This window comes from Plecotus auritus (assembly GCF_963455305.1).
Source record: "Plecotus auritus genome assembly, chromosome: 1".
NCBI lineage: Eukaryota > Metazoa > Chordata > Mammalia > Chiroptera > Vespertilionidae > Plecotus > Plecotus auritus.
In genome coordinates, this window is record NC_137770.1 from 226,941,726 (window position 1) to 227,013,814 (window position 72,089).

General features: G+C 38.3%; 1 pseudogene across 1 annotated transcript; it reads left to right on the top strand.

Annotated features, from left to right (window-relative positions):
* Positions 1-21,455: 21,455 nt before the first annotated feature.
* Positions 21,456-50,641, top strand: LOC308242126 (jun dimerization protein 2-like; annotated as a pseudogene). The gene is made up of 3 exons: positions 21,456-21,950; positions 45,740-45,857; positions 50,307-50,641. The product of its transcript is annotated as a jun dimerization protein 2-like (transcript).
* Positions 50,642-72,089: the final 21,448 nt, after the last annotated feature.

The window sequence follows — 72,089 nt, forward strand, 5'->3', positions numbered from 1 at the left end:
AGATGACATTTCAGCTGTCACTTCAAGGAAGGGAGAGAGGCAGTCATAAGAATGGGTCTCTGGAAGAACTGTATTCCAGAGATAAGGAGGCATCAAATGTAAAGGCTCTGAGCCAGGGGGCTATGTTATATTTGAAGAAATGAAGGAACTCAATGAAACTGGCAATGACTGAGCCTAGGGAAGGGTTGTAGGAGGTGAGGTGAGATGGGTAGTGGGGAATCAGATTCTGTAGATCACTTTAAGAACTTGTACTCTGAGTAGAAAAGAACAATGGAACACTATAATCTGACATTTTTTAAAAGTGTACTAATTAAATTTCCTATTAACATTGTGCTGTAAGTCCCATATATTTGAACCATTTCTAGTGTTGGTTTGTTGATTGTATCATTTGAGGAACAATCAGAGAAGAAAAGCCAGAAGAATGTGTGTGTGTGTGTGTGTGTGTGTGTGTAATAGATAAATATATTAAAAGGAAGAAAGGTCAGTGGCATGACGGAACCCTTCAGCACACCCTGGGATCCTAAGAGGATGGGTTCAAATTCATATCTGTTCTTGCTGCCCCTAACCTTGGTGAAGGTTTATCTGCAGAAGCAGGAAAACAATTAAGAAAGTAAGCATATTTGTCAAAGAAAAATGTTTTAAATATTATCACTTTAGATAAATGTCTTAAAACTGAGAATAGGTAAAATCTCTTACCCAATTCTTCTGACATAAGAACAAGGAAAAATAAACTTAAAATCAAGGAAGCATAATTTTGGCATATTTTAACTAGCAATATTCCATAGTGCTTTTTTGTTGTTTACTGATAAAATGTATTATACTAGTTCATTTTTTTCTTCAATAATGTTTCAAAGTTAACACATACACAAAAAATGAATTTTAAAAAATCAAGCAATTCCTAGGAGGAGAAACTTAGTGCATAATTAATTGTCCTTCATATATTGAATTCAGACCTAGAAAAAGTCACATTGCTCTTGTCATTTGTAAATGTTTAATTAAAATGAATTCAATAGGTGATTTCATTTTGAAACTACCTAACAAGAAACAAGAACTCTAAAGATGAAAAGATTCCCTCAAGCTCTAATTTTAAGGTTTTCAATTCAATACAAATGAATTTTAATTAAGTTAAAAATAAAATTCACAATGGGTTTTGATTTATTAATAGCAAAATGCTAAAAATGCATTAACAATTACATAGGATTTATATTACATCATTGTGTTGCTTCAATATTAATCTTACTTATAAAATTAAGAATATGTGGTAAACTACAGCTCCAACATCTCATTGATGGGTCTTTAAATGACTAAAGCTCACTGATTATATACCAGTTCCTTAAGCATTTCCAAAAGAGTTAGCTAACTCAAGTGTGTGTAAATTACACATCATATTAAAACATAAACCAACCACAAAGCTAACAAACATGCATGCTCGATGGGGGAAGATCAATTTAACCAAGCATATTTATTTCTTTTTATTACTGCTGTTTTAAGTCTGTCCTTTGTGAAAGTTTAGAACTTGATTTGGGTTAAATCAAGAATTTTATATGTACACTAGAGGCCCGGTGCACAAAATTCGTGCATGGGGGCGGGTATCCCTCAGCCCAGGCTGCACCCTCTCTAATCTGGGACATCCCTCTCACCATCCAGGACTGCTGGCTCCCAACCACTCACCTGCCTGCCTTCCTGATTGCCCCTAACCACTTCTGCCTGCAAGCCTGATCACCTCCTAACCACTCCCCTGCCAGCCTGATCGACACCTAACTGCTTCCCTGCTGGCCCAATTGCCCCTAACTGCCCTCCCCTGCTGGCCTGGTTGTTCCCAACTGCCCTCCCCTGCAGGCCTGGTCCCCCCTAACTGCCCTCCCCTGCTGGCCCTATCGCCTCCAACTGCCCTCCCCTGCAGGCCTGGTTGCCCCCAACTGCCTCCCCCTGCAGGCCTGGGTCCCCCCCTAACTGCCCTCCCCTGCAGGCCTGGATCCCTCCCAACTGCCCTGCAGGTCTGATTACCTACAACTGTCCACCCCTGCTGGCCATCTTGTGGTGGCCATCTTGTGTCCACATGGGAGCAGCCATCTTTGACCACATGGGGGCAGCCATCTTGTGTGTTGGAGTGATGGTCAATTTGCATATTACCTCTTTATTACATAGGATACTTTAATCTTCATTAAACTCTGATGTTAATAAGATTTGTACCCCTATGCTCATATATAATACACAGGAATTTACAACCTAAAGCAATTATATTTACAAATAATGAAGAGAAGAAGAAAAGAAATAGCAAACTTTTACTAAAGATGATACTAATGATAATTAAAATGCCAAAATTAGATTCCTGTAGCTTATATCCTCCCTTGACATGGTAGCCATGCTACTAGTATTAGAAGCAATATATATATATATATATATATGTGTGTGTGTGTGTGTGTGTGTGTGTGTGTGTGTATAGTGATAAAAGAGAAACATGCAAATTAACCATGACTCCGCTATGCCAAGCCACGCCCACCAGCCAATCAGAGTGACTATGCAAATTAACCCATCAAAGATGGTGGGTAAATTTGCATATGAAGGTGGGGCAGGAAGCGCCATGGCCTGCCCCTGGGGGGTCTGGGTCCATTGGGGGCTGGGGAAGGCCTGATGGGCAGCGCCAGACACCACTGGCAAGGTACCAGTCCATCTGGGCTCTGGAAGGTGGGGTGGGCAGTGCCAGATGCCACCCACAGGGTCCAGGTCCATTGCAGGCCCTGGGAGGGGCAGAAGCCTGCCTAGCCATGCCTGAGGGACCCGGGGAACATTGCCACCCAGGGGAGGAGCAGCCGGCCTGTCTAGCCACTCCCATGGGGCCCTTGGAACATCGCAGCCCCAGGGAGGCGGGACTGGGCCTGCTTAGCCACTCCCATGGGGCCCTTGAACATCGCAGGCATGGGATTGCTGAGACCCAGACTGGACCTCTGGCCACAGATTCACAGCTTCGCAGAGACCGACTCTACCAGGCTGCCCGGTGGCCATGTGGCTGGGCTGCAGGGTGCCCTTCAAGATGTGACACAGAGAGGAGGTGCAGAAGGAAATCCAGAGAGTGAGATGTGGGGGTTCAAGACTCACTTCCTTTGGGCTTTGTCCTTCTTGATCTTGGTTCTTTTCTTTCCAGCCTGGAGCCCAAGCACTGCAGGAGAGAGGGATGTATGAAGGCCGAATGTGGAAGAAGAGGCCCAAGGCCCGACTGCTGGGCTGCCTGAGGGGCAACTCCAGGGCCAGTGCCTCAGCTTTGGCAAAGCGGCTGGCCAAGAGGCAGGTGTTCCAAGGGGCACCGAGCAGCGCCTCACCATCCCTCTATGAGGACACCCCACACAGGCGCTGCCTTTGCCAGCAGGCTCTGGGCGACATCTGCAAATGCTACTGCAACCTCTAACATTCTGGGCAAAGAACTGACCCTGTGCCCCTCTGGGTACCAAGCTTGCTAGGAGTGTGCTGCCACCAAAGCCATAGATCAAAGGCAAAAACCTGGTGAGGTGGGGTGCAGCAGAGGGGGCTCAGCCTGGGGCAGGGGACTGGTGGGCAGGGATCTGCCTCACCTGCAGAGAGAGGTTCTGCAGTGGCCCCAAGACGCGGGTGGGCCTGGCCAGGGATCAAGGGGCATGGAAGGACACCCGGGCATTGGGGCAAGGACCTGCAGCCCTGAGGCGGGGGTTGAGGGGCGGTGCCACCTCAGTGGAGGAGTGCCGCACTGTAGGGTACCTGACTGACCCATGCGATTCAGAGAAGCTCCCAGTGCTAACCGGCCTCGCCCAGGTGGCCTTCGCACTTCAGAGGTGGCAACTCCTGCTCCCACCTTGACCCAAAAGCAAGCCTCCACCGCCCTGCCCCTCTGCAGAGCATGCCTAGGCGATGAGTGCAAAGCCTTCCACCTGCTCCGGAGAAGGGGGGGTGGGGACAGTAAAGAATGGGGGCAGAGGACTGGGGAGAGGAAAGAATGTGGAGCGTCCACAGTGAAGAGGTGCTTGAGAAAGAGGCTCGAAAGCCTGACTGGAAGGTTGGTTCTGTTTGCCCGGTGGCTGCCCCTTAGGAAGGGCAGAAAGCATGGCTGTGAGGCCTCCCTGCATGCTGAGACAAGTTCCACAGCCAACTGGAATTGGCCTGAGTGTCCTGGTCTGTAAAATGGATTAAGCGTGTCCCAGTGCCTTCACTGAGCTTTGATGGCCAATTGAGATACTAAATAAGGAAAATGAGAGAATAAGTGAGAAAGAAAAGGAAAGGCGAACAACACAAAAGAAAGACTGGAAGGAACCTGTAGACCCATTGTCACTTAAATAGGGAATATAGTCAATAGTGTTGTAATGATGGTATGATGCCAGGTGGGTACTGGAAATATCGGGGAACACTTTGTAAAGTATATGATTGTCTAACCACTATCCTGTAACTAATATAAAACCTGAAAACAATCCTATCTAATAAAAGAGTGATATGCAAATTGACCATCACTCCAACACACAAGATTGCTGCCCCCATGTGGTCAAAGATGGCTACCCCCATGTGGACACAAGATGGCCACCACAAGATGGACAGCAGGTGAGGGCAGTTGGGAGGGACCTGGCCTGCAAGGGAGGGCAGTTGGGAGCGATCAAGCCAGCAAGGGAGGGCAGTTAGGGCTGACCAGGCCAGCAGAGGAGGGAAGTTGAAGGGGGACCCAGGCCTCCAGGGGAGGGCAGTTGGGGGGGACCAGGCCTGCAGGGGAGCAGTTAGGCATCAATCAGGCTGGCAGGGGAATGGTTAAGGGGTGATCAGGCTGGCAGGCAGGCGAGCAGTTGGGAGCCAGCAGTCCTGGATTGTGAGAGGGATGTCCTACTGCCCATTTAGGCCCCATCCTACAGGGATTGAGCCTGAACAGGCATTTGGACATCCCTCGAGGGGTCCCAGATTAGAGAGGGTGCAGGCTGGGCTGAGGGACACACCCCCCTCCCACATGAATTTCATGCACTGGGCCTCTAGTACAAAATAATATTGAATGTAAAGAAATGAAAATTGGAGTGAAATTTCAAAGTTTAAATAAAGGCTGTAAAGGAAGGAAGGGGGATAATAAAAATAGTGTTTTTCATTTTACCACTTTATTGTCTTTTCAGTACATGAAAAAGTCAGTTGTCTTTATATGGTGCTTTTATACTTTTCTAAGTCATTATCTCATTTTAATTTCAGGGCAACTTAAAGACAGAGAAAATTATTCCCTCCACTATTCAAAGAAAGGAAATCTTCGTGTCTGGTCCCAATGATTCAATTGTCAAGCCCTTATTGTAAAGCAGGGTTAGTAAAATTTTCTGTGAAGGATCATATCTATACTAATAAAAGCCTTGGGGGTGATCAGGCCAGCAGGAGAGGGTAGTGGGGGGCAATCAGGCTGGCAGAGGAGCAATTAGGTGTCAATCAGGCAGGCAGGCGAGTGGTTAGGAGCCAATGGTCCCGGATTGTAAGAGGGATGTCCGACTGCAGGTTTAGGCCCGACATCCCCCAGTGGTTCCCAGATTGGAGAGGGATGTCCGACTGCAGGTTTAGGCCCGACATCCCCCAGTGGTTCCCAGATTGGAGAGGGATGTCCGACTGCAGGTTTAGGCCCGACATCCCCCAATGGTTCCCAGATTGGAGAGGGATGTCCGACTGCAGGTTTAGGCCCGACATCCCCCAGTGGTTCCCAGATTGGAGAGGGATGTCCGACTGCAGGTTTAGGCCCGACATCCCCCAGTGGTTCCCAGATTGGAGAGGGATGTCCGACTGCAGGTTTAGGCCCGACATCCCCCAATGGTTCCCAGATTGGAGAGGGTGCAGGCTGGATTGAGGGACACCCTCTCCAGTGCACGAATTTTGTGCACTGGGCCTCTAGTGTGTGTATATATATACATATTTACTGAATTAGAGCAGAAAAAATAACTAAGTTAAACCTTACCTGAGAAGAAAATTTCCATTTCGTTGAATCTATGCTAATTTTATGTGCAAGTGAACATGTGGCAGAGCCTGGTGCCTAATTATATAGGCAAAAGCAAATCGGACAAAATGGATGTGGATATTGATTTGGCCTCCATTTATAAGCTCATATTATTTAACTAGCCATTCTCTCTTTCTCTCTTATCTCTTAGATATTTCACTGGAAACACTAATTTTGCCAGTGTTAATATAAACCAAACATGTTTTCAAGCTATAACTCTGACCTAAATAATAAAAATCAAAGATTTCAATAAGCTGAAATATATTTTATGCGGAAACAAAAGTGCATACACATTTTAGATTAAAAAGTCTTTGGGGAAAGTGGTTAATTAGATCTCTGCTGAGCATTTTGTTTGGGATACATGAACACATGGGTATCCGTATATGTTTGTGTGTATAGCATAAAGTTAACCTAGCTTAGGCAAATAAATAAAATAGGAGAGGATAATGAGAGAGATCCCGAGGGAGTCAATGACAAATGTCTACAAAGATTTTACAGATAGATGCTAAAAATACTGAGTCTATATTAATTTTAATGTGTAGAGTTGGTAAGCAAAGAAGCTACCCAAAAGGAGGTCGGTAGAGTGAAAAATATCAGAATCAATTTCTGGCTTATATTTCAATCTTTTTCTTTGCTGTGAGATCCTGAACAAATTACAGATCTTCATCATATCTTGTATTATTCACCTGTACAGACTTCTGAAAATGTATGACTGACAGTGCAAATGTGAGAAGAAGAAATAGAATAAATTTCACAATGGTACAGTAAACCTGAGGGGAAAATGAATGACAAATAAAATATTTTAGGATGGATAGGTAAATAAAATATTTGGTTTCCTAAAGAAAGTTTCAGATAACAAGAAATGAAATAAATGTTTGCTGAAGTTGAAATTAAAATTTTAATAAGGAATTCTTTTCTGTAAAAAAAAAATATAAATAAAAAATCTCTGCTTTCAGAGGTACTAGTATGTATGCCCAAATCAAATGGTCAAAACTTATGGCCTCTATATACCTGGTATAGCCCTCTCCCCAACTCTCCTAAATAAAAATAGCCTGTGAAATGCAAAAACCTGTGGATTCTGTAAAATAAAGAACAGTATTTTGGACATGGAGGCAAGAAGAAGTCTCATGAAATATATGAATATAAGAAACTGTTTACGTAATTCAAAATTTTAAATGTTAATCAATGTTATTTGCTTTCATTTTATGCTGTTGAAACACAGTTAAATAACTTGATAGAATTGGGAGCTATTTATCATAGATTTAAATGCATTTATTAATATTTTTTGAATGTAGCAGTATATTATACGAATAATTCAATATTTTCAATTATTGAAGATCTAATATATTAACACCAAGTGGCTGTAGTGATAGGCATGAAGTGCTGTAGTGATAGGCATGAAGAAGCTGTCACTAATTCGTTTAATGGATAAGTGATATTAAACTTAAATCAGTTAAATTGTGGCATAGATCTTATAGATCACTGACTTTCTATTACCAAGCATAGGATCTTCAATGTTGTCACAGTGCAAGGGTTGGGATCCTCTGATCTATCTAATCTATCCGTTCAACCCTCTTTAGTCAATGATAACACTTTCATGTATGTAATTTTTGCTCAAGGAAGAATAGTAACGTTCACAAAATACAGGCAAGACATTCTTTACTGAAATTTATTTTTACATAACTGCTTCCATATATAAATCAAAGTAAATGTTCATCTTTGTTTCAATCCTAGGTATGTGCATAATTGGTGAAAAAAAGGGAGTTGTTTGCTCACCTTCCTTTCCTTGGCTCAACTGATATTTTTAAAACACAATAATTTGCTACCACATATGTGTGCCTTCTCCTGTGAGGATTAGTGTTCCCAGATAAATCTGCTTACTAGGCAGGCTAGCAAGGCACATTCATGAGCGTTCCAAAGATTGGACCACTGCCACGGCGTTTATCCTTATACCTGGAAAGTATTTATCCTTAAAGCTGTTTACATTATAAATGTAAAATATTATCATATTCCTTTGCCAATTAGATTAAAGGTGAAATGATTTTTTGAAGTGTACCTATGGAAATTCTAAGTCAGCAAGAACATCAATGCTCTGTTTAGAAAGCATCTAAAACGAGTGTGCTTGCCAACATCCTTTCAGAAACATGTAGAAATACTAGAATGAATTTCAATGACTTGGTACTTAAAATTTCAATAATATGTTCAAAATCTGGGAAAGTAAATAAAAAGGAGATTAATTGTCATAGAGGAATCTCACTTGTCAAATATTGACATTCCCACAACAGTAAGGGGTTGGACATTTGCGTGCACAGGTCACGCATGAGAATAGGGATTATAAATATCGTTTGCGCAGTAATTTGTGTGCAATACACAATTTTGGGCATATGTGACCCGAGACATAAATTTTATTCATCATTCAAAAAAGAGAGCCTTGAGCTCATTATTCTTTAACAACTCTTCATTAGTAATGGCATCTCTAGACCTTAGAGAAATGTCAGATACACTGATGTTATGAAAATAAATGTGCCTTTTATTTTCATTCATATTTTGCATGAGGAGGTGACTTTGACAATATCTCTAATGGCTTAGCTTTTGTAATTTATGGGATGCCATAAAAGATCCCTCCACATTGCATTTTAGAAATTTTAATGCTTCCTTTGTCTGTGAATTATGTGGGCTGAAAAGAGCATTGTAATTGTAATTAAGATCAGAGTAATTATTGTCACTGTACTTGACTGGAAAGGGGCAAGGAGACACCCCATTCTAGTTTTCTTTATTTCATGTATTATTAAATTGCAGTCTGCTACCCTTCCCTAAGGTGAAGGTGGTGGAGACCAATAAAATTGTTTCATAGTCATTACTATCATTCAAGTGTATTATAAATATATTTGACCAACCTATAATGAAAAAGCATTTCATGCATCAGAAATGTGAGTGGAAAGAATGAATGTCTTTTTTATAAATAAAGTTCTATGAAAACTGCATGTTTGATGAATTGCTTTTTGTTTGGGCTATGTATACAGAATTGAAGTTTTTATATAGTAAATATTTAATAAACACATACTAGATTTATATCTATTTTTATTCATAAGAAAAAATATTGTCTTTTTTGTTCTGCTCTGGTGAGAAAGCATTGTGCTCAGTTTGGGGGCACCCCGTTTTATAAAGGAACAATTAACCCCCAATTTACCATGAGCTTGTAATGACTTCTATTATGTGTGCAGGATATATCTTGAGTAGATTCTGAAAGAATCTGAGAAAGAGCATATTATAAAGTTTGCCTAAATACTAGATGTAAAGAACCCTAGAAATCTAACACTCAGAAATAAACAAACAAATAAAAAAAATGGCCAAACTTATGAAAGATGAAATAAATTACAAATGCATTTATTTACTTTAAAATATTTGCTACTCTACTTTTAAGGAAGGTTTAATCCAGCTTCCCTAATATATAAGAAATCATTTTTAAGGCAGCTTCTAAAATTTGTGTTCTCAACAGTTCTATATGAAAGAACATATTATTATTGCTCAGTGATGCCTGGATGTCCAGTTGATTGGTCTTACTGAAGTGGTAAGCACTCTTTCCTTCTAAATGCACCATCACACTGTTTATTCTCAACTAACCAACCAGTTTACATAGTACCTCTCTGCTCAAAATTCCTCAACCCTCCTATTTCACTTAACATACGACAAAGTTAATGCTCTAGCCTCTGGGGCCACCATGATTTTCATCCTTTCCTCACCTCTCTGGTCTCATCTTCTCCACCTGTCCCTCCCTCTCTCAATTCTACCCTTTGCTTCTCATGGGATCCCCCTTTCATCTTGGAGTTTATTTCTACCTTTTAGCCTGACTAACTCATCTACCTCTGAGACATTGCTTAATCATTTCCTTTTTAATACATCCTGCCATGACCATCATGTTAACATTACTAACTCTGCTGGTAAAACCCTTTTCCTAGAAAATAACTCCTGTTTTATTTTGTCCTTGTCATGCTCTTTGTTTTCTATAAAATTCATCATCTTTAATATTCTATATAACAACTAGAGGCCCGGTGCACTAATTCATGCACATGTGGGGTCCAGCCGGCCCATCCTGATGGGGCTGATCAGGCCAGGCCAGCCAGGGGGAGGGGCCGCCCCCGATCAAGCCGGGACTCAGAGTGCAAAGGAGTTGGACCCGCAGGTAGCCAGGCAGCGCCCCCTACCCTGATTCTCAGTCTTGCTCATGTGGATCGAGCCAAACCCTGCTGCCCGAGACTGGTGCCACATGGGGTGGGTTGCAGTGGGGAGAGGCGTACCCTGACCTGCCAGCCTTGGTGATGATCATCTCAGTGCCCAACTGATTGAATTCGTCCCACAGAGCCTTCATCTCAAGCTGCACACTCATGCTGGTCACCTTCATGTTCTGCTTTATCAGTGCCTTGGTGGCAGCCATGAAACTGGCCCCGGGGCCCTCAGGATCGGCAGCAGTGCTGGTGGCAGCCCCTGCAGCCGGTGCATCATAGCAACCAGTTGTTCTGGTCGTTCCGCCATAACCGTCACTGGGCTTTTATTATATAGATATTTATGACTATTGTTCATTGGCTATGTGGCTTTCTCCACCCCACAGATTGTAAGTTCTATAGTACTTCTTCTTCTTCCTTTTTTTTTTTTTTTACAAATACATGTCAAGAACCTAGAACAGTGCCTGGCATATAGTTGGTACTTCATTATTCCATCCACTCAGCAAATGGTATTGAGCTATAGCCAAGTGCTACACACTTATATATGTATATTAGAAGTCTGATGCATGAAATTCGTACAAGGGCTCGAATATACTAATTAGACCGGCTTTGTCTGGTCTAATTAGCATATTATGCTTTTATTATTAAAGATGAATCACATCAGTGAGCAAAAATGACAAAACTCTGCCCTAATAAACTTTTTATTCCATCCAGGGAAAGACAACAATAAAAAAGATAAGCAGTGGAGCAGAGTATGTATATGTTTACTGATAGAGAGGTAGATATGATGGCAATTTGTACACTTAATAAATAGTTTTTGAATAGTGAATAAATAAGTAATGATAAAATAGTCAGAACTAATTCCTTAATATAAACCTTTGGTAATGCACTGACACATATAAATTTCTAAGTAAGTTTAATAAAAACAAGAAAACAAATATAAACTATAAGAGTGTATGTTGAAAAAAAAACAAAAGTTATCCATTTTTTGAAATAATTTGATGTTATACTTTAAATCAGGTCCTGTTTTCTGATAAAAATTAAATAAAAGTAGACATTCACATTCTTTGGACATAGCAGAAATGTAAAATAAAAGATAATTTAATTATTTTTATGATATTAGAAAAGGCATGCTAAATGATTGATATTCCTCTTACAAGGAAACAGAAAAACATACCAAAATAAATGTATTAAACTTAGAAAGACCAAATTAAAATTGAAACTAATTGAGATGTGGATTTTGACAAGAGGACCCTCCTTCTTACAGGTATATGTATATGACAATCAAAGAAAAGAAACAACAACAACAAAAAAACAGGAAGAGCTTTCCTGACTAAATCCACAGACAGATTCAACATAGCTGGTTTGATAATTCTGGAAACATCACTGATATATGGTTCTACATCAACCTTGGTTGCCTAGGATTAGCAGGGTCCCTTTGCTGATATTGATCATATATAGTGAGAGGAAAGTGTGGTTTTAGTCTTAATAACTTGGGATCTGATGTCAATGGTACATAACCTACATTAACATGACTGACACGGAATTTTTTGCCTAGAATTGGTGTGCTGACATTACCTACGTAAATGTGTGACCTAAAAAAATGTAAGACATTGGCAAAATGGCCAGTTGATAACCAAAGAGAAAATTAGCATAGACTGAAAAGGGGGTTACCATTTTAGTAAGTGACAAACTATTTGGTGAAATGGAGCTTGCAGGCATTTGAACCAATAGATTTCCAGCACCAGAGGCAGAGGTCAGAAAACAATGCTGATTTTGTGTGCTGAATGCAGATGGATGTCTTTGTAATAACAGGAAAAGTATAAGCTCAGAAAATAACTGACCAATTTGAAACAAGAAGCAAAAGGAATAAAACACGTGCACAACTTTAGGGACCTGTAAGGTTGAATGAGAGTTACAAGGTCTTTGTAATGTGTGTTACTACATGTCCTATAAAACTTAAAGAAATTAGGGGGAGATAAATTAATAAAATTACTACTTTGTCAACAAATATAGTTCATGTTTAGTAAATTGGTAATATTTTACTGTTAACATAAAAATCTCTGCAGTATCCTATTTAAATGCTGAAAGAGATATTAATAAAGATATTCCCTTCATTAAGAATTTAAAATCTTATGATTATGCCATAGCCAGTTTGACTCAGTGGATACAGCGTCCGCCCAAGGACTAAAGGGTCACAGGTTTGATTCTGGTCAAGGGCACATTTCATACAAAGACACATTCTTTGGTTGCAGGCTCAATCCCCTGCTCCAGGTTGGGGTTGCATAGGAAAGGCAACCAATCAATGTGTCTCTCACATCGATGTTTCTCTCTCTCTGACTCTCCTCCTCCCTTCCATTCCCTCTAAAAATCAATGGAAAAATATCCTTGGCTGAGGATTAAAAAATATAAAATAAAATCTTAGGGTTAAAATTAAAATGTACTTTCCTCATGTACTTATGTTTTATATAGAGGGATTCAGTCAACATCAGCTAAAGCGAGTATCTAGATCAATCATAGGTCTGTCAGTTAACAGGTTCTAAGAATTCTTAGTAAAATGTATATTGTTACTTTTTAAACTTTGAAGTTATTATAATTTATTTTATCAATATTTTATTGACCTTTTTCACTTATTTAATTACTTAACGATTGTTTTTTATGAAATTTTAGAATGCCAAATATCAATACTGTAGATATATTCTGAAATGCAAAGTCAAAGCTAATTTGACCTTTTAAATAGTCATAGAAAATCAGAAGTCTTTAAACTAGATTGAATACTGAAATTGTGATTTTGAGTTTGCATTGAACATTTATACATTTATGAAGTAGGGTTGCTGTTGCATGCAAGACTATGAATAAAATCAATGGTAAGAAGCAAATGCTATTAGATTATAAGCTTACAAATGAAAATATCCTGTATAATTATAAATGGTTCTTGTAAGTGAAATACAAGAACAACAAAGGGCTTGAAAAGTCATAAAAATCATCAGAATTTCAAAGTTGAATTTTCCTTTATAAGAAAAAATATATTTGTTTTCAATGCTTGTGATAGAAAAAACACACACAGTGCTTTTACATACAGAGTTTAAATAAAATGTAAATTATATATTCACAGGGATATTTAATAACAAGTTAGAAGAGAAAAATCTTTTTTATTTTACTATCACTCTTGTTTTTGTTTTTTTGTTTTTCATACTCTTTACAAGACATTAGAGGATTTTTTTTTTTTTTACCTTAGTGATTTTGTTCAGATGCAGATATGGTAACTTCTACTAGAAATGTGCATGAAATTATTTAGTAACAACTATTTGAATCAACATGGGTATCCTCAAGTGAGCTGATTTATCTGTGTGTTTAAGAAAAATTATTTTTCTAACTACTACAGATTTTCTAGGTTTTAAGGAATTTAATAATCCTCAAAGAGATCATAATGTCCAGAAGTAGAAAATAATTTCTAGCCAATACAGATAGAAAGCCTTGGCTGAGAAGACAGCATTTTCCATATATATGCATAATGTTGAGAATAGATAGGGACTGGGTATATCTAAATTCTGTGACCAAGTATATAAAATCAGAAAAATATAAGCAGAACCAAATCTACACTTGCAATATCCTGATATGTAGACCAACATTGGTGCAGATAGTATAAATTAAGACTATAGATTCTCAATGAAGCTTATGATTCTGTACATCAGCCTAAAAAATATTTAATAAATAAGATTTCCTTGGAATAATTTTCTACCATAAAGAAGCTTGATATACAAATAATTTTATAAACATAATTACTTCAAATATATTAAAAAAATACTAAGTATTTATAGAGCATATACTACATGATACTTAAAATTATTTTTTTAAAAAGAATTCTACATTTGAATCATGTCCTTAGAAATCCTATTTACAATCTAATATCTTTAAATCACAAATCATTAACGTGAAAAACAGAAGCCCCCCAAGATCAAATTTGACTCTGGCACAATTAACAAAGATATTAGCTCTAGCACTGAGGACAAGCCAGCTGGTAATTACCAGTCAAATTGAAGTTTTGTGAAATATACCAATTTAAATGAAAGCCTTCATACTTAGAACCAGAAATCTGAAAAAAATAAACATTCAAATAAATGAAATTAATATATCCATATATTTAAAATGAGAGAAGACAGGCAGACTGATTAGAATCCCTATATTGCAATCCTCAGTTCTGTGAGCTCAGAAATGATTTACTTTTTTTACCCAGATATGTCTCTGGTAGCAATTCAGAAAAACAAATTCACAAATGTTTAAAATATATGCAAGAACGTTGATTTAATCATTTGCAAAAAGATCTTTTTTTGATCAGACTTAATCCAAGATACTTTTGTCCCAGACATTAAGATTTCTGAAAAATCAAAATAGTAGAAAAATAAATAAATAAATAAATGCAAATGATTTTAAAGGATGAAAGAATCAGGGCATAGGAAGGAATTGTTTTTGTAAAGACTATGGAAATGAGCCTTTAAGTAGCCAAAGTCTGAGTGTGTTTTTCTAGGAACTGAAACAAGAGTATCTTCCAAATGCAATGTGACTTGGAACTGTAGAAAATAGGATAAATAATTGCAAATGTTAATTTTTTTTTAAATCCGAGGTAAAATATAATTTTAGTATCAGAAAAAGAGCACTTTAAGGGATATTCAAATACAAAAATGTAGTTTAGAATTGATTTGCCATATCACCTTCCAGTGAAATCTCGCTAAGAATATATTTTACCATTTTTTAAAATTTTAAAAATACTTGGAAAGTATGTTTGCTTTATAAACACTTGTTTCTTTACAAGTAGCACTACAGATATACTATCTCATCTGTTTTTCAAATTTTCTGAGGTTACTATTTCTGAAAATATTTCTACTCATGTAGCTTGGCTTACATTGCCCAGTTATGTACTAACTGTATTATTTATAGATACAGCAATATTAACAAATGAGACCAGTTATTAGAAGAAATTTATTATATTGTGTGCCAGAAATCACTTTCTGATACTAATAGAAATGAAGTGTATACCTACCAGCAAATCAATTGCTTAGCCATCTTCTCCAAATTTCTCAGTTTCATATACAGAAATTGAGCCTTAAAATTGCCTAAGGAAACATAGCACAGATTTGGCATTCTTGGGTTGCCCATTCATCCCGGTCCTCAGACATTAAGCTCCACCATTATTTGAAGTATAATCAGGAAGAGGTCTTTCTACTTGGTGCTGCTATACCAGGGGCTTCATCTAAAGAGTCAATCAAGCCTTGGACTCTTTTAAAATATACTTAACTGCCTAACAGTTCTTCCTGTTCTCTCAGGAGCACAGACTGAGCTATCTAGACAATTCTTATACCACCCGCTGTTCAATTGTTGAATTTCTATTATGCTCTTTTCCTTAATTTTCTTGCCTTTGCTGAGGTGTTTAGGCTCTCATTTTCTTTCCTGTTAATATGTTCCCTCTGCCTCTCACTAGGCCAGTCTCTCATACAAGACCATTTTTCCTCTTTCCACTATCCACATATATTTTTAGAAGTTCATTTGCAGGAATTTTATTCCAAGGGCTTTATATAAGTTTGAATTTGTAGGTCACTAACATAACTTTGAAGTCTTACTATATCTTTCACTGACATGCTTTTGCAAGATAACTTACTATTTCATAATCATTTAAGACATGATTTGAAATTTACCACATCCTATATAATAAAAGGCTAATATGCAAATCGACCATACAGCAGAATGACCAGTCACTATGACACGCACTGACCACCAGGGGGCAGCTCCTGCATTGAGCGTCTGCCCCTGGTGGTCAGTGCTCTCCCACAGGGGGAGCACCGCTCAGCCAGAAGCCAGGCTCACAGGTGATGAGTGCAGCAGCAGTGGCAGGAGCCTCTCCTGCCTCTGCGGCAGTTAGACATCCCCCGAGGGCTCCCAGACTGCGAGAGGGTGCAGGCCAAGCTGAGGGACACCCTCACTCCTGAGTGCATGAATTTCATGCACTGGGCCTCTAGTTAAAAATAACCTTTTAATCTTATAGTATGGCTGATACTGTGCTTCCCTGACAAAACACTATAGAGTCACTGAAAGCCTTCCTAAGGAGTTATGTATCAACTAGAGGCCCCGGTGCACGGATTTGTGCACATTGAAAGGAAATTAATTAGAAGGTGGCCAGCAGGGTGGGACTGGGCGAGATGGGCTGTACACGCCCTGGAACCAACCTCCCACAGTCCCTCCCAGGCCAGCTGCACCTGGGGTGACAACGGGGCTCGAAGGGTGTCTGCAGAGTGAGCACGGTCCCTCCAACAGGCAGGGTCACTCGGCCTGGTCTGCGGGGATCAGGCCGAAACTGGCAGACCGACATCCCCCAAGGGGTGTCCAAGTGCGAGAGGTCACTCTGCAAAGTTGCTATCTCTTGGCAGCTCCTGCATTGAGCGTCTGCCCCCTGGTTGTCAGTGCACATCAGACCTACCAGCCCATTGGCTGGTCGGCCAGTCGGCTGGTCGCTTAGCCTTTTATATATATAGATTGCATTCAGTATCTGAAAAGGTTGGGAAATAGGCAAACATAAGTAGTTAGATTCTCTAGGCATTTTTGCCCCCACTATTGCCTCAGGTTTTCATTATCACAGGTAAAAGAATAAAGTAGAATTCTCAATTTAAGGGATTTCAATATTGTCATATTTTAGTATGTTCAATGCTTTATCTGAGAAGCCCAATTAAGGTTTTTCATTGTGCAAAACATTTTTATTTATCCACATACTAGTATTTATTTCTGCAAATGTTATTGGTGGGGAGAGCTCCTCATCCCCACCTGTTGCTGCTCAGAATGGGATTCTTGTGATATCCTGAAAAAAAGGATTTTCTGAGACTCCCATGGGAGGATGAGATACTATAGGAAGCTTTATTTCTGTGGAATTACACCCCTAAGTTTGCAAGGTTCCATTTTCCCTTGTCCTGCCAAGGAAGAAGTCCCATTTTGCCTTCAGCGGGGCTAAAATCAAAGCCAGTGTTCAGTCCAACATCAGGCTAGATTAGTTTGTGTTCCCCACTGCAATCCATCAGTCCATTGCATGTGGGTCCACACGATCACATGGCCATGGAGGGAACACGGGTGAATGCAAGGAAGCGGAGCAAAACCGAAAGAACCAGAGAGCCAAGAGCACCAAGAGAGATCAAACTCCTTTATTTAGGAGATTACATATTCCCAAATTTTCATGGGCTTGCAAAGGCCCTGCCAACCCTAGCCAATCCATCCTTCCCCAGGTTCGACTGACAGGCAGTTTCCCTGCTTCACCCTACCCATTGCCCATACATTCATCTCCCCTTTGTTGGATCCCTTTCCCCAGTGATCTGCAAGGAATGGGCCAGCCGTTCCCTGGGGAGTGTGATATTGCAGCTTCCTGGTGAAGCTGCCCAAATGGCTATGCTTATAATGTCTGGCCTCCCTTTTGCTCCCTTCCTGTTATTAATAACCACCCGATTACAATGGTATCACAAGAATCATGTTAAAACTTACCAGTTCTCCAGGAAACTTACCTTGTGAATTACTACTTCCTTTATCATTCTGTTAAAACACCTTTGTGGGTTGATCCCTTAATTTCCACTCTTTGATTCATTAACCCCAAAATGATTCTCTGCTACCTCAGTGATTTAGATTGTGCATAACTGTTTCAATAGTTCAAAAGAACTCTCATTTCAATGGGGCTCTTATATCTCTCCTTTGTTGTTGTTTGTTTAGCCAGGCAATGATTTCCTAGAAAAAAAAAAAAAAGTTTTTTCTTGTGAAGTTTGCATATTTTAACAGCAGTTGAACAGCTGTCTTAGGAAGTAATATTTCTATGTTTCACAGCTTGTAGCCACACCATTAATACCATTTTACTTGTCTAATGGAGTTAATTCTTAAACACCACAAATCCTAATTATTTGAACAGCAGTGGGCCTTAATTCATAACTGCTTCTTCTGAAAACAAAAGAACTCTGTAGCTTGGAATGGAATGCTTGTGAGAGGCCCTCCCCTTTTATCTCATGATGAACGTCGTTTACAGAAATACTGCTCCCTCCGAGGTGATCATTATCCCCGAAAGCAGCCCGGGAGCCACCCTGCTGCTTCGTGGCAGTGCAGTTAACAAACTCAAACTGTCTGGAGTTGCTCCCCTACCTCCATGTCCAAAGATTCTCAAAAGACCTAATCATCGCTTTATTTGGGGAGGGGGGATTAAGTGTGTTTGGGTAGTGCTTATCCTTTTCAACTTTCTGTTTTAAGTGGAAATATCCCATATTACACTTAGAAAACAGAAGTGATCCTATTGATCTAATCATTGAAATGGTTATACTATCCATCAGTTCTAAAAATCTTTAAATAGGAAAAAATACTATTAAAATGTGATGTTTAATATCTCTATTTAATAGTATATATTTCTCTATGTATCTCATTTCAAATAGTTTAGTATCTTAATATTTAGTGAATATCTTTACTTAGCCTTCACAACACCGTGTGTGTGTGTGTGTCTGTGTGTGTGGTAAATTGCCTCAATAAATGTTGAAGGCCTTAAAAGAAGAGATTTTATTATCAACTAGATGCCCAGTACATGAAAATTCATGCACTTGCGGGGGTCCCTCAGCCCAGCCTTGGCCCTCTCGCAGTCTGGGACCCCTCAGGGATGTCTGCCTGCTGGCTTCCCGTGGGGAGTGGGCCTAAGCCGGCAGGCAGACATCCCTCTAGCAGTCTGGGAGCCCTCGCTCCTTATCACCTGCCTGCTCACTGCTCCTTAGTGCTGCCTTGGAGTTGGGAAAGGCTCCTGCCACCATGGTTGCACTCTCCTGGCTTCTGGCTGAGCAATGCTCCCCCTGTGGGAGCATACTGACCATCAGGGGTCAGCTCCTGCATTGAGTGTCTGACCCCTGGTGGTCAGTGTGCATCATAGCTACCAGTTGTTCTGCCGTTCGGTCAATTTGCATATTACCCTTTTATTATATAGGATTGCTGGTGGCATACATAATAACAAAACATAAAATATAAAAATATATGATAGGCAATATTACCAAGCATGATAATGCTAATATTATCTGTCATTTATTTTTCTATCTATATCTATTTATGTTTAATGTATGTGTACATATATATGTACAGCTAGTTCCTAATTTATAATGGTGCCAAAGGGATATGTGCTAAGTAGGAACAATGCTTCAAATTTTGAATTTTGATCTTTTTGTGTGTGCTAGCAAATAGTACTCTCGTAATGCTGGGCAGGGGCAGCAAGCCATGGGTCCCACTCAGGAACTTGACCATGTGGGTAAACAACTCCACAAAGTAATATGTTGGCAGCATTTTTTGGATATTGTGTTTTGTGTTCTTGCATCCCATCTTACAAAATGTCCCTCTACGTCTCCCGCTTCTGATGAAACTCAAGAAAATTGCCCAACTGTAGGCTAATGTAAATGTTTTGAGAATGTTTTAGGTTGGCTAGGCTAAGCTATGATGTTCAGTAGGGTAGAAATATTAAATTCATTTTGGACTTATAATGTCTGCAACTTTTTGTAAACTATTTATCAGGATGTAACTCTACCATAAGTCAAAAACCGTCTATATATGTAACAAAACATGTGTTCCCTGAACATATATTTGCTGTAATTTCTGCAGTAAATTGAAAAGGACAAATGAGAACTAAAAGACACAGTGATATTTAAATATTGTATACTGAATAAACAAATATTGAATTAATGGATATTGGGTTGGAAGAGCCATAGGTTAAGTGCTAGCACAAAAAACAAATCACAAAGACCCGTGATCTTGGACTCAGAAAGTGCTCTTTTTATTTTGGAGTCCGCCATGATTAACTGTGTGATAATGTGAAATTCACTTAGCTTCTCTTGTCTTTATCTTCCCTATCTTTATAGTAAAGGAAATTTTCTAAATTACCAAGTGTGCTCTAAGAATTTTATAAATTCACACAATGCAAGCTGCAAGGTGAGTTTTATTAGATGCAGTCATGAGCTGATTGCTCCTCTCTTGTTCAGTGCCAAAACTGATAAAAAGTTATATTTCTGGATCCTTGAGAAGTCCTTGCTCTCTTTGTTCCCCTAATATGAGTAGCATCACAGTTGCACCACAGCTGCTAATAATTAGCTTCTTGATTTATTTGAGGCACGGTTTAATAAAAGGATTTATAGATGGGGAAAAGAAGATGTTCCACAATTAATGATTTGTTGAAGCTCACATTGTGCCCATTATAGCTAATAACATGTCCCTTTAAGAGAGGTGTGAATGCAACAGTACAGTCAGTGATCATTTGCTAAAAAAGTGAAATTGCAATGATTTTTCAAGTTCTTTATATAATTTACATTCTCTCAGCACATTTTAATATTTATATTCCTTGAGATCTAGCATGCATTTGACTGCCTTTAAACACTTTCTCTAACTGCAAGACCTCAAAGAATATCCAGTGCAGATTTCTGAGATATACAAAGTCTGAATTTATTATCAGTCTTCCTAAAAATGCTTCATTCACTGTTAGTGCAACTGATCATTTGAACATTTCAACATATGTTCCTTGAATATGTTCTTTTATAATGTTTTTAAAAATTAGCCCCCAAAATATGATTTTAGAATAATCTCTTTCATTATTAAGTGCATATTATTTAATGTTTTTGCTATTATAGTGTATGGTGATAACTATTAAGTAAAGGATGTGACTTTTCCTTTACTTAATAATTAATAGAAATTATTTAATGAAAGATAAATAAAGATATATCTATAAATATATGTATATATCTTATAAATCTGATAATTAAAAGATAAAAAATCTATAATAATGAAAGCATAATATGCAAATCGACAAAACACCAAACAGCAGAGTGACCGTCCAGATGATCTTCCAGACAACCTTCCGGATGACCACACTATGACACACACTGGCACAGGCCAGCCAAGGCGGGTGAGATGCGATTGGTAGGGGCCACCAATGCCCCATGATTGCCAGGCAGAGGGAGGCCCAGGCCGCCCTGGGATCAATCGCCTCAAAGATGGAGGCCCAGGTCGCCGCCACAGACTGCAGGAGGGATGCTCCGCGGGGCGCGACAGGAGGTACTCCCAACGGCAGACGCTGCAGCGGTGGCGGGGCTGGCACTGCAGTGGTTCCAGGGCCCGGATGGGCCTGGGCAACAGGCGGAGCTCAGCAGCCGGGCGGCAGTGGCACTGAGGAGCCCCTGGGACGCCACCACCGCCCATAGCTTCTGCACGGCTGGACTGCCACTCCTCCTGCTATGATGCCTGGGCAGATCCTGGACCCTCCCGTGACTGCAGGCTCTCTGCCAGGTCTCAACCCCCTGACCGGACTCCCCAGCTTGGCCCTGACTGCAGAGGAGCTGAAATACGCTGACAACCGCAACATTGGGGCCAGGATCACCCCCTTGCACTTCGTGGAGGTGATACTGGGCAAAAAGCCTCAACCTGTGAAAAGTGAGCTAGAAGAGTTAGAGGAGCTGAGGAAAAGGCTCCAGGAAAAGAACAAAGCAGCGGCAGCCCGATGCTGGAACAAGAAGGAGCAGACAGAGTTTCTGCAGCGGGAATCTGAGTGGCTGGAGCTTGTGAACGCAGAGCTGAAATCCCAGATCTAGGAGCTGAAGCAGGAGCGGCAGCAGCTCATCCTGATGCTCAATGGGCAGAGCTCCACCTGCATCCTCAGCACCGACAGCCTTAAGACCTCTGACTCAGAAGGCAACCCACTGCTGGAGCAGCTGGAGAAGAAGTGGCCATGGGCTGGGAGGAAGAAGGGGAGGAAGAGGGTCCCAGAGGGCTCTTCCTTGCTGCATGAAAAACTCTTCAATGAGGCTCAGCACAGCCAGCATCCGCCAGGTTTTTTGTGAAACTCAGATCAGCCACCCCAGGGGAAGAAACCCAGGCTGATGAAACCCAGGGCCCAGCACTGAGACCAAAGTAGTCCTGAGGGGGGCCTCTTCTCCCTGGGGCCAGGCTTGCAGGAGGCAGGACAGAGGTTCTGGGCCAGAGAGATGCCCAACCAGGCAGCTGTGGGCACTTCTCTGGTCTCTCTGCCAGGGCACCCACCCAAAGGACCTCCGAGCAGCCAGGAAAAGCCATGAGTTAGGCTGAGCATGGAACTCAGAATGAAACTGCAATCTGCCTGCCCCCAGCCCTGCCCCTGCCCCTGCCCCTGATCCTGATGCAAAGCTGGAGAAGGGCACAGTGCCAGGCCCTGCTGTACCCACCCACCGTGGTCCAGCTCGGTCCTGCCCGGAGCGGCAGCCAGAGCGCACCCTTACCGGCCCTGCTGGAGTTGCTGTGGGCATGAGGTGCCCTTCCAAAGCACATACTCCCTGAATGTTTACAGACTGGCTGTCCTGGCAGGGCTTTCAACTGCACATGTATTTTACACTTTCTTTTTTTTTTTTAATATTTTTTACAAAAAAAAAAAGATTTTATACAAGCAATATATAAATGGATTTCTATAATCACTCGATGTGATACAGTATAAATATGCTATGGTTTGTTTGTTACGAATAGATATTCAGCAGTTATGGCCATTGCGTGTAACTTCTAAGTACTGTAGTCTCTGGGTGTTGGGGTGGAAGGGGTGGGGGTAGGGTACATTGTCATCCTGGTAAACCCTTCATAGTACTCAATCTTGTATTGCTCAGTAAACATTAATCTTACTTAAAAAAAAAAAAAGAGGGAGGCCCAGGCTACCTGGCTGGCAGTGCTGCGGTGGGTGAGTGGGGTTTTCCTCTGTGGGGCAATCGATCTGGGGGCCCCACAATCGATCTCCCCATAGAGGGAGGCCCAGGCCACTGGCCAGCAATGTTGTGGCAGGTGTGCAGGGCCAGCCAGTGACGGCCCTGCAGAAGGAGGCCCAGGCCAGCCAAGCAATCGCATCTCACACCTGTCACCTGCAGAGGGAGGCAACCAGTGGCAGGGGAGGGGGGACAGAGCCACACAGATGGCAAGCAGTGGCAGTGGCGTGGGTGGGGCCAGCTGCCAGCAGCAGGGGGAAGGAAAGCCCCAGTATGCCCTAATCGCCATCAGGCCTAGGGACCTAACCGAGGGGGTCCCGATTGCAAGAGGGCTCAGGCCGAGCAGAGGGACCCCCTCCAGTGCACAAGTTTTCATGCACTGGGCCTCAAGTATAATAATAAAGGTGAAGGCTAAAATATGTAATAGATAAATTTATCTACAGAGAGATGTCCATCAAATAGAAGACATATTTGGGATTGATAAAAATAACAGCTCCTCTGAGTTTAAAATTTTAAGCTAAACGAAATACAGTATTTTGTTTCATTATTCCCCCACTACACACACACACACACACACACACACACACACACACACCAAATTTACAACTTTTTTTTCTAAAATAAAAATAACTAAATCTTAGCTGAGAACAGCCCAGGTATAATTGCATCTTAAGCATAATGCCATTTTCTTTATGGATAATAAAATAAAGATTCTCTATTTGGTTCAAAGTGTCTATTGAATGGTTTCATTTCTCCATGCAGGAGAGTGAGGGAGGAAAAAAATCAATGGAATTCAAGTTTACCAGGTTCAGATTATTTACTATTTTTATTTTTAAGCAATAAATTCTTAGCAGGGAATGAGTTATCCTTTTGTTCATACAAACTTAGTGGAAATCTGCATGAGATTATTGATGTTTTTATTCTATAAAACCAATAATAATGTCATCAATGTGATACAGTTAGCTTTCTTTCTCTTATTTAACATGTTCTACCCTATTGACAATGACAATTTTAGAAAATGGAAATTGAATGATTTGTTTCAATAAAAATGTATTTTCAAAAGTTCTATTTGATGGTGCAATGTTAATAAAATAATCCAATAAGAAATTATAAAATCTTATCTTTGGACCTGGCAGTGATAAGAACTGACTCACGATTTTGTTACTTGTCCAGTCGCCTTGTTTGTGTGTCATGTGACTATTTAAAGGTCAATTAAAGTTTCAAACATTTCAATAGTTTATCTGAGTGGCCATGCCATATTCTGTTTTAAACTTAGTATAAAATGAGAATAACCTGAACTTTTCTGATTAAGTACCTAAATACTTAGCTGTTAAATATAAAATATATGGAAAACTTAAAAATTATTGAAAATTTAATGCCATGGGCTTTTGTGCATACATTTGTAATTCTTTGGTATAAGTAATGTAATAAAAAAGGAACTACCGTATGAAAATAAAAACTCACTAAGTTACCAAAGTCAACAATGATTTCAAAACTCAGGAAAGGCAGGCTGTACCTGGGCCTCAAGAAGAACTGGGGCAAAGAACTGGAGTTTTCTCTTCATTTCTCATTTATGATACTTCTCTTCACAGTGCCATCCTTCTGTCTCATTAAAGTCAAGTTTTCTAAACAAGAGGGACGTTGGGCTACAAATAGCTCTACATTGATTTTGCTTCTGAAGGATGATTTATTTATTATATAAATTAAAAAAGAACACACAAAAATTTGGAGGAAACACACTGGTTGTCCCCAAAGAGAACCTCTGAACACGGCACGGGTATGAAATTATGATCTCCCTTGCTTGAACAATCTCCCTTGCTTGAACTTGAAATCTATCCATTGACGAAACAATAGTAGCCCATGGCAGTTTTCACAGCAATAGGATTGGAACAGAAGCGCCGTATGAATGAATAATAGGTGTATGGTACTGAAACCAAAATGGGGGTGTTTGAGTCAGAGTTTGCTGTCTTGTGAAAATCGAAGAATGAAGTCAAGTCGTGGACAAAAACAATTAATGGGACTGAAGTTTATTGAGAAAAGCCAGTCCTGGCAAAGTAGGTGGGGTTCAGGAGCCACCCAGTGTCCAGAGCTTCCTTTTCATGTTATAGTCAGGAGTAGTTCATCATCCAAGCTAATTAAAGTCTATTAGTCTACTAGAGGCCCAGTGCACGAATTTTTGCATGGGTGGGGTCTCTCGGCCTGGCTGATGATCAGGGCCAATTGGGGCTGTCTCACCCAGTCCTGATGGGGGCCAATGGGAGAGACTACGGGAGGTTGGCTGGCCATGGGAGGTTGACTGTGGGAGCACACTGGCCACCAGGGGCCAGCTTCTGCATTGAGCGTCTACCCCAGGGGTGGGCAAACTTTTTGACTCGAGGGCCACAATGGGTTCTTAAACTAGACCAGAGGGCCGGAACAAAAGCATGGATGGAGTGTTTGTGTGAACTAATATAAATTCAAAGTAAAGGAGTGGAGGGGAGAGCAAGAGAACCGGATAGAACAGCTGGATCTGGCCCACGGGCCGTAGTTTGCCCTAGGCTGGTCTACTCCCTTGTGGTCAGAGTGCATCATAGTTGACTGGTCAACCTGTTGTTTGGCCATTCAGTCATTTAGTTGCTTAGGCTTTTATATATATAGAGGTGTGAAGAGTCTATTAGTCCATATGTGGAGATGCACATGGCTGTAAGCCATGTGGCCATGGGGGATGTGTTCCCCTGCAACAGGAATGTCAGGTACCCATTGTGAGCTGCGTCAGGGAGAGGAAAAAGAAGGATGCACTTTTTTGTATACATGCTTGTTATTTCTTGGTTGGTTAGCCTCTGCCCTAACCCTTCTTTCCCCACCCAGTGGGGGTGCCTTAGTAACTGCCTAGCTGGGTTCCCAGTTTCACTTCTCCTCCCATGGTCCTGCCCCTATCTACCTAACTTTTTTTCTGTCTCAGTACCATATTGTTGCATTTATAGTATTTAAGATGATTAGATATGTCTCAAAGTGCAGTAAGTTAAGACTAACCCCCCCACACACACACAAAAAAGAGCACATTTTAGAAGCTGACAAGGATTCAAATAGCAGTTTTGTGTGTAGCAGCTGATGACTGAATCATCAGGCAATTCACACATCCTCTCTAACCTCTGTTTTTCTGTGTGTAGAGTGAGAAATAATGCCCTAGAATCCTCTAAGTAGAAATCGTGAAGGTGCATAAAAAAAAACAAACAAACAAAAGAAAAAAAAAAAACACCTCAATGACTCAAACCCACAAAGCTAAGTTCTCACACAGGATGGGGTAATCAGAGACTGTCATGAAGTATGCTCTACTTAATTATTTACTTAGAGAGGCAAATTGATAGAACTATGCTGAATGCTTAGCACTGTGTCAGAAGAAAAGGATAAGATTTGAAAAGTCTTGATCTACCAATTAAACGATGTCTTCTAGAGTTTACACCTGACATTTTCCTTCTCACAACACATTGGGCAGAACTTGTCTCTTTGTTTCCCTCAACAAATGGGCCTGGAAGCATAATACCACCTATTCCCAGATTGGATTCTATTGATATATGAACAGACTAATAATGATTTCTGTACACCGTTTCTAGTCATCCAATATTTGGTTCTCCTTTCATTTTACACACTAACAGTGAAAGGATTTTAGGGACAAAATAGGCAGGGTTAGGGAGTTTTGGAAACAAAGAGGGTCCATGGAGGAGGAATGCATAGGTGAAGAGTTTGGAGCCACCAGAAGGTACACATACACAGAGAATAAAAAAATGGTGCCACAGGATAAGGGGAGAGGAAGACATGATTCCCAGAAGATCAGGAAAAGCCACAGAGTAAGGGGAAAAAGGAAACACACTTTCACAGCGAATAGAGGAATGTTGCAAGATAAGGGGAAAGAAAGAGGGGGGCAGAATGTGGGCTTTGGCCTTTGAAACTGATACTATGTAACAAAATAACCAAGGAGGGAAGCACGGAGCTCCTAAATTAACAAAAGGTCCAATTAGAAAGGTTCAGGTTAAAACAAAGAACTGCAGCATATATAAACAGGAGACAAAGGGACATGACACAGATTTTTTATTTTTATTTTTTGAGAAAGAGAGAGAGAGAGAGAGAGAGAGAGAGAGAGAGAGAGAGAGAGAGAGAGAGAGAGAAAGCAGGCTTTTCCCATTTGGGGTCCCCTCTCTAGGGGGTCCCCTTTGGAAACACCGCTGTCCAGATGGACTTTGTATATGCTTCCAATAAACTTCTACATTTTTATTAAAGAAATCTGTTAGTCCACGAATTTATTCTTCATTTTCATTGAACAAGAACCCACGAGAAGAAGTCTGTACTCTGAACACCACGTTTCAACAGGACTTTTCCCCTTCCCAGGGGATCACTAAATTGCCATTGGCTTCTGGCATCAAGTTTGATGTTCAATATCTATGTGTTTTTTTATATCATTTCAACAAAAATCGATATCTCATTGTTTATATCATTCCTACAATATTGTGATTTATAATCAACAAATATTTGGTCATTAAGATCACCAAAATATACACTGAGTGGCCAGATTATTATGATCTCTGAATGCATAATAATCTGGCCACTCAGTGTATATCCTATATAATAAAAGGCTAATATGCAAATTGTCCCCTCCACCAGGAGTTTGATCAGCAGGCAGGCTGGCCAACTGCCCATGTTCCCTCCCCCTGGCCAGGCTGGCCGGACCCCATCCATGCATGAATTCATGCACTGGGCCTCTAATATATATATAGACACACACACACACACACACACACACACACACACACACTGAGTGGCCAGATTATTGTGCGTTCAGAGATCATAATAATCTGGCCACTCAGAGTATTTCTCCTATATATTTGATCTTCTTCCCAGTTGCTGGCTCACAACTCCCCAAACCCTTGGAATTCCTAAGTGACAAGAGCCATAAATTAGTTTTTGTTATGTTAACTAGGTGACTTTTGCAAAGCATCTAAGGATGGGGCTGGTTGCCCAGAGAACCAACCAGGTGATTAGAGTGTTAGAACTTTCAATCCCACCTCTGACCTATGAGGAGGAGAGAAGGGCTGGAGGTCGAACCAGTTGCTAATGGCCAGTGATTTAATCAATCATGCCTATGCAATGAGTCTCCATGGAAACATACAAGGATGGGGTCCAGGGAGCTTCTGGGTTGGTGGATGCTTGAGGATTTGGGGAGAGTGACACACCTTGAGTGGGCTTGGAAGCTCCATGCCCTATCCCCATGAGTTGCCCTATGCATTTTTTTGCACCTGGTTATTTCTGATTAATATTCTGATGTAATAAAAATTTGGTCTAGAAAGTAAAATGTTTCTCTGAGTTTTGTTAACCATTCTAGCAAAGTAATTGAACCCAAGAAGGAGGTCATAGGAACCTGTGATTTATACAGTCAGTTTGTCAGAAGTACATGTAGCAATCTAGGTTTGCAATTGGCATCTGAAGTGTATGGGTGTGCGTGGGTGGCTTTCTTGGGCGACTGAGCCCTTAACCTGTGGAATCGAATGTTATCCTCAGATAGTGTCAGAATTGAGAATTAGTTTTTAGATACTCAGCTGCTATTGGAGAAATGCTTGGTGGTGTGGGGAACCCCATTCCCTTAACAAGTTGAAATTGTGTGCTTAGAACACAAAGAGTGCATTTATCAACTATCAAATACATGTTTTTTCTTGATCCAGATATTTATAAACTAAATAGACAAGTTACACAGTATATCTAGGGAACTGGCTATATCAGCAAACTCCCTCATTCAGAAAGAGAACAAAAATTTAAAGGTTTGTACGTCCATTTTGAAATCTACCTGGACAGTTACTATGAGGGATGTTCAGTCCATTGTTCTCTGTGCTTCTTGGTTCCCTTCTCTGTGCTTCTTGGGTAATTTTCTGCTCTCTGTTTTTCCACTAAGCCTCGTATGAAATGAAGAGTGAAAAATATACCCTCCTTGGACATCTAGCAGCTTCTCTCAGACTACTTTCTCCCTTTAGACTATGGGGGTTTTGAACAGTCACATTCTGGTTCTTCTGGTCTTGGTATTTTTGATATATTCTGGTCTTGAACAGTCACAGATATTCTTTGGTGTAAGCCATACATCCATTGATAGTACAAGCTTTTAAAAACATTGTATGCTTTCTAGTAATTTGATTTAGTCAGCAATGTATTTTGATAACCTTATTCACATTTCTTTTTTATGCATGGTTCTTAGATTTGTGACAAATCTCTGCTTTTTTTTTTTTTTACTCTGCTCTCCTTCCTTAATAACTAGTACCTTAAATATATCATGTTTCTTGGTAGAAAACATATTTTTACTCTACTTTTTCTTAGCCAATATGTCTCATAGAGAGAATTTAATGGGAGTGAAACGTGGATTGAATCTTTGATGTGAGACACCTAAATCATGTCAGAAATTCTAAGAATGAATGTGACAGCCTTGCCATGACTTAATTCTGGCTGCAAGATTAATCTAATCTACCTTTATTGCTCAAAGGACTCCTCAATTCTATTTATTTTTCCTGACTAAAGATGAGAAGCAGTTACATCTTACAAACTTACAAGTCTGAACATTTATCGACTATTTTACTCTGTTTTTATTGTTTTATTCTTCCTTATTATAAAACAACTAGAGACTCCATGCAGGAATTTGTGCACAGGTGGGGTCCGGCCAGTCCAACCCCAATCGGAGCAGATCAGGGCTAGGCCTGTCAGGAGGAGGAGATGGTGGGAGGTTGGCTGACCGGCCTGCTTCGATCAGGGCTGGGCTGGCTGGGGGAAGGGTCAGCAGGTGATTGGCTGGTGGACCCTGCCCCCGATTGGGGTTGTGGGGCTGATTTGGGGTGGGGCCAGCCATGGGGAGGGGCTGTGGGTGGTGGGCCAGCCAGCCCTGTCCCTGATTGGAGTGGGGGGCCAATCTGGGGTAGGGCCGGGTTGGGGGAGGGGATGCAGGATGTTGGCTGCCCAACCCTGCCCCCTATTGAGGTGTGGGGTGTGATCAGGGGCTGCCCTGCCCTCGGGGAGCAGCTGTAGGCCTATCATGGTGGGGTGGGCTGATCAGGGGGCAGGGCTGGCGGGGGGGTGGGGAAGAGAAGGGGCATTTGGCCAGCCAGACTGCTCTTGATTGCGGTGGGAGAGTCCGATCAGGGGCAGGTTGGCAGCGGGGAGGAGCTGTGAGGTTGGCTGGCCGGTCTCACCTCCTGATTGGGCCAGTTCATTGGCCACAGTGGGTGTCATATGACTGGTCATTATGGTCGTTATGGCTGTTACAGTCATTGGCTTTTTATATATGTAGATTATCCTGGTAACTTAATATATGTGGTCAACAGCAACCAATACAATCAACTATACTTTGTTCAGTTTCATCCTCTGGACATATAAACTCATTTGATATTGAAAGTCAGCCATTCTCAATATACCTCTCCTTGTTAAGTCAGCTACAGCATCGCATGGTTCTACTTTTGTTCTAGCCCTCAAGCTCATGTCTACTGCCTATACTGGCAAGGGGTAGAGCAAGCATGTCAAACTCAAAGGCTAACATGGGCCAAATAAACAAGGCATGCAGCCCGCAACCTAGAGTTTGACATGCTTGGGGTAGAGGTTTACATTGGCAGCATCTAGTAAAAAAATGTTATTACTGGGGAAGTTGTGGTATCCCTTTCCCCACTGAGTCCTTATGATAGCTCAAGAAAAAGAATATTCTGAGACTCCCATGGGAGACTGAGTGATTTTTATTTCAGGTTAAATTACATCTCTGCATTTCCAAAATCCCATTTCCCTTAATCTAGGTAAAGAAGTATAGCTGGGGATTCAGTAGAGCTAAAAGCAAAGCCAGTGTCCAGAGTTTCCATTCCAGATTGCAGCTGGGTCCAGTCCTGCATCGGGTTAGTTGTAGTCCATTAGTCCATTGTTTGAGGGGTCCTCATGGCTGTGGGCCATATGGCCAAATTCCAGGAAGCAAGAGCAAGAGAACCCTGCAAACCAGGAATCAAGTGCAACATATGGAGAGCCTAGAGCAGCCTTGGGCAAACTACGGCCCACGGGCCAGATCCCGCTGTTCTATCCGGTTCTCTTGCTCTCCCCTCCGCTCCTTTACTTTGAATTTATATTAGCTCACACAAACACTCCATCCATGCTTTTGTTCCAGCCCTCCGGTCCAGTTTAAGAACCCATTGTGGTCCTCTAGTCAGAAAGTTTGCCCACCCCTGGCCTAGAGCATAAGAGCAACCAACAGCCAAAGAGAGGGAACACCTTTGTTTAGGGGATTAAATATCCCAAATTCCGCCCTCTTGCAGTGCCTTGCCTATTCTGACCAATGATTTGTTGCCAGGTGTGAGTGACATGTAAGTACCTTTGCTTTACTGGGCTTGCATCTCTCTTCCTTTTGTTAGATTTCTTGGAAGTGTGAAGTAGGTTCCTGGTGAAGCTGTCTAAATGACATGCCTATAATATTTGGCCTTACCTTTGCTCCTTTTCTGTGATTAATAAGTAGGTTAATTGTGAATTAACAATTAATTTGTAATTGCAAAGGTATCATTGTAAATGCCCCCCTTACAATAATGTCTAATAAATAGAAGCCATAAGTATGCATACTAAAAGCCTGTTCCATGGCATATCCCTTATTTATTTACTAGAGGCCTGGTGCATGAAATTCGTGCACAGGGGGCTGTGTCCCTCAGCCCAGCCTGCACCCTCTCCAATCTGGGACCCCTCAAGGGATGTCCAACTGTCCAACTAAACGGGCAGTTGGACATCCCTCTCACAATACAGGACTGCTGGCTCCCAACTGCTCCGCTGCCTGCTTTCCTGATTGCCCCTAACCATTTCTGCTTGCCAGCCTGATCACCCCCTAAACCACTCCCCTGCCATCCTGATTGATGCCTAACTGCTCCCCTGCCAGCCTGATCACCCCTAACCGCCCTCCCCTGCAGGCCTGGTCACCCTCCAACTGTTCTTCCCTGCAGGCCTGGCCCCTCCCACCTGCCCTCCCCTGCTGGCCATCTTGTGGCGGCCATCTTGTGTCCACATGGGGGCATCCATCTTTGACCACATGGGGGAAGCCATCTTGTGTGTTGGAGTGATGGTCAATTTGCATATTACTATTTTATTAGATAGGATTTTATTTATTTATTTATTTATCTATCTATCTATGGAGAAAGAGAGAGGAAAAAGAAGCAGAGACAGAGACAGAGAGGATGTTATGAAAAGTTAAAGCTGTGTTTACACCTACTTAAAATGTAATTTAAAAGGGTTCACAATGTTAATAAAGATTAAATTACATAGGAAAATAAAGGCTACAGCTTTATTTCAAGATATGATTTAGATCCGCCTCTAGAATAAGAAGACTAGAATATTTCGATAACTAAAATTTTATTTGGCTATTGGTCCAGGAAATTTTTCTTCAAAGGATTTTTTGTATGATAAACATTTCTTCAGGCATTAAGTTCTAGTCTGAAGGTCAATTATGCCTCTTGTGTTATTCTCAGCACATGAGCTGCTGATGGAAATCTAATCATGCTTTATACTCTGTCAAAGTCTGTGGATATTTTAAATTAACTGCTCAATATCACACACAACAAAGGGAAAGTTTTCCTATCTTGAAATTTACCAAAGTTCTTTCTATTTCTCCTGTATAACCTTGCCAAATAATACATGATCATAATAGAAACCCTAGAGAGTAATTAAGGAAAAGTTGATACAAATTTTAATTGTCCTAAATTTCCTGATAGAAAACTGCTGATAGAATTGTGGTGTATCTCTTTTCAGCATGGTCTCTATTAGTATTACTATTGCATAAAGGGTATCACAGTTTGGTATTTTTTTTTCCTTTTCATTCAATTATCAGTAGCACTAGAGGCCTGGTGCATGACATTTGTGCACTGGGGAGGGGGGAGTCCCTCAGCCCGGCCTGCACCCTCTCCTAGTCCTGGAGCCCTCAAGGGATGTCTTACGGCCGGCTTAGGTCCGCTTGGAGCGGACCTAAGCCGGCCGTAAGACATCTCCCGAGGCATCCTTAGCACTGCTGCGGAGGCAGGAGAGGCTCCCACCACTGCTGCTGCACTTGGCAGCTGTGAGCCCAGCTTCTGGCTGAGCCGTATGCCCCCTGTGGCACCGCACTGACCACCAGGGGGCAGCTCCTGCATTGAGTGTCTGCCCCCTGGTGGTCAGTGTGTGTCATAGCAACCGGTTGTTCTGCCATTCGGTCGATTTGCATATTAGGATTTTATTATATAGGATATTGTAAACAACACATTCTTTCCTATCCCTTTCCAGTTAATCCCAAATTCTCTGCCTGTAGTGGCAACCTCTGTTCTGATTTCTTCCACTATGGATAAATTTTCTGCATCGGTATCCAATAAAATATCTTAGACTTCAAAATAGTCTAATCTTCTACTTTTGGGGCAAAACCAATTCATATTTATAACTAAAGGTATAGTTTTGATTTTCTCTTGTGTAATTACAACCTTGCTAACATTTAAGTTAGTTAGTTGGTGGGCAATTCTTGTGGGTATGTGGACCTAATAGATGATGATTTGATATAAACGTTTCTTTGTATTTCCTTTGATATTTCTCAAACTGTCTACAATGTTATAAGCAACAAATAGAATAATCATGTTTTTAGGGCAAAGAGTAATGAATATTTCACTCTACACTATGATAACCAAATTTGTTCTAAATAAAAATGTGATTCATGTAGAAAAATGTATCACTGGCCATAATCCTATATAATAAAAGGGTAATATGCAAATTGACCAAATGGCAAAACAACTGGTCACTATGATGCACACTGACCACCAGGGGGCAGACACTCAATGCTGGAGCTGCTCCCTGGCTAGTGCAGTGGTGGTGGCAGCATCTTCTCCCGCCTCTGCGGCAGCATTAAGGATGTCCGACTGCAGGCTTGGGCATGCTTCCCATGGGAGCCGGACAGTTGGACATCCCCCGAGGGCTCCTGGACTGTGAGAGGGCACAGGCCGGGCTTAGGGACCGCCCCCTGCTCCCCGAGTGTACAAATTTCATGCACTGGGACTCTAGTTATTTTATAAATGGGAAACTAAATATTTTGCAGTAATTCAATTAATTAATGAAAAGCACAACTTCTATGAAATTTCTATCAGACCATACCATATTTTAGTATATATTAACCTGTCTAAAGCACTATTATTATATACTTTGATATAGAGAAGGAGGTAATGATAAGTGCATTTTCTATAACAGCTGAATTTCACAAGTAAAATTTATTTTTTTCTTTTCCTACATTTGAGTGTTTCAAAAGCAAGAAATCAGATCTCAGGAGACCTGTCTCATTCTCTTGTTATAAGGAAACTTTATGACTTTGAGTCAATAATTCCATTTTCTGTGAGTATTAGGTACCATATATAGAAAAATGAGAGGTGAACCACAGTTTGCTAATGTCTCTTCCAACTTTATGGCATTGTGCAATCTATGATTTGCCAGAATAGTTACATAGCAATTACTTTTTAAAATAAGTTGTTTGAGGACAAACTACAGCTTTCAATTTGTCGAAAGATTGTACCAGGTTAGTTATATAGATAGTTAAGTAGATATATATAGAGATAGATAAATCTTAATGAGTGTTTGTATATTTACTTGGTGAAGATTAGTTATTGATCTAGTGATGTATTCATTGGTTTAATGGTCTAATAAAATGTTAATTTTATGATGATTAATTTCTTTCTAATATTTTGAGGAAACATTTCATTCAGTGTGATAAATCATCATCAGATTAACCAAGATATAATGTATAATGTAGACATTTTGAAGGATATTATTACAAATTAGTGTCCATTTTTAGATGATAATTTAAATTCAGTTAATCACTTTTCATACATTACCCAAATTGAAAAATTAACTATTTTAAAATTTCTTGTTTTTACATTAATTGCTGCATTATGCCTCAATAAATACAGGGGAAATTATTTTATGTATATAAGATAATTTTAACCTCTTCAGTTAGTGTTTCTTTTGTAAAGTCACATAAAATTAATAAAACCTATCAAAGGAAAAACTATTACCTTATGTTTCTTTAAATAACTATAATCTGGTCTCCCTTAGCAAAATACAATCCCAGCTGCTGCCATAAAAACAATCACACACTGGATTTTAGGGCCTATCTTATGTATTGGATCCCTGATAAGGCAATTTAGGGAGAAACTGACCCAAAATCAGTCCATGTAAAAGATTTGTCGGAGTCAAAAAAATAAATAAATAAAATAAAAATTTCATGTAAGAGGCAGCTGAAAGCTACAGTGTAACTATTGATCCTAAATATAAAGAACAACAAACAGAAAGAGGGTCCTATAGAAATCTGCTGAACAAGGAGTGGGAACAAAGGCTTTTAAGGTGTTTGTCTTGTGGCAACCTGTTCAAACATGAGGAATTTAAAAGTAGAAAGCTGCCCTAGCCCGTTTAGCTCAGAGTGTTGGCCTGCAGATTGAAGGGTCCCAGGTTCGATTTTGGTCAAGGGCAAGTACCTCGGTTGCAGGCTCTTCCCCCCAGGGCCATTTAGGAAGCAACCAATTGATGTGTTTTCTCTCACATTGATATTTCTCTCTGTCTTTTTCTCTCTCTTCTACTCTCTCTAAAAATCAATGGAAATATATCCATTTCTCAGACATAAAAAAGAATGAAATCTTACTATTTCTGACAACATGGATGGACATAAAGGGTGTTATGCTAAATGAAATGTCATACAGAGAAAGACAAATAGAATATGATTTCACTTATATGTGGAATCTGATGAAACAGACTCATAGATATGGAGAACAGACTGATGATTGACAAAAGGAAGGGGGTTTGAGGGACTGGATAAAAAAAGGTGAAGGAATTAAGAAGTATAAATTGGTAATTGCATGTAAAGTACAGCATATGGAATGTAGTCAAAAATCATATATAATAAAAGGCTAATATGCAAATTGTCCCCTTGGGAGTTTGACTGATTGGGAATTCAATGGACCAGGAGTTCGACTGCTCACTATGATGTGTGCTGACCACCAGGAGGTGGCGCAGAATGAAGGAAGGTCCCAGCTGGCAGCCAGCTGCTGGGGGAAGGAAGGCCCCAATCGGCTCTGATCACCAGCCAGGCCTAGGGACCCTACCCATGCATAAATTTCATGCACTAGGCCTCTAGTATTGCAATAACTATGTGTGGTGCCAGGTGGGTAATGGAAATATCAGTGGGAACATTTTGTAAATTACTGTATATGACAGAAAAGAAATTAAATGGTAAAATATAAGATAAAGTAAATGTAGAAGCCGGGCTCTTAATTCATCAACAGAGTTTTCATGCTTACTATTAGTTCTCCTCTCGTGAGTAAATTTACAATGAAATTACCTAGCTCTGGTTTCTCTAATCTATATTACCTCAGCCTTTCTAGTGGTTGTATAAACATCAACTTCTGGGAATTAAATAATTTCCTGCTTGAAATATGTAGAGTAGCTTCTATATGACCAAAATAGACATCAAATAGTAGCTGGTAGAGGCAGAATTGAAAACCCAAATCTAAACTGAATATCCATCCTCATTACATCAAATGGTGAAAATCCAGGAACTGCAATGTAGCCTCCTTGTCTTTAGGTCCAATGATGTTTTTACTGGACCACATTACCATAAGGAATCTGCAGGCTTTTTGTACAGAATTTCCTATAGAAATGACCATATCTATGCAAATTTAATTTGAGGAATTTACATTATTGTTTTGGAGGAGGATATATGACATATATTTCTAGGATTTAAAGTACAGTTGCTAATTTCTTTATAGTAAAAATGTATCTACCTGACTATCTTTTAATATAATAATTCTGCATTTAATATAATATTTCTGCATTTATATAATACTTCTGCATTTAAGTTTTTTTTTTTCAGATGCTCAAAGATGTCATTTATCACTTATAACTATGTTTGTCAACCAGCATTTCCTTAGGAGAGCAGAGAACAGTTGAAAGTGAGAGATAGCAGCTTTGGGCATGGATGCATCTCATTAATCTAGCCTGTCCCCTCGGGCCAAGGTTACAGTATCATCTCTGCCCTCCCTCCTATTGCCATCAATCATTTGCTTTTTGGAAGTCTCACCTAATTCTTGCTTCTCTCTCATATCTGTTGACTTATTTTTCTCAACTTAAAAATATTAGAGCACAAATCAACAATAGCATAATTTTAATATATCCAAAAGAGGTTTTTAGTAGATAAAACTATTGATAAATATTAAAAATTCTATACATTTTTAGATGTTTTTTCAGTCAATAATCATATAATTCCCACATTTTACAAGGTCATCCATATATGGGTGAGGATGTGTGAACTAAGACAAAGCATATCAGTTGTCTCCAAATGCACACTCATTTCACATACAACTCCTTTTATAATTTGTTGATGTTAACTTATAGACTTATTAAATGTTAATAGGCAATCTATATATATATAAAAGGCTAATAATATGCAAATTGTCCACTCAGGAGTTCAACCAGGATAGCAGGAGTTCAATTGCTCGCTATGACATGTGCTGACCACCAGGGGGTGGCACAGAATATGGTGGGCAACCAGCAGCAGCTGTGGGGTGCTGAGGGCTGAGGGAGTGAGGGAGGGAAGGAGGAGGCGGGAAGGCAGGGAGGCCAAGCCTAGGGACCCTCCCTGGCATGAATTTCATGCACCAGGCCTCTGGTATATATATATATATATATATATATATATATATATATATATATATATGGAGTGAAAAATTTAAAAGATACAACAGGGAGCAAAGTAAAAACTTAGTCTCCCCCACTTTTTTTCCTATCCAACCAGTTGCCTTTCTCAGAGGCAATCATCATTGTTATTTGTGTGGACTTTCAATCTGTGAATATATAATCATCTTTATGTATATTTCTTTTATATAAATTTTAGCATACTCAATAATCTGGTTGAATTTTTCTTTTCATGTTTTAACATTTTACCTAGGGTTTACATTGTGTTTGGTTTTTTTGTTTTTGTTTTTCTGGTGTATGTTCTCTTAAGAAATCACTGTATTTTTGTTCTAATGGTTACTTCACAACTATGTTTTTATATAATATTCATAATCATCTATTTCTCCCATATCTATTGACTTCTTACTATGAACAATAAGAAAAATGGTTTTTTACCTTTCCACTTCTCCTTCCCACTTTTTCATTGGTTCTTGTTATTTTAACACTGATTAGCTTTATAACTAAATTGCTTATAGTTCTCTTAATTTATTATCTTTAAATATATTAAACTATGCATAAAAGAAAACCACCATGGCTTCCACCTTTTCTGTCTTCTCTTCAAATTTCCATATAATGTATTATTCTTCTATTGTCATAGTTCATAACATTACATTCTCCTCCATATTTATAATGCTCACATTTTTTAGTTTAAGCCATATAAATAACTGGGTTTGTTGCTCAATAATAATTATTTTACCATTTCTCCATTAATCTCTTAGTTAACAGAAACTAGTCCTCTTATAGTTCTTCAATAAGGGCTCATATGTACCTTGACTTTATTTTTCATATTAAAATTAGCTTTCATGTTCAAAGCTGATTTGAGTATTATTAACTTGTCTGGATGTAGAATTATGGAGTCATTCTTGGTTTTCATGAAAAAAAGTTATGTTCATTGTTCCACTGTTGTGAAGAAGATGTGGGAAGGTAGGTTGATTTATATTTTTCCTTTTAAACTTGACTTGATATTTTTGTCTAGATAAACAATGGGAATTCTTTCTTTGTGACTTTTTGTCTCGACTAGAATATCTACCTGACATATATTTTATCATTTTGTGTCAATTTTTATGGACTATTTTATGTTCTTTAAAGCTTTTGATTCAAGTTTCTTTTATTTTTGTCTATTTTTTCTAAATTTTCTCATTCTTTTTTTCTGTTCTTTTATATTGCCGCTCTTCTTCAAGGAAATCAGTTTCCTATTTATTGTCTTTCCTTTGTCATTAGAAGGTATATTTTATCCCTGATAATTTTTTTCAGTAAACTTTATATTTGGAACAAGTTTAAGCTTACAGAAATGTCGTATGATCCCATTTCAAATATGTGCATTGGAAAGGCCACATTAAATATAGGTGCAGTCACTAAAAGTAGGTAGAACTGAAACAGGGCAAGGGAAATGTGATGGAAATATGAAATGGTAGAAATATGAATTGTAAAATATAACAGTCTGTTTTACACAAGGTTTGGAAAAAGAGAGAGTGCCCAGTTCACCATTTAGTCTTGATGAAGTAGGCATGTTTAAGCAAGAGAAATTTTGTGCAATAGTTTTAAAAATTCTCTCTATTTTAGCTGAAACTGACATAATTTTTACTTCGCCGCTATCCTCTCACTCTGCTGGCTTGTATCACTGCCCAACAAAAATAACAGCATTTTGCTGTTTGGCGGATGATCGAATCAAAGCCACATTGTGAGAAATTATTTTATAAATAATAAAATGAAGCTAACAGTGCACATTTAGAGGCTAAATAGCAAAAAAGTAAGCAAAGTGATTACAGAAATATCAAGTATATATGTAGTAAGCTAATAATGGCCCTCAAATATATCATTTCTAATCTCTGGAACATGAAACTGTTACCTTATTTAGAAAAAGTCTTTGTAAATGGGATTAAACGCAGGATTTTAAGATAAAGAGATTGTTCTAGATTATCTGGGTAGGCTCAAAATGACATCCCCTGAATCCTTACCAGTAAGAAGCAGAGGGAGATTCAACACATAACCCACCCCCCCACACACACACACAGAAACACAAAACACACACATGCATACATACACATACAACTGTAGAAGAGAAGGTGACGTGAAGCCAGAGGCAGAGAGTACACCGATATGGCCCCAAACCAAAGACATCATTAGCCACCAGAGGCTGAAGAAACAAGGAACAGATTCTTCCTTAGAGCCCCCTGAGGTAGCATGGCCTTGCCAATACCTTGAGTTTAGCCTAGTGACATGGATTTGGACTTATGGCCTGCAGAACTATGACAGAATAAACTTCTGTTGTTTTAAGTCATTGAGCTTATGGGAATTTGTTACAGATATCTAATAAAAGTAATGTAAAGTATCTGTTTATTAAGAAAGAATCTTGGCATTTCAATGCATATGCTAAAAATTAGAAGGTTTTGGTAAAATGCATTTTTTCAAAAATGATTAATAAATATATTATGTTTTTTATTTTTCATCATTGAAGCTGTATAAACTCTCCACTCATTTTGAAGCTATATCAACTCCCTGCATGCAATCTCAACTAACTGTATGTGTGTGTATATAGACATGTGTGTGTATGATATTTTTATTGAAAATGTGTGTTCCTATGGAAAAATGGTTTGGTGATTTCATTAAGACACAATTCAATATACAGATGCTTTATTACAGAATTGTACACTTGAAAACTATATAATTTTAGTAACAAATGTCACCCCAATAAATCCAATAAAATTTAAGGAAAAAGATTGTTATTTTGGCAGTAGAGTCATGTGATCTGAGTTGAAAGCCATCTAGTAGTTGTGTGAAGTTGGGAAACTACCCTTTCTGAGGAGTCTGTCTCTGCAAGAGTAACATGGGGACAGCACTATCTAACTCACTGGTTATTGGGGGAGCATACCAGATAGTAAAATTAAAAAGCACAGCACATGATGTTCACAGCAGCACAATTTACAATAGCTAAGATTTGGAAACAGCTTAACTGGTACATCTACACAGTGGAATACTCTGCTGCTACTAGTATAAATAAGAAGCAACTTTTACCATTTGCAACAGCTTGGATGGACATGGAGAGCCAGTCGGAGAAAGATAAATATCACATGATCTCACTCATTTGTGGAATATAGTGAACAACATAAATTGATGAACAAAAATAAATCCAGAGACAGAGGAACACCGAACGGACCATCAAACCTCAGAGGGAAGGCAGGGAAGGGTGAGGGGGGCCAACCAAAGGACTTGTATGTATGCATATGAGCATAACCCATGGACACGGACACTGGGGCTGTGGGGGCTTGTCCTGGGGGGTGGGAGTGGCAGGGAGGGGTGGATGTGGGGAAAAGGAGACATATGTAATACTTTAAACAATAAAAAAAACATGTAAAAATGCACAGCACAGTGTGGCACAGTATTTAAAACATAGTAGGCACTCGATAAATTCTACAGTGATACATTCCCTTTTCCCACAAACAAACAATATATTCCTAAGAGAATTACTCTGGCAGGAGACCAGAATTGTGAAGATTGCTATTTTGAGAAGTAAGATTGCTTCGGTATCCATTTTCCTTATAAATGGTTACGTTTGGATATTTTGGAGGTTGAATCTAATTTATTATTGCTTTGAAGATGTCATATAATACTGTATAGAAAGCTGGCTTTTGTGAGTGAAATAATATTATAGTTTCCAATAAAATTACAAAATATTTACTGCATCAAGGCCAGAAACTGTGTCTGATTTCAATAGCAGGTAAATAAAGACCTGTTCCCACAGCCTTAAATCACTGTCATCTCTACACAGGTATGTTATTCATTTCCAGGGGAAAAAGGCTCAACACTGCCCAGTTCTATTGAACGTAAATTTTCTTCTTACTGAATTTTAAATCCAAAGCAAACAGCAATGGCTCAAAAAGAACAGCAATGGAATGATTAAAACTCAAGTCAAATTCATTTAACAATGCATAATAATAATAATAATGTATTTTAAAAGCTCTGAAGTCAAAGTATTAATTAATTTTATAAAATTTAATTAATCATACCATACATGTTTTGAAAACAATCTTTGCCTAGGGGATGAAATCAAATTAATCATGGAGAAGTTTGCTTACAAATAGGTGTTAAATGTACCTTGTAATGGCATGAGGAGGATTTCATTTTCTGCTCTAAATGATGTGACTGCCAATTTTAAGGTTGTCAAAAGAAATGGTCCCTCCAGTAAACCAAGAGTTAAATCTGCATGGTTTTTCTAAGATATATTTTTATTGATTTCAGAGAAGAGGGGAAAGGAAGAAACGTAGAAACATCAATAATGAGAGAGAATCATTGATCAGCTGCCTCCTGCACGCCCCACAGTGGGGACTGAGCCGGCAACTGGGCATGTGCCCTGACTGGGAATCCAGTCCTTACCTCCTGGTTCATAGGTCTATGCTCAACCACTGAGCCATGCCAGCAAGGCTAAATATGCATGTTTTGTATCCAGCTCCTGATATAAGATTCTAGCTTTATATTCTAGAAGAGCAATCATGGACCAAGTGTACAAGCCATGGTTAAAAATGACGAGTTCACCTGTATGTGGCATATTGACTGTGTTAAAATAAAATCTAATGACTGGAGGGGGTGATACAGTGATAGATAGCTCTTTCACAGATGTAATCACACAATACTGCTCCCAGAATTGTAGATTACCATAATCAATGATATTCTGAGACAGTTCTCATGAGTCTGTCACTTACACTGCATACCAGGATACTCCAAATAGATCAAATATTTTTAAATGGACAAAAAAACTGTTTGAGGAAAACTTGAATTCCTGTATGCTTTGGCATGGGAAAGACCATTCTAACTATAGTACAACACAACATTCAGAAGTATTAAAGGCAACAACTGATAACATTGCCCACATTAGCAAACAGATCAAAAACCTATTTGGACAGTAGTGGCAAAGTATTTTGCTCCTACTCAGTTATTTCTCATTGATTACCACTTTCTTTAACACAAAACAAAAAAAGAAGCCATATCATTCAAAAATCTCTAAACTCCAACATGGGCTTTTCTCATGATATTCTAACCGGACCTAGTTCCTGTAAAGCATTTCTAAAAATTATTCCCCTAAAACAGCATAGCCATCATTCTGCTTCGCGCGTATGTGTGTGTGTGTGTGTGTTTCTGTTTTTACATGAATGCATTTTTTAATATAACTTCATTTTGTGAGTATGGTTGGGCAAGATATTTACCCTTTATCATTTAACCCCAAGTTCACTCTTCTATATGCTCTGTGTGATCTGGGCCTGAGAGACTACACCCTGAATTTCCCAAAGTCTCTTGACAGATGGTTTTCTCTTAATGTAAACCAATGGGAGGCACCTGTGGGAGATTGCAAAGAGGGAGAAGGAAGAAAAGATTCTCTTCTGGCTTTCAGAGTTGGCCTGCATTTCTTTGACTACAAGAGGGCGTAATGGCCCAGTCTCAGTGTTTTCCATCACTCCTTGCACAGCCATCTGTACCACATCAGAGATGTCAGCATGGCTACACTGTATGGTGACATACCCCACCCCTACTATGAATAGCACCTTCTCTGAGTCAAAAGCCTCAGGGAACCCTCTTCCTGATCTACAGAGATGAGGTGATGATGCTTTAATCCCAACCCCAAGCTCCTAAATTTTGTGACATCATCTCATTCATTAGGCTCCCAAGCCCAAGGAGTGCCAGCTTTTCAAAAGCTATGTGACTAAATTGGCTATTTTAATGATCTCTGGTGCCATACCATGCATAATTTCTATTTTTTTGTTATGACCCTAACTGATGCTATAAGTAGTACCAAGAATGGTCACAGGAACCATACCTTTAAGTATAGAATCCTAGAATTAGTTTTGATAATGAGATGTTATTAGAAACTGATAATCTGTAACATGGAGTGGTATCAGACTACTTAGATTGACTTGTAATTTCTTTGGATTAAACGGTCTGTGGTAGACCAGGATATCAAGTGACTATAGTAATTGAACATTATCATATTAACAATGATATTAAAAATGAAGAGTGGGAGGCTGGCTTTTGATTATCCTTAAAGTCTTCCAAGAAGGAAATGACAAGCTTGGGGTTATAAACTCTTTGACCAATCATAGTCAAATGACCAATACTATTGTGGTCCTGAAATAATCAAATATCTCTATATATAAAAGCCTAAGCGACCAATTGACTGGTAGCTATAATGCGCACTGACCACCAGGGGACAGATGCTCAATGCAGGAGCTGCCCCCTAGTGGTCAGTACACTCCCACAGCAGGAGCACTACTCAGCTGACCAATGGGCACCAGACGCTGGGCTCATGGCTGGTGAGCACAACTAAGAAGGCGCGAGCCTCTCCCACAGACACTCCCCCTGCGTGCCCCTCCCCTATTGGAACTGGATCAGGACTGACTGGGTGTGAGCCCACGGCCCCTTCTTGGACATGGGTGTGCCAGTATCACCCTAGGATGGGCACGCAGATATCGCAGTGGAGTGGCAGCGAGCCTACTGAGCAGTGGAGGCGGCAGGTGCAGCAGAACCAGGGTGAGCGGGAGCGGCACAATGCCCAGGGTGATCTGGGGCACCTTCCAGGCCTCCTGCCACTTGGCACACTACTACATCCCTTGGGGGATGTAGGACTGCTGGTTTCAGCTGATCCCCACAGGCCAGACCGAGGGACTCCACTGGTGCACGAATCCGTGCACCGGGCCTCTAGTATCTTATAAAGGCTGAGCAGATAGCAATAAAAATTATATCCCCAATTTAATTATGTTCAATATAAATTAATCATGCAAGTAGAATTCCTACTTTTCTTATCACTTATGTAGATATAAAAGAGTAGAATGAGGGATGAGTGTGTGATACTGGAATATAAAAATTTGCATGTTCTTTTTTTTAATTGTTTAAAGTATTACATATATTAATACATATATCTCCTTTTTATTCCCCACTTACTTCCCCCAGCCTCCCCTACCCCCTGTCACATTTATGGCAAATGGTTAAGTAATGGTGTAATTAATTGAGATTAAGAAGCTGAGAAGAGGAGAAGGCTAGTGAAGAGCACAGGAAAATAACATGATGAATTTAAGACATTCTGAGAGTGAAGTATCTGAGAGAGAGGCTGACAGAGAGATATAAATAGTTATTTATGAGATAATGAATGAAAGGATAAATGAATGAACAAATGAATGAATGTGAAATACTCCAGTGGAAAATGTTCTTAGACTTCTGAGGCTACAGGTAACATAAAGATATTTTTTAGCATGGTAAACATATTCTGTGGATGTTTTACCTTTGCACTGCAGAGAATGACATACTGCAACCTCTTTGAAAATTTCAGAGTTACCCCATGAGTAAAGGGTCCTATCATTGTTTTTTCAACAGAATTATTAAGGTATAATTGATACTCAATGAACTACACATATTTAACACATAATAAAACTGTACATTTTGACACATATATACTGAATAGAAATACTGCAATCAAGAGATAATATATATAAATAAATGCACATATATTAGTCACCTCTAAAAGTTTTTTTTATGCCACTGATAATCCCTCTCCCACACTTCTATCTACCTGAATCTCTAACAAACCACTGATTCAAATTCTTTCACTATATTTTAGTATTTATTTTCTTACTATTTATGTAAAATGAATTAATACAGTATATATTCTTTTTGTCTGGCTTACTTCATAAAACATAATTGTTTTGAGAATTGCCAGAGACTAAAACCAACAGTAGTTAGTATATTAATGCAAAAAGACCCATTGGAAGGCCAATGGTCTTTGATATTCAGCAGGGCTGAAAATCAGCATAATATTGCCCTGCTGTGGCCTCAATGGCTCAAGGCAATTCCCTAACCTGATAACCCTTTTACTGTTTACCAAACCTTACCTTTGATATGCCTGTATGCCTTACTAAATAGCAAACATATATTCAAGTAAATAAAAAACAGACCAGCCAGAAGTCGGTGTGCCTCTCTAAGAGAGAGGTTCCCACCTGGCCCCCCATGCCTTCTAAATTCATATTTCTTATATAGTATTTTCATTTGTGCATTGGCCCCTTCTTCAGATCCTGAACCCTAGCCATGCAAGTTGCAGCAACTGGCTCCCAAATAGGAATCTGGAGGAGAAGATTTGCCTGAGTGAAAAACAAAGTGAAAAAGGAAAAGTGCAAATTTACCAGAAAGGTAGGAAGTTCACTGGAAAGGTGGGAAGTTCACTGGCCACAAAGCCCATGCCAACTTCAGAGTCTTGGACCATGAGTTGATGGGGACATTTTTAATCAGCTAGGTTATAATGGGGAAGAATTCGAGTAAAAGGCAAAATGATCATTGTAAATTTTAACTTGTATGCTCAAGGATAAAGAAATTAAGGTGTCAAAAGGTACTCCCTTAAATCAGGCTCAAGGGAAACGAGTGCCCTTGTCATCTTTAACTATGTGGCCTCTTGTTCAAACTGCGTTATGCCCACTTCGTATTGGGGATCAAAAGTATGTAACACCTAAGGTCCCCGGATCCTCTGCCTCAGGTGTGGAAAGGCTCAGTAGCTAGAGAAAATGGGGCTAACAGTCCTTTTACAAAAGGACTCTAATGCTTTGTCTGAAAATTACCATATGATGCCTTGGGACAGGCAGATTTTTGCTAAAACTATTTTAGACGCCAGTCAATGCTGTGGAGAGAAGAATAGGATAAGATCTGTGATCAACAGGCTGAGATCTAGGCTGAATTCTGGCTGTAAGTCCCAGGCAATGTAAAACATCTGAAAGATCCATGAAAAGAACTCTGATTTATTAAGTCTTGTCTATGTTTTATGTGGGCTTGTCTGTTGATTGTTGTTTTATCTATCTTTGTTGTTTGGTTTAATTTGTTTATTGTTAGTCTATTAAGCATGCTTTTAATTTAATTTAATAGAAAAGAAACAGTAGATGGCCAGGCCATTACTAAATTTCCCTAGAGCAAACAGAATGTGGGGTGGGGAGAAAGAATATGAGCAGTACGCATGGCCTATCATACAGATTCTAGGAAAATTCCCTAGACAAAGGGAGGTAACTAAAAAAGGCCCCAGTCCATTAATTACTAGGTCTTTTGGTGATCCTGTAAAATGGATGGCCACTCTTGAGAGTGTTATTAAAAGTCTCATTTTCACCATGTTTTTATTTCCGAGTCCATCATTTGAAATTTGGATAGATGAGACATTCTCACAATTTAGGGATGCATCTGGGATTTCTAGATCCATGAAGAGAAAAAGGCTAGCTTAAGAGATGGCATGTCCTGCCCGATTTTGGGTGGCCTCTTGGCCTAAGTCCTAACTCTTCATGGTTGCCATGGAATAAACCCAAGACTGTTTTTCTTTAGAGGATGGTGAAAATGGCACAAGGAAAATATACAGGCTGGGTTTGGGCAACAAGATTAGTATTTCTATAATAATGGGTAGTTCTTGAATAATAATGGACCACATTCCAAGGTTGCTTCACAGGTCCTGTTTTTAAAAGGAAAATAAAATAAAATAATACTTTAACATTAAAGCCACTGGAATTCAGTAAGTTATCTCTGTTACAGAATTTGCCACAAGAAAATGCCTTGGATAATAATAATTGGCTTTAAAATCTCAAAGTTGTAAAGGCAAAATATAGATAACTCAAATGAAAGTTATATGGTAAATCTTTTTTAGTGGTAATTATATATGAGTAAACATAGTTTTCCAAAGTCTTTGGTTATTTAAAACTTTGGAGTTTGCTGAATTAAATAATAAAAATTATTAAATATCTAGGTATTTTAAAATGACAAAATATTAAATATTAATCTGAGTTTGCCTCATATGAAAAATCTAGAGGATAGATTTGAATCTATTAATTAAATATGCCTTGTATTTTATTTGAAATATATCCTTAAAAATATAAATATATTACTAATCTGAAAAATGCTAAGTATTTAACTTGCCACCAAAAATTTGAGGCTTCTAAAAGTTAAAAGTTCACATTAAATTGGGAGAAATTATATGGTTGTAATAATAAAATGCATAAAGTATAGACATTCATTTTTAAGAAAGATAATTCTTGTATTTTCTCGGGAGAAATTAGTAGTTCAAAATACATTGTAGTCCCTATGTATACTACATGTAGCAAAATTTCATCCTAGGATATAATATTTTATTGGCCTGATTAAAAAAGAGGATTAATTCCATGGTCTGAACCAAATTTTTAATATTAAAACCAGTTTAAATTTAATTGATATCTTTTAGAATAATTACAAAAAGTGTATAATATAATCTTTGGGTTATGCATATGTGATAGTCTTTCCAACTTAAATTTCAAGACTTTAATTGAGAGATAGCTTTGGGACATTTCAAGGGTCCTGGAATAATTCAAGGATTTATTCTCTCTACTTAAAAGAAATATTTTTTAACTAAATTAGGCCGATCTAATATACTTGAAATCACATGGGAAGCTTTATCAAATAGAAATTAATAACTGTGTTCTATTTATATACATATATTTTAAATATTACAAAGGGTTCAACCTCAAAGCTTGGCAGGACAAGGTTGCTCAATACTTCGTTAGCTTTTCACAATATAATAAAGGTGTCATATAAAATCAGTTATAAGAGAAGCCAATATTTTATAAGCAACTGATTCTGACCAAGTCCAAAGTAAAATTTGCAGACATATGCAAATAAACAATGGCCAAAAAGAATGCTGTTTAAAAGTAAATTTAAGCTTAAAAAGGAGAAAATTTTAAATATCTTCTGCTACTATTTACAAAGTAAACTAGAAGTTATTATTTAAGCATTAAATCTCACCATTAATGAGACACTGTAAGTAAAAAGAAAGTTGCTTTTACTTGAGATGTATGCATTGCAGTATTGGCCAACATGTTTCTCTCCTACCTGTTTTTCAGAAGAGCAACCAAGTTGATTGTTCCATTTGAAAGAAAGCAAAAGTCTTTAATGTAGTGATTTATGGCAAGCCCACAGGAAAATCTGACTTCAGCAATGCTTACCCAATTAGAAAAGAAACTCCCTAAATGGGGCTTAGAGACTGCTTTGAACCCTAGTAGATGCTGAGAAAGACCCCGGCACAGGAGAAATGACAAATTTATTCAATATACTTAGGGATCCTAAGAAAGCTTTTATTAAGTTTATGCAAAGACCTACAGAATCATTTTCTGATTTTGTGGCTCACCTCACTTGAGCAGTAAAATGGCAAATACAGCATGTAACAGCAGTTTGCAACTATCTAAAAAAAAATATAAATGCCAAGCAGTTTGGGGCCATCTGGTAAATCCTATCTTCCCTAAAGGACACTTAAAAGTAAATAATTTGCATTTTGCTTCCCTAAACAAAGCTTATGTCAATATACTCAAAAAGACTGATAGCAGAAATCTAATTAGTGTCATTTACTGTCCATAACCAAGGACAAATAAAGTTAGAAAATAAACCTTATTTCAGATTGACTTAAATTGGCAAATTGAAATAAGTGACTATTCAGGGGAACTTAGTTGTCACTTACTAAAAAACAAATTACTGCAGTTTTTATGCCACACCCCTATTATTATGCCAAAGAATACTAGGCAGGTACCTATTCCTAGAGCAGTGGTCGGCAAACCACGGCTCGTGAGCCACATGCAGCTCGTGAGCTGTGATTTGCCACTCTGTTGACTAATGAGTTTGCCTACCACTGTCCTAGAGCATTAACTGTTTTTACTGATGTTTCATCTAATGGTAAAGCTGCTTATCATGCAATGAATTCAGACCGAGTCATCCAGACCAGTTATACTTCTGTGCAAAGAATTGAACTAGAAGCTATCAAGGCTGAACTGCAGAATTTCCAAGAGCCTCCTAATATTATTTCTGATTCTGCCTATGCTGCTGGCCTGCTAAACAGAATTGAGATTACTCAATTAAAATGGCTCAGTGACCAAAGTCTATTTATACTATTTAAACAGGTACAGCAAATGATATAGCAAAGACAATACCCTTTTATATTATTCATGTTAGGACTCATGAGTCCAGGTCCTTTAACAAAAGGAAATACATATGGGAATCAGTTAATTGTTTTATTACAGCAGGCTAAACAAATGGTCAAAGAATGTCCTGCTTATATGTTACATCTGCCTCAAAGGCCTAAAACAGGAATTAACCCTCAAGAATTGATAAGGGACCATATCTGGCAAATGGATGTAATACATTATACTCCTTTTGGACACCTTAGGGCATTGCATGTCTCTGTAGATACCTTTCCAAAGGTCCTATGGGCCATCGCTTCTACAGTGGAAATGGCAAAACAGGTCATTAATCATTGTCTAACTACTTTTGCCATCATAGGAATTCCCAAAATTACTAAAACTGACAATAAACCTACATACACAAACTCATTTCCAGCAATTTTATAAAAATCTAACACATTACAGGAATACCATACAATTCCCAAGGACAGGAAATTATAAAAAGCAAACATCAGCAGATAAAATCTAAACTTGAAAAACAAAAAGGGGGAATAGTGGTGAAATCTCCTGTAAGTAGACTACACCAAGCCTTAATTACTTTAAATTTTTCACTTGTAACGCTGATGGCAAGACACATATAGAATTACACTGGTGTCAGAATAAGCCAAAGGAAACGGTTTGGTTAAATGGAAAGATCCCGAGTCTGATTTATGGAAGGGTCCCAACCCCTTGTTAACCTTTGGTCGAGGATATGCTTATATATTTCCACAAAACTCCAAGTCCATGTGGATTCCTGTAAGGAACATTAAATTTCAACATGGATCCGAGAGAGGAACTGACCAAACTAATGAGGACCTTGCACCGGAAGCCTCACCCTCTACCTGTGGCTGCAGACAATTGAGTACTCCAGCCACAAATAGCAGTAGCCCCAAGCAACATGCTGAAGATAAGAAATGGGAAGAGAATGAGACCAAGGAGAAACAGTCCAGAGATGACCTGGGGGATGGAAAAGAAGCCTTGCCATGCTAGCAGTCATCAGTTGTGAGATGGTGTGGGTTGCCCTGGACAAAGCCAGAGAAGGTCAGACCTGAATTATCATTGCCCACCATCCAGAACTCTAATTATTGCTGCCATGTCACAGGGGACAGTGATTGGGAAGGGGGCCCATAAAGAACCAATGGCCCAGAAAGAAGCCTACTACAAACTAGTTCCTTAGATGCCTGGCAGAAATTCAAAAAGGACATGAAAGAACTCAATCCTTTTCATTGAATCTCCCTACATTTGACTCTTAGCATAACCACTATCGTCTGCCTCATTCTTGTTCTTATATGTTTAATTCTAGTCTGCAGATGCGGAATGAAAAGTCTTAAAAAAGGACTCAAGCCCTGCAGATGGCATACACCTTTCTAGATTTATTACAAAAACAAAAAAGGGGAAATGCCAGAGGCTAAAACCAACAGTAGTTAGCATATTAATGCAAAAAGACCCATTGGAAGGCCAATGGACTTTGATATTCAGCAGGGCTGAAAATCAGCATAATATTGCCCTGTTGTGGGCTCAATGGCTCAAGGCAATTCCCTAATCTGATAATTCTTTTACTGTTTACCAAACTTTACCTTTGATATGCCTATATGCCTTGCTAAAGGGCAAATGTATATTCAAGTAAATAAAAAGCACACTGGCCAGAAGTTGGTATGCCTCTCCAAGAGAGAGGTTTCCACCTGGCCCCCCATGCCTTCTAAATTCATATTTCTTCTATAGTATTTTCATTTGTGCATTGGCCCCTTCTTCAGATTCTGAACCCCAGCCATTCAGGTTGTGGCAGAGAATCAGTCATCTTTTTGCATGTATCAATAGTTATTTATTTTTCATTAATTAACAGCATTCTATTTTATAGATATACCCCAATTACTTATCCATTGATAAACACTTGGCTATCATTGGATATTTTGTATATTATGGTTATAATTTGGATAACCATCATTTAGGTATCCTTTGGATAACCAATAAAAAATTTGGATATTAATTATCTTGAGATGCACATTTGGACTACTTCCATTTTTGACTATTACAAATAAAACTACAACAAACTTTTGTGCACAAGTCTTTAAATGAACATATACTTTCCTTTTCTTTTTTTGTAAAAATCTAGGAGTGAAATGGTTAGGTCATATGTTAGGTCTATGTTTAATTTTTAAGAAACTGACAAACATTTCTTGAAGGTTGTACTATTTTACATTTATACTAGCAGTGTATAAGTCACAAGGTAAAAATTGTCCAAAACTCTTAGATTAACCACATGAAGAAAAAGCCACATAGGTATTATATAGTCAGCATTGCAATTTTTTTCTCCCATTTGTGATACTTTTCACATTTGTATCCAAAGCCATTCCATGCATTAATTCCTTTTCATTACACATATTACAATTCCTGGCTCACTTTTCTTAGCTTTTTATTTTTTCTATTTAGGATCCATCTATCCTGTTTTCTAAACTGGCATATAGAGTTGTTCTTTTGCAAGTCTTTTGTCTTTCTGAGGCCTAGAAAGCAGTACACATGAGCTTCACAGAAAAATAGCACTTATTCCTGTCGGTCAATCAAGGAAAATCTTGGGAACAGGATCTTCTATTGCCAAATATTTTTTATTACAGATGGGATTTTCGTCCTTGGTGATTTCTTAGAGCAGCTACCTTGGATATCTGCCTGTTTCTATTTAGCCTTCTTATGCAACTGTCTTTCTATGATCTCACATTTTTCTCCATTACTTACTATTGAAAATTTCCTTAGTGACAATCCCAACTAATTACCAATACATTTTAATTAACAATAACTGATGATAGCTACCAACTGAAAAGTAGCCAGCAATTTTAGAACATCCCAATTATTCTGCCAAATTCTGATGTTTTACTCCTTTCGCCAATAGTCAACATTACCATGAACATGAACGCTTATATTTTACCTCTCAGCTTTGCTCAATAAAATCTTTAATGAGAAAAATATAGCACTATCCTATTCCTTTAACCTAAGAAACTTTCTGTGATCTGTCTCTTTTTGAACTCCTTGTGTGGAGTTCTATTATAGTACCTCTTATATTATGAATTTAAATCTTTATAAGTTTGTTTTCCATTATTATGATGAGTCTCATAATGGCAGATCAAGTCTTATTATACTTTTTATTTTCATAATAGAGACTCAGTTCACATATAATCTTTTAAGATGTTACAGGTATAATTTCAGCTTTTCTGATTCCAGTTCTTATAAGATGTAGGCATCTGACAGACAATATTTAAAATTTTATAGATTCATGGATCAAAAAGGAGATATTTCAAAAACCATTAAGCAATATCTTTATTGATTCTCAGCTAACATGTGCTCATGCTGAATGAGCCCTTTTAAATGATTTCTTGACAGATAATCTGAACATGGCAATCTTTTCTTTTTTCATTAGACAAAAATATTTATAATATTCAAGTAGCCTATGAGTATGGAGGCAAGTCACAATTTTTGTTACCATTTATGAATTTCAAGTGTCTATTTCACCTTGAAAACAAATAATGTGAATAAGTTAAAATTTAGTTTTATATTTTACTTTATAATTATTGAGATATTCCACATGCCATATTCTGTTTGATTCATAACAGCCTTCTGAGACAGATAAGGCAAGTTGGAAGAATGACCTACAGTTACAACCATTCATGCTACAACTTATGCAAAAGTTTCCAGAGAGAAACACATACCCATTAATCATAAAAATCAAAAGGGAGGCTCTAAAAGTAAGGGCATGTCTGTGAGCAATAAAAATACTAAATAATGGCATGGTAATTAGGTTTTTTTGCCTCCCCTCACAATCAACACCTACTTGTGAAAATCAAAGTGATCTCAGTAAAATAGATCAGATCTTTTAAATATTCAGAGTGGATTTAATACAAGAACATTTAGAAATGAAGAACTGGATTTGAATGTCAGTGATTATTTTTTTTTAATCATAGCTTATCTCCTTTAAAAAGAGGCAGTACATTGGCAAAGAGCATAGGAAAGGTATTATTCTCTTATATACATTTCTCCTCCTCCAACAGACTCTATCAGTTCATTATAGATGTGTTTGCTTTCAAGTTCCTCTTTTATATTGCTTGAGAGTTAATTCTCATTGTTCTTTACTACTAGGAGTGACTTAATCAGTGGGTGAAAGTCCATTTAGGTTAATTCACCTTAGTGAGGATAAACAGTGAAATGAGGTGATGGTGTGTATAATGAGTGCCTAGTGTCCTGGGAAAGAGATCTTCCTGGAGGTGGGAGCACAGAAAAGTCAAACTTTACAAACTTTGTTAAGAAACTGACAAAATACTAACCCAAATCTGTCTAGTGCTGTAGGCATCTTGCTCTGTAACCCTAAGGACTTTATCAGTTGTATCCTCTCACCTTTAGACCTCTGGTCAGATTCAATCACTGCAAGAAAAGGGTAGGTGATTCAAGAGCAGAAGGAAACAGATAATTGTTCTCTTCTTCCTCCCTGATTTACTTCTGTGATCATGAAAAAAGCTACATTTCTCCACAAGTGAACCTTTTTCAATAACCCCAGCTGTCATTGGCCCAAGGGGGGTGATTGTTCTGCTGTTGTTAGTCCTTGAGTATTTCAACATCCCTTACTGGTTCTCCTTTTGGTTTCCTTAATTCTGGTCATACTTCAGTAAAGAGTCACATCATCACCATCTTGGTTCTTCCATATTACTGCAGAACCACAGCCTCTCCAGTCATTATGGCCCATTTGATTTCTGCCAAATGACATTTCTTAGTAAGGGGTATAAGTAGAGTTGACGGATGTATACAGGTTGGAAGAATGTGAAGTGATTATCCCAGTTCCCCTATTTTCTAGAATGCTTGTGGGTCCCTTCAGACCACAACTTTTCTTACTCACTGTTCCTTCAACCATCTCTATTCACTTTCTTTCTCATTTTTATTCGTGCTTCCCCTCATCTTTTATCCTTTATCATCATCAGTCATAGATTGCTCATTTCATTAGAGTCTATTGTCATTGTCTCCATGGTCTGATGAACATACTATTCTCTGTTTAAGGACAGCCTGCTGTGTTGGGATTGGCATTCAGAAGACACACCTTCAAAAGTTGGCTTGTCCATTTATTTATTTATTTTTTAAAAAATATATTTTATTGATTTTTTACAGAGAGGAAGGGAGAGGGATAGAGAGTTAGAAACATCGATGAGAGAGAAACATCGATCAGCTGAGCTGCCTCCTGCACACTCCCTACTGGGTATGTGCCCGCAACCAAGGTACATGCCCTTGACCGGAATTGAACCTGGGACCCTTAAGTCCGCAGGCCGACGCTCTATCCACTGAGCCAAACCGGTTAGGGCGTCCATTTATTCATTGGCTTGTGATCTCAATACATTGATTTGTCTTGTGAAGCTGCCCCTGTTCTGTACCACAGCAGTACTGAAAACAGCACTGCTTGCCTCAGAGTTGGTTTAAAAACCAAGGGAGGTAATATAACTAAAAGTGCTTTGAAAACTCCAAGGCAAGAACTACACATAAGGTATTATTATTTTATTTGATCATTTAGTGGTCTAAATAAACCACTTTATCACCATTTGTGATGTATTACACTTACAAGAATTGGCAAAGAGTGCTTGGAAGTTGTAATAACATTTTATGCATAGTCATTTGAAATTTAAATAGAAAAACATTTTCTCCTAGAAAAAGAAACAAAGAGAGGTTGCTGAAATTATGAACAATTCTTTGCATATTTAAATCCTATTACAATATGGTGAATGGAAAGAAATTTCACCAGAATAAAGTAAAATCTAATGTGAATAGTAACATTAAACTCATCTCCACCTAAATTTTATTATCTTATATTTCATATTTAGTCAGCATTTGATTGATCTCTGTATGTTTTTATATATTTTCCCCCCATACTTTAGCCAGTGTTGGGGAAGAGCAGATTTCAACAATTTTTTAAAGAGAAAGAATGCTAATGATATTTGCCAATATTTTCTAGTTTTACTTGTAAAAAAATATGTACTTTATACTTATTTTGTTTAGAGCAGGTCAAATTAGTACATGTGTATTTTTGTTGTTGTTGTTAATCCTCACCAGAAGATATTGGATTTTTAGAGATAGTGGAAGGGAAGAGGGAGAGACAGAGATAGAAAAATTGATGTGTGAGAGTCACATCTATTGGTTGCCTCCTGCACAAACCCTGACTGTGGCTGGGGATGGAGGCTGCAATCGAGGTATGAGGTACACGCGCTTGATGGGAAACAAATCTATCACCCTTCAGTATGTGAGCCTACACTCTATCCACTGACCAAACTAGCTATGGCCCACAATGAATTTATTAACTTCAATTTTAATATGTGGATTATAAGACAATAAGAAAAGGATATACATTGCTTATTGCTGAATGTGTTAGTCTGCCATGTATAAAGATATTCCCTTTATATATCTTTGAATAAAATATGATGTGGAACATAGTATATTTTAATCCACATCATATTTTAATATTGGCATATATACATACTAGTGGCCTGGTGCATGAATTTATGCATATATATATATATATATATATATATATATATACACACACATACTAGTGGTCTGGTGCACGAATTTATGCACATTGAAAGGGAATTAATTAGAAGAAATATTTTAATATCACTATTTGCCCTTTCTGTCACAATGACAAGCCACCGCTGGTGCTGTGCAGGATTCTCCCGAGTCCTAGAGTCCCGCCCCGTGAGGCCAACGCTATGCGGAACTCCCCTCAGTCCTACCCCGCAGCCAGTACAACGTGACTCCCCTGATGCACCTTCTGGTCAAGTCCCCACTGGTACCCACAGGGACACAGCGTCAAGTCCCCACCTGCATCTGCGGGGATGCAGCATCAAGTCCCTGCCCAAACACGTGCACCTTGTCATGCACAGCCCTGCCCACCTGCCCACGCTTGCTGCGCATGCAGCCTCCTGGTGATCAGTCATTACGGCATGACGGTGTGAGGACCACAGGCTTTTTATGATACAGGATATATATATATGTATGTATATCATGCAAGACCTACATACAACCCTCTTGATGAAAAGAATGGCCTCAGAACTTTCATTCAGTATACTTGCATTGAAGTGACATTGTAATTCCCATTTATTAAGCTATCTTTATTATGATTCTATCCTCTTTCTTTTCTAAGTGGTATTAAATAGTTTTCCCCATCATGTCTTGTCCACCGTTTGTCCTTATTTTAACATAGAATGATAAATAATCAAATTGAAAACATCTTATTTTGCAATGGCTTTAACAAAGAAGAAAACTTCCAGTAGGTAGCATTTAAACTGTTATATCTCAGTAAGTCACAAAACGATCACTTTGAAAGTTGCCTTGTTTAAATGACAGCATCAATTTTAAAATTCTACTCATGTCTTCAAAAAAAGATTAGTAGTATGGCCACAATTAATTTTAAAAAATAAAACAGTTAAAAATACCTAAGAAAGTTTCAGGCAGGCATTAGCAGAGCATAAATATGACACTTCATTATACTTTTAGCGGTATATTTTTCATATCAAAAGCATAGTTTCTGACCTCATAAAAGACCAAGTATTCTATTTAGTATTCATCATCTGAAAGAAATAGTGATAATTAACTGTATCCACTGAGACATCAGCTAATGATATGTGCCAAGACCAGGCATCTGATGTTAAAATATATCCAACCAAAGACAGATATTTCTAAAATCCAATTGTGAGCTTTTTACTATCTTAGAAAAATGTTGATAAGACCTGTGATATAATAGGAATTACTAATTACTTGATGGAGAATTGTATCTTATGATGATTTATTGTTTAAGAAATGGCATATTTTTAAATTTTAACACTATTTCTGAGAACTGCTAAGCTATCTCTGTGCTTTTGATTTATAATGATATAGCTACACAGTTTCAAAAATGTATAATCATGATAGCATAACATTATTGTTCTAAATTTACTTAAACTATCATTTTCAACAAAATGCCATTGAGATATTCAAGGCTTTGTCTACTTCGTGGTTAGTAAATTAAAAAAAAAATTAAGTCATGGGAAATTTGAATTTTCCATGAGGAGGACTTGAAATAATGCTGTTATTAGTGACTAAAAAAGTAATTCCTGGAAAAAAAAGTCATCCATAAATGTTCCCATTTTTTAACAATAATCTAAAACTCATCTAACATTTTTAGTAAACTTTCTTTTTAGGGCAGTTTGAAGCTCATGGCATATTGAGCTGTGATACAGAGATTTCATATATACACCCTGCTTCCACACATGTGTAGTCTCACCCACTATCAACAGGATATTGTTGTTAATTAACCTAGTTATTAATAACATAAAAGGAGCAAAGGGAAGACCAAATATTATAGTCATGTATTTGGGCAGCTTTGCCAGGAAGTTGCAGTTTAACACTCCCCAGGAAGCCACTGGTCTATTCCCCACAGATCACTGTGGGGAAGGAACTGGACAGGGGAGAAACAGATGCATGCCCAGTAAAGTCTGGGTGAAATAGGGAAGGTACTTGCTAGTCAGTCACACCTGAGAACAGGTAATTGACAAGAGTAGGTGTGGCCATTGCAAGCATGGGAAGATTTGAGGTATTTGATCCACTATACAAAGGCGCTTGCTCTCTTGTGCTCTTGGTCTCTCTGGCCTCTAGGCTCCTGGCTTTCCTGGTTCTCTGTCAGCTGACTATATTAATGGGGGGGTATATATGGGATCCCTCTTTTGTTCCCTTGATCTATTTGTCTATTCTTCCATTAATACCATGCTCCCTTATTATTGTAACTTTATAGTAAGTCTCAAAGTCGGATAGCGTCAGTTCTCCAATGATGATATTGCCCTTCAATAACATGTTGGCTATTCTGGGTCTTTGGCCTCTCCATATCAACTTAATAGTAAGTTTGTCAACATTATTCCACAAAATAACTTACTCTGGATTTGATTTGAGTTGTATTGAATCTCTAGATTAAGTTGGGAAGAACTGACATTTTGACAGTACTGAGTCTTACTTCTTCCTTCCTAGTCTGTATACCCTTATTTCTTTTTTCTTGTTTTGCTGTATTAATATTGACTTCTGGTGTGATGTTGAACAGTAGTGATGAGAGAAGACATCTTTGTTTTGTTTCTGAAATTAATGAGAAAGATCTGGGTTTTCACAATTAAGTAGGATATAAACTGCAGTGTTGTTGTTTTTTTTTGTAGGCATTCATCAAATTGACAAAGTTACCTTGTATTTCTCATTTACTGAGAGTTTTTATCATGAATGGGTGTTGGATTTCTTAACTGTGTTTTTTTTCTGCCTGTATGAAAAAATTATTTGATTTTTCTTCTGAAAGAGATTGCAGAAAATTTGTAAAATTTAGTGAACATTATGGTCCAGGTATAGGGATAGGCACTGAGGACACCTGGATAAACAATGCACGATTTAGGCCATGAGAGAGATGTATTGAAAAGGCAACACAGACATGCTAACATGAGCTATATTGCCATGTATTTACCAAGAGTGACATGTGGATGCTGAATGTCTACAGTAGGATTGATATACAGCCTGACTAGTAAATCCACATTTTTATTTCATCAAGATGTTCACAAGCCAATGTGGAAAAAATAAATATACCTTAGACAGAAATAGAGACAAACAAAGCATAAGTTAGAGTATATTCAAGTATAAAGAATACTAATTAACTTTGATAAAAATAAAATTGAGTTAAACAAAATAATTTACCCTCCAAAAAACAGAAACAGATACAAATATATAGACTTATTTTCTTAGATCAGCTTTTAGTTTAGAATCCCCCCAAAATCAGCTTCTCGTGTTTATTTTCAAATGATCCAGTTATACCTTGAACGACCCACTTTGAATTCAAAACATTATACTAAACCTGGTTAGGTCACTATTGTTTTTAGTCAATTATGTTCATTCGGGAAAGTGCTGTTATAGCCACTATTGGGAGATCAAGTTGTATAAGAGGCCACAGATTTCCATAGCAGAGCACTGTTAGCTTTTACCTTACTTTTTAAAATGATGTATTCTTTTAAAACTATAGTTGGCAAAACGCAGAAGTTATAAGTCAAAACCATCTAGTATGAGTGTTTTGTGTTTCTCGAAATTCACTCTGTACCCTCATAGACCCACAATCAATAAATACAAAGCTTTTTAGAACTTAACTGATGAAATGGGTCCACTTGATGTTTCTGTGTACTCTTTCAACTTTGAATAAGAAAAATGTATTCCATCTTTGGAGAATATGTGTGTCTTTATTCATAGAGAAACTTCAGTTTGCTTTAAATATAAAGGTAAGACATTTAAGTAAGCTATATAAAAATTCAAATGAAAGTACAGAAAATGACATCTTAATTGTTTTGAAATGGGCTAGGACCAAACATTGTTTCAATTGCTCATGTGCAGTAGTAACACTAAGGGTTGAAATAATTCTGCTGCTTTTAGAACATAATGGAACAGAGAACTCTTGTAGCTTTGTTTCCCTCTTTTCCAATGATTATAAAAAGCTGTACAGATCTTAAAGATTCAGTTCCAGATCACTGCAATAAAGTATCACAATAAAGTGTTTGTAAACTTTTTGCTGGTGGAGGGTCTTAGCTCCAGTTTTTAAAAATGCAACATCTGTGAAGTAAAGCACAGTAAAACAAGCTATGCCTGTATTTAGGATATAATAAAGGATTATATTTATTTTTCACATATCCATAATTTTAATTTCATAAAAATGTAGTTGTTTTAAAACTGGACAATTAAATGGGAGTTTTTTCTAAGTAGAATAACATTATAGGGCTTTTAAAATATATTTTTTTATTGATTTTAGAGAGGAAGGGAGAAAGAGAAAGAGATAGAAATACCAATGATGGGAGAGAATCATTGATCACTTGTCTCCTGCACATCCCCTACAGGGGATTGAGCCCACAACTTGGGCATGTACCCTGACAAGGAATCAAACCATAACACTCAATCCCTGAGCCACAGTGGTCAGGCAACATTATAGTGCTTAATGAAAATTGGCTGAAAACACAAGGATAGATAATTAATAATTCTTATCTTTATCCAAAAAATATTTTAATTCTTTAGATACTTTGCAATCAGTAAAAATAATCTCCTCTTGCTTGTTTGTGTTAAATAACAACTATTATAGATGCTTACTATGTTCCAGACATTTTTCTAAATTCTATACATGTATTTTTTAACCTCATTAACCTAATGTGATCACTATCAGTATCTTCACTTTAGAGTCATGGAAGTTAAACCCTTTTTTCTTCCCCCCCTGCCAATTTCATGCACTCATTTACTTTAATAGTATGTTCATTATGGTAATGAGGAAATAAAACTAAACCCATAGGCAGAAAACGTAATTTTATAAATTGGAAAATGACTTAAATATTAAAATCATTAAATCAAAATATGTTTATTTCAAAACTTTTACTAATAAATATTTGACATGTGTACTGAACTGAATAGTTTCCCTCAAATATTCATGTTTACATGAAACTTGTGAATGGTAGTTTATATAGAAACTAGAGGCCCGGTGCACGAAATTCGTGCACTGGGGGGGAAGAATCCCTCAACCTGGCCTGTGCCCTCTCGCAGTCTGGGACCCCTCAGGGGATGTCCACCTGCTGGCTTAGGCCTTCTCCCTCTGGGGACCGGGCCTAATCCAGCAGGTGGACATCCCTCTCGCAGTCCAGGACCCCTCGCTCTTTACCACCCGCCTGCTTGCTGCTCCCTACCACTTAGGTCGCTGCTCTTAGTGCTGCTGCAAATGCTCTTGCCACTGCCACCGCACTCGCCAGCTGTGAGCCCGGCTTCTGGCTGAGCGGCACTCCCCCTGTGGGAGCAGACTGACCACCAGGGGCCAGCTCCTGCATTGAGCATCTGCCCCCTGGTGGTCAGTTCATAGAGACCAGTCATTCCTCCATTTGGTCAATTTGCATATTAGGGTTTTATTATATAGGATAAGATCTTTGCAAAGTATTTAAGTTAAAAACGAGGTCATATTGGATTACAGTAGGTCCTAATCCAATGACTGGTGTTCTTTGTTATGGCAGCCACATGAGTGTAATACATCATGTCACCTAAATTAAAGAGGCTGAATTTCTCCATCAGTCCCTATATCAGATCTGTGATCTAGTTATTTCCCCATCCTTAGGTGGTATTTTAGCAAGGTTCTTCTTAAAAATACAAATGCCCTCATTCACATTAATTTAAGCTCAACCTAGGCTATTGTAATAATAAAATACTTAAAATTTAACAATGGTAAATTGTCTCCCCTCCATCATCTTGTGTCTGTTATAGGCTGAAAGCTCATATGGTGGTCTCAGGCAGAGTTAGATTATTTTTTTCCACCATTTTCTTTTACTTCTTTTCCCCAATTCATTCTCCAGTTGAGAGACACCTCAATCACTGAAGCAGACAAAACAAATAGGCCACAATATATAGTGCTTTGCTAGATGTCATTCCTCCATCCTCTCTGGGGTGGTGTGCTCTCATGTGTTAATTAGACACCCCACTCCTTCCACCTCCATTCCCTGCTGGGAAACTGCAAACGCATTCCTTCAAATTGGAGTGATATCACCTCCAGTTGGAGTGTTATGGCTTCATTGCCAAAGTCTTGGCTTCTGGTGGTCCTTGCAATGCTGGGTCAGTTTATAATTTCTGTCAAGGACTACTGAGTCGTTATTCTTTTATGAAGGCTACAACCAGCTTCCTCCTTCATGGCCCGCTTTTGATACATAGAAAACAAGCTTTTTCAAACTGCCATTATATATGGAAACATAGGGTGCATCTAGTGACTCTTGTAACTCTGATCTCCTGCCATCTTGAAACAACCAACCCTCTAGCCACAGCCCCTCCTGGAGTCCTTATGATTGCCAAACTTAATAGGATATACAATACTCTCTCTGAGTTATCACATTGAAACCCCTGTTTTGTCCTTTAGCTTAAACAAGTTGGTAGTGCACAAAGTACTGACCAGTCCCTCCAAAAATATAGTTTCTTCTTTACCTTTCTAAATTATTATAGATGAGGGATTTCTAAATGCTGAGAAAACCAATACTTTAATCTCTTAGCATGTCATACACAGTTAGTGCAGTACTGCACTTCAGGATGTGGGGTACTTGGTCTTGGGTTCAGTTCTGCATCTAGGACCTCTGCTGAAACCCAGATAACATGAAAGTGTCACATTAAAGATCTCGATATGCAGGGTGGGGCAAAATAGTTTTACAGATGTTCATATGGAAAATAATACAATGATTAATAAATAATAATATAGGAATCAACTCTGTGTTTCGTGTACACACAACTGTAAACGTACTTCGCCCCACCTTGTATAAGGATTCTATGGTATTGTCTGCCTTGCCTCTTCCCTCTCTAACTCACAACCAGAATAATAAACAAATTAAGTTTATTTAGTTTATTTTCTCATAAAATGGCAAGGCCTTATGCACTTGTAGCATAATTTAACTAAAAGCTTATCATAACATATATAATCTGTACTCGTCTGTCTTTACCTCTGTCATATGGGTAGTCATAAAGTTGAATAAGTGCACATGTCGGTGAGGGTGTTATGTTTTGTTCCTCTTTAAAATGATTAAATTCGATTCCTACGTCTTGTAATGGCCTACTTACAAAGGTTTTGTAAGTTTTCTGAGATTAACTGCATAGCATTTTATTGTCTTGTTCAATCATATTTAAAATCAAATTATATATGACCTTGGTTATTCCTTTTGATTGTAAGTTATGCATAGTGAATGTCTCTATTCGCTAGTGCCTCATGCACTGCTGAGAACACAGAAGGCAAACAATAATTAATTACTCACTGTCAAGGACCTGGAGAGGGAATGGAGTTCTCCTCCTGCCAGAATGAGAGGAGTCTGTGAGGACTGTAACGGAATTAGGGACTTATTAGATTAGTCAAAAGTTTTAGCTAATGAGAAAGGAACAAACCTAGAGAGGCTCTTTGCTGGATCTGGCATGGTGTATGGAGAGGCAAGGCCAACTTGAACGCCACATACAATATATTTTATATTTAATAAACTAATTGAAATTTAGATTTTCATAATAAAGTATGCAGTCAAGATTCATGGGAGCATTCTTAGATTCTCTAGTGTGAGTATGCATCACATGCTATTGACTGGACACCAAGCTCAGAATCACCAGGGTTATGTCGGATGTGTCACATTCCTGCTCCTCGCTAACCACATGTTCTTTCTCCAAACAAAACCTGTAATATAAACACACACACACATATGTATAATTTAAATCATTATATTAATGTATAGTATAATTAAATGAATATATGATATTAAACATATATTAATATGTAATATAATGTATTTATAAACATATTATATATAATGTGTCTTTCATATATGTTTTCATAGATAAATACACATATGAAGATAGCCACATGCTTTGTACTTTGATTTTTGCAACAATCAGGCCAGTAATTAAAGCTTCTAAATCCTTTATTCTGGGCTGGACTGTTTTGAAAACATTATATAGAGGAGTTCATTTAATAGATACAGAAAATCAAAGAGTTAGACATATTATTACAGTAGTCCTGCCTTATCTATGGGGAATATGTTTCAGGACTCCTAGTGAATGTGTGAAACCATGAATAGTATTGAAATCTATATGTACTATGTTTTTTCCATGCATATATACATATGACAAAGTTTACTAATTAGACACAGCAAGAGATAAACAAAAATAACTAATTATAACATTACTAAAGGCCCTGTGCACCAATTCATGCACTGGTGGGGTCCCTTGGCCTTGCCTGCAAACATCCCTTGAGGGGTCCCGGATTGTGAGAGGGTGCAGGCCAGGCCACGGGACCCCACTGGTGCACAATTGGGGACCATGGGAGGGCTCCAGGGTGTGTCCGACCCATCTTGCCCAGTCCTAATCCAGCAGCCGGACCCCAACAGCAAGCTAACCTACTGGTTGGAGCGTCTGCCTCCTGGTGGTCAGTGCACATCATAGGGACTGGTCAAATAGTCAGACACTTAGCATATCAGGCTTTTATTATATATGATACTATAATAAAAGTTATGTGAATTTGATCTCTCTCTTTCTTTTTGATAACCAAGATGGCTACTAAGTGACTAATGGGTGGAGTGCATATACAGTGTGAATATGCTGGACAAAGAGATGATTTATATTCCATGCAGAATGGAGATTTCATCCTGTTATTCAGAACAGCATGCAATTTAAAACTTGTGAATTGTTTATTTTGGAAATTTTTCATTTAATTTTTTTGGGCTGTCGTTGACTAGCAATAACTGAAATTGTGAATAGCAAAATCACAGATAAGGGTGATGCTACTGTATTATTTCCATAGTACCAATAAGGAAACTGAGGTACATAGAAGATATATTTCTTATCCAAGGTCAAATGTCAAACAGTTTGTAAGTGATAGAGCCAGAATTTGAATTTCACAACATTGCCTTTAGAATTGATGCTTTTGCCCACCATACTGTACTGCCTTTCTGGAATATTAAAATTTACAAAGCAAAAATTACATTCCATAAATCTAAGCCATATGAACATTTCCATATACAAGATAAATTCTTTAGTTTTTATATTTCAACGTGGACTATTTAAGACCACAGAATTTTTCTTATATGAAGACAAGAAGTTTATCTTCATAACATAGATATATTTCTCTGTAGGAAACGTTAGTGCTTTTTAAATAACAGATGGAAAGTAAAAACAACAGAAGAACTTAGGTACCGAAAGACATCCTTAAAAATGTATGGTCATTTTATAGCAGATTGCATATAGAGTTATGTTTATGGGGAAAACTGTCTTAGGGTCAATAAATCTACAAGGAAACATGACAGTAGATATTTCTCTTAAATTCAAAGTAGCCCCTAAGTTATGTGAATGCCCTGAAGAAAAATAGAATAAATTATATTATATAATTAGCTTGCTCTGTTTTCCTGATACAGCTAAGAAAAATTCCTCTTGCCTGTATGTAAATGCAATCAGCACTGTAGAAAAGGCCAGAACTGCGGGCACTTTATGTTTGCTTTCTGGAGGGAGGTACCATATTTGAGCAGAAATAACCACAAGAACAGGATTTTGAAGACACAGATTCTCATGTTTGTCACGCTTCTGACAGTTTCACTAAATTTTTTAGACTCGCTTCTCCGTCTGGACAACAAAATCAATGAACCATTTCACCTCTATGTCCCTTGGAATTTACATATTCCAAAATCAACTATATGTTGGAGACAATGCAAAAAGAGGAGAGTGTATTTTTTTCAAAGTATTTAAGAATCCTGGCTATATCTAGTTGTGTGTGGATGACATTTTATCTCCTCAGTGTCTCAGAGCTCATCAACACAGGAAGACATAGAAATATTAATCAGCCTAATAAAATGTTCACAAACTTGTTATTATTTCTTTGTTTTATGTCTCTTTTGTCATATTATAAGAAAAAAAATGGTTTTTAAAAACAGAAATAGTAGGTAACTATAAAATGAAAATTGGGTTAATTACTTTAATATTTATCTAAAACATATTGTTTACATACAAGTGTTTTGTATCATATCATGATGTATGTATCTTGGCTCTAGCTCACATTTTCTTTTAATTTTAGCACTTTGATAAAATGTAAGTTGTTTGCAGATGCCTGAGGATATAATGAATAAATACAAAAATTCTACAGATTACAGTAAAAGAAATGTGTTCCAAATCTTACTAGTATACAGTCATGTTTTCTTTGTATCCATAGCCAAGAACATATTTTCTAAACACATGCCATAAGTTTTAATTTATATTTCATAACTGGAATCCTTGAAAGAGGAGATAATTTAAATAACATATCCAGACAATTTTACAAGTCCAAGCACAGCCTATGATTGTAATATTTGTGAATGGCATTCCTTGGAATTGTATAGTGCCCAACCTGTGCAGTCATACCCAGTATCACTGCACACATAAGAGGTTTCCAAGTAAAGGGAGTCTTTGAAATATTTCTAGATATGTTGGCTGATGGGCAGGATATAATAAAAAAAAGTAAGATATATGGGAAAATAATTATTGAACTCATTTTCAACAACAGATTGGGGAGTGGGAACAAATGATTAATCAAGATTAATCCTTCCTTGTTGTTCCTTCATCATTTAAAACATTTTGATAATCATATACATACATCATAAAGATAAGCAACTGAAACATAGAAATTAAGTATCTTGGTTAAGGTCATACATGCACCCAGTGAAGTGGTGATGATTGTGTTGAGACAACAGAACTGGGGTTCAAATCTTTTCTTCTAATTTTACACTCCTGTTACTTCATCCTTTTGTGATTTCTGATAAAATTTCTAACCATTTTAAAAGTGGTTAGAGTCTCTTACTCTAGTCTTCCCTCAGTTTTCTCACTGAGAGATTCATAATAATATTAATAATATCTATATCAGAAGACTGTTGAGATAATCACATGTGCTAATTATGTAAACACATTAGAATAATGGCTATTCTGGTTATAAATATAAATACCCTACTGGGGATGGGGCTCACAACCTGGGCATGTGTCCAGACTGGGGATAAAACCATGAACTCCTGGTTTATAGGTTGATTCACAACCACTGAGCCATCCTGGTTGGGCTAAATATTATTTTATTACTACCATTTGATATATATTGTCTTTGGTTAATGATTTTTTTACTGACCAACAATTCAATGTAAAATAGTTTATAAAACATTTCAAACTATTCTTAGTATTAAAACAAATTTTCAAATAATAGTTTCAGAAAATGATTGTATATAACAACAAAAAAGAATAGAGAAAGAGAGAAAAACATATTAACTAAAATTTGGTGGAAGAAATTTAAGTTTCTCCTTAATTGTCTAAAGTGCTTTGGAAGGATTAATTGATCAGCATCATAGTAGAAAAATGAAAAATAGTTTTATACAATTATGCATGATACCCTGATCACTGGGCACATATATTATAGATTAACACTGCCCAGTAAAAACTATCAGCAATTATAGAGATGTTGTACATATATTCTGTCCAATAACACACGGCTATTGAGCATATAAATTTGAGCTGGTGCTGCTAAGGAAATAATATTTAATACTTTTGTGTTAATTAATTGAATTTAAACTTAATGAGACTTGTATGACTAGTACCTGCCACATTGGGCAGTGCAGTTTAGAAAAAGGCAGTCATTGCATCTTTTATCCAAGAACCTTCTTATCAGAGTCACATAGTATAAAACAGACAAAACACAATTATAAAATGGGAAAAATGACATGAGTGAGCTGAGTAGGAAAATACCTAATGAGAAATTCCCAACAGAAGAGTGGCAACCAGAAAATTCGTCAAGGAATGTTGGGAAAGAAGTTATGATATAATGTGTGTATCTTTGACATTTTCTATCCGGACATTCAGTGAAATAAGTTCAAATACTAAACATGTGTGATATGCGTGTGCTGTGTGTATGAATGTGAGTCATTTCCCCATATTTCTTTTTTTCATGCCTGTAGGTTTGGCCTGTTGCTCATTACTAGATTCACGAGAGGTGATATTTTTTTACATATACACAACCCTATACCTAAAAAAGCAGAGGGAGATTTAAAGAGGGACAAAGAGAGAAGAAAAATTACATATATGAGAAGTATATGATAGATAGATAGATAATTTATGATAGAAGATTATACATATCAGCAACAAGCCTGATCATTGAGGTAATGATTATTTCTTTCCTAAAATGTCCAATGTCCTTCCTTAATTTTGGTATAAATTAAACTAGTTTGTCATTGTTGCTGCTTTCTAATTTCTTGACAGCACATATCTGTTTGTATCAGAACACATGTATAAATATATACTAGTATTCTATCACAGTCTGTTTGCCTTCTTGTTTCATAATAAAATATGTGTATGTACATATATATAAAACATGTATGTCCTGTCATATATTTGCCTTCTAGTTTCATGATGTTTCAGGAAAGAAGAGAAAAATATATTGACTAAATTTGGTGGAAATTTTTAAGTTTTTCCTCAACTTTGAAAGGATTCATTGATTAGCAGCATAGTAGAAAAATGAAAAAAAATTATAGAATATGTGATGATATCCTGATCATTTGGCACATATGTTATATAATAGCACTGTCCAATAACAATTTTAAAGACAATTTAAAAAAAAAGTTTATTTAAAACTTTTTAAAGAAAAAAGTTCACTGCCCCAGAAGTCAGGCTCAGTGTTGATTTATCAACTAAAACTATGAGCGAGACACCTTCCAGTCGATTATCATTTTTTTTTTTTGCTCCCATGATGTATTTATGTCACATAGACCATCTTTGAAATTAAACAGGGAACTTATTTTACCTCATAAATAAAGCAATGTCCATTTATTTTCACATGAAGAATGGAGCAAAAACCTAATTGCAATTCATTTAAAATCTGGTGCTAAATCATTTGTGAATACTATAATTTTAAACAGGTACTATGGGAATTAAAATCTGCTCTTTCATTGAGGCCAACAGAAATGTTATCTGTTATGTAATTGCCTTTTTCAGAACATGGAAAATATTGAAATAAGCTTCTATCTGGCACAAATAAAAATTCATTGCATTGTGCTCTACTGTCTAGTATGTATTCATGAGTTTATTATCTTCATGGTAAATTTTATACCCATGTAATGTTCCCAGCAGTATGTTCTACATTAATTTTGAAATAGAAAAAAGATGTGTCTCAGGGCATGCATCATTTCCTTGTTAAACACAAATTCTATCGAATTTAAGAAAAGTAATTTATTCTTTTTAGCACAAAACTGGGTCATTATAACTTTCCAATTATTTTATATATGCCTGGAATTTTATTTACTAAAAAGTTCACCTCTTCTATGTGTAAGCATGCACGTTTTTTACTAATCATCAACATATATGAAAGGCATAAATCATGATTCATATAATTTCATTGTTTGTTGCAGGCACAGAGTACATACACTTGTGATACTTCGTGTTTGTTGCCCTTTTCCATTTCCTTTTCCTGGCATGTGATATGTCTCTCTAACCTTCTTACCGCCTTTCCTCAGCCTAATCTCATTATAGTCACTTAGCTGTCTCCTGCAGATGTACCTTTCAGTCTTCTTTCACATTTTAAAAAGTGGGGCTGTATATCCTTTCTACCCTGGTCTCACAAACTTAGACACATATATATGACTGTCTCTATCAGCATCTATAAGATCCTTATTCTATGAATCCCAAGCCTGATATAAAGGCTTGCACATAATACAAATCTAATAAATATTGTGAAAGAATAAATAATATGAATATAGTTCTACCATAAAATAGTTGGAATATTTTTTCTAAATATCACTGTACTAGTATCAATCCCTGCTTAACCTCAGAAAAGAGGGAAAAAAGGGCATCGACTTATGTGTACTTGGAAAAGCTTTTGGATTCTGTGGGATGGGCTGAGTTTTACTTATATATTTTTATTGATTTCAGAGAGGAAGGGAGAAGGAGGGAGAGATAGAAACATCAATGATGAAAGAGAATCATTGATTAGCTACCTCCCGCATGCCCCACATGGGGATCAAGTGCTCAACCCAGCCATGTGTCCTGACCGGGAATTTAACCTTGATCTCCTGGTTCATAGGTTGATGCTCAACCATTGAACCACACTGGCCGGGCTAAGGCTGACTTTTAAGAGAAAGAAACAGGAGAGAACCAAGATGGCAGCATACATAAACACCTATACTTGCTGCCTCTCACAACCACATCAAAATTACAACTAAAAGGCAGAACAACTACCACCCACAACCACAGGAAAGCTGGCTGAGTGGAAGTTCCACAACTAGAGAGGTGAAGAAAGCGCATTGAGACTGGTAAGTGGTGCAGAGGCACAGAAAGTGCTGGCACCTGGATGTGTGGCTCTTTTAATCTGGAGGGAGATACAAGCTCCCACTTGCTCTGAACTCCAGTTCCGGGCGAGACTCTGGGGGACCCAGACACATATGGGGAGAAACTGGGCTGTCTGGCATTGGGACAGGAACACGAGGGTGGCTTTCTCGCAGAGGTACTTGCAGCGATCATTGTTCCTGCACAGTGGGTGCAGGACGCAGAGACCCGGGGACTCTGCAGTGCAGGGCAGACTGGCAGCCATTGCTGTTTGCTCCGCCCTGGTGGTTCCCAGAAACCCCAATAATTTACAACCCCACCCAAGCTGTGCGTATCGGCTTTTGCATATGAATGGCCTGTCCTTTCTCTGCCTACAACCTGTCAAACTGCAGCTAGGTCAGAGAGCCCTAGAACCTCCAAAAGAAGGACCAAAGCCCAGCAGCAGAAGCCTGCTTTGTTTCACAGCTGGGCCTTGTATGGGCATTTCCAAACCCCATACAAAGAGGAGGAATCTGCAGATGTCTCTGTAGCTCTTGCTTGGTAGCCCCAGACAGTGGCTGACCTTGCACTTCCTTGGAGATCCAAGAGCCAGTGTACCCAGTGGTCAGTGTGAGACCATACTGGATTACAACTCTTCACATCCATAAGAGACACACTCAAGGGGCAGACTCAGTGAGCACCAAAGCCCCACTGAAGCAAGTCCTGCCCCATAAGGGTGTCTCCTGTGCAACAGATCTTCCATTGTAGACACAGCTGGTCAGCACAGCCAATTGTCCTGGAAGTCAATTCTTCCCAGTGATACCAACAACAATCAAGACTTAACTACAACAAGGCTGTGCACACAGCCCACAAAGGGTTGCACCAAGAGCATCCACCTCAGGTAATTAAGGAGCCTGAGCCACTGGGCCCTATAGGACACCTACCACACAAAACCACTCTATCAACTCAAGGAGACTTAGCAGCTACCCAGTACATAGAAACAAACACAGGGAAGCAGCCAAAATGCAGAGACAAAGAAACAAGTCACAAATGAAAGAAATGGATGAAAGCAAAATACTGGATATAGAGTTTAAAACCACGGTTATAAGGTTACTCAAGAATCTTTTAGAAACCTCTGAGCAATTTAGTGAGACCTTCAAATATATGGAAAAGACCAATCAGAAATTAAGCATACACTGACTGAAATAAAGAATGATAAACAGAGATTCAACAGCAGACTAGAGGACCCCAAGAATCAAGTCAAAGATTTGAAATACGAAGGAGCGAAAAACACCCAACTGGAAAAGCAAAAAGAATCCAAAAATATGAGGATAGTGTAAGGAGCCTCTGGGACAACTTCAAGTGTACCAACTTCCGAATTATGGGGGTGCCAGAGAAGAGATAAAGCAAGATATTGAAAGCCTATTTGAAGAAATAATGACAGATAACTTCCCCTACCTGGTGAAAGAAATAGACTTACAAGTCCAGGAAGCACAGAGAACCCCAAACAAGAGGAATCCAAAGAGGACCACACCAAGACACATCATAATTAAAATGCCAAGGGCAAAGACAAAGAGAGAATCTTAAAAGCAGTAAG